Genomic DNA, 72,089 nt, shown 5'->3' with positions numbered 1-72,089 from the left:
CCTGAAGTTAAGTAATAAATATATGTGATAACTTTTGAACTGTCTTTTATCCCTTAGTTTGTGAAATAACATATTTACCACATGTGAGTTTGAGACTACACCCCAACCTCAGCCAGATGGTTTAATACATTGAATATCACACCTGACACTTACAAGATGCTAAACAAACTATTAAATGAAACAAGCAAGCCAAAACAAAAATCAACCAAGAAGAATTGAGAAGCCCATTTTATAATCATTAAATTGGGAAAAATTAGAATGCCAGATAATATAAGTTGCTGGTGAGGTTGTGGAGAAATAGGAACCCTGCTTCACTGTGAGTGGAGGTATAATTACTGCAGTTTTTATGGAGAACAACTTAATATTAGTGAAATTGCATCATGTTAATAGTCTATGTCTGTGCAGTTTCACTCCTGAGAATATATCCCACACTTACTCTTCTAGAGAGACAGGAAAGATAAATTCTCAGAAGTTTACTGCAGCATAGTTTGAACCAGCAAAGAGCCGGAAATAATATGAGTGCCCAATAGTAGAGAAATAGGTAGGAAAATGTGCTATATGCAAATAATGGAATACCATGCAGGGGATTAGAAGTAATGAACTAGAATTAAGTAAGTCTACATTAATATATCTCAAAATATAATGAGTAAAAACAGTAAGAAAAAGAAATGTAGCATAATGCCAGGTATCTTAATTAAACACATGAGTGAGTACCTGAATAGAATAAGAAAAGAAGAACCTTGCATGACTGATAATGTTATTGTGCCGCAAAGTGATTACAGCCAAGTTAGCATTTTGCCTCACTCCCTGAGGCTTAGTTTTTCCCTTTATCCCCTGAAATGAGTGGGAGTGGGAAATGATATAATTGTTATAGCCAATTAATATCAAATAATGATTGATCCTTCCCTTATTACCCAGTCTTCTCATTTCAGGTCTATGGTGTCACCAGTTCATATCAGAAATTATTGTCACCATTGTTTACAAATTTCTAAGATTACTTTTACCATCTTTGATGATTTGTCATAATAACAACTTCGAAATGTGCGGATGAGGGCAATGTTTTCAACCTCCTTGCAGTCACATAATTCGTTCGTTAATGAAGCAATACTGTCGAACCTTGTCCCTGATTTTCCTGTCCATTCATCTTCTGCTGCATTTTCAGTGACTTCAGCACTTAAGTTGTAATATACTAACCATACTTCCCATCCTTGACTATTTCCACCTTTTTGCTTAACTAGTAGTGAGGAGATGATTTAAACTGCATGACTATCACCAACACTCCTCTAAGATAACATCTACTAAACCTTTTAACTAGTTGCACCCTTGTGTAGTATGACTGCCTCCTTACTGAAATTTCACCCATTATACTAGCCTACTTTCTTTTTTTTTTTTTTAATAAATTTATTTATTCATTTTTGGCTGTGTTGGGTCTTCGTTTCCGTGCGAGGGCTTTCTCTAGTTGCGGCAAGCGGGGGCCACTCCTCATTGCGGTGCGCGGGCCTCTCACCGTCGCGGCCTCTCCTGTTGCAGAGCACAGGCTCCAGACGCGCAGGCTCAGCAGCCGTGGCTCACGGGCCCAGTTGCTCCGCGGCACACGGGATCTTCCCAGACCAGGGCTCGAACCCATGTCCCCTGCACTGGCAGGCAGACTCTCAACCACTGCGCCACCAGGGAAGCCCAGCCTACTTTTTGATCAGACACCTACCAACCTTTCCCAATACCAATGCCTGGCTAAACTTCAAGTGGGTTCTTACAGATGCTTAATAATAGTTTGCTCATTTGCTGATGAAATCTCCAGTTTCCCTGTCCACCAACCTTCTTCTATTTTTCTTAAGCTTACTTCTGCTCACTTTATTCTGAAACAGATATTTCTTATTGATATTGCCACTGTTGCTCTAATTCCACCATCCCCACTATATAATAGCTTAGAAAAGTTCCTGGAATACAGTAAATGCTCAGTAAATGTGTGCTGCTGTTCTTACTACCACCACTCCTACCATCCACTGCTATTCAGTCTCCTAGGACCACCATATGTCAAACGATTACTGTACATTAAGCCTGGTGCCAAGTATTTTACGTATGTTACCTCACTTAATTTAATACATTTTTACTGAGAACACTGAAACCGTTCAAGAAAAATCTTTAGGCTGTTCAAAATTGACCTCCTTAAAATTTGAGCCCTCCACTTATCCTTTTTATCTCAGAAAAAGAGGTGTGTTCCTCCTCTCCAAGGCCAACACTTCAATGTGTATTTCATTCTCAATCCTTGTCTATAACTCCCAAGACCATGTGTTCTTGTTTTCTGACTCTAGATTCTTTAGTCCTCTCTTTCCACTGGCTCCTTTCTCAGACTTCAAATATGCTCAGGTCTGCCTAACTCGTCTTGAAAATCCCCAAGTTTGAACTGATTGCTGTATAAGATTCTATTATATTTTTCTCCTTCAGTTTTCACTATCTTACACCTCTTCTTGCCTGAATTCTATGTTCCTAGAACCCACCTCTATTATTTCTGAACTAATCATAGTTGGTAATGATTTCCTAGTTACCAAACCCTCTTCTAAATTCTTAGTCTCATAGATTTTTCTAGTGCATTTGCCCCTTTGACCACCATATCCTTAAAACTCTTCTTTGGTTTGTATTACAGGACAGATTCTTGATTCTCGCATACCTTTCTGTGCACATTCCCTGGCTCTCCTTGCCTCTTTAAGGCCAGATGGTGAGCATCATATGAGGGTACCACCTGAGGGATGTTGGAAACAGAGCATGCACAGAAGGTCAGGGTTGAGGCAGCAGCAGAGTCATTATTCACATTGTTGCAGAGAAACCAAGAGGACACAAGAAGGTAGAGAAAGCCAGAAGGTTCATATTCCTGGCACCAATTGATAGCTGAGATAGCTGCAGTTGTAGGTGAAATATTATGAATGTCTGGTCATAGTTTGTCAAAGGGTTTACAAAAACTGATGGAGCTGGAGGAACGAAGGACAGAAGGTGTGGAGGGGGCAGTTGGTTGCAGGTGTTCAGGGTGGCAGGGAAGTAGGTTGGTTGGTGGGCAGAAGAACAGATGGAAAGCAAAAAAAAAAAAGGATAAAGAGAATGAGTTTTGGCACCATTTACTTACCTCCTCCTAGTGAAGTTAATCTTGGCTTGGCCTTGCTCAGAGGCCTGGGGGTAATTATAGCATGAAGCAGCAGACTGGGTGATCGTGAGAGCGAGGTGAAGACCTGGATTGGTCTGATTATTGGCAGTGGAAAGAGTAGAACCTGGCAGAGGTACAGATACAATAAGCAAGGCACTTGGACCATCATCATCCTTCCTCTTTAGTAAACACCAGCCATCCACACATTTTATAGCTTTTTATTGTAGAAAGTTTCATATATACATAAAAATAGAGAGAATAGTACAATAAGCCTTCATGTATTTATTATCCAGTTCAGCAATTATCAACATTTTGCCAATCCTGTTTAATCTATCTTTGTCCCACACCCTTTGGATATTTGTTTTTGCTGCAATGTTTTAAAGCAAATCCAGAACATCCTGTTATTTCACACACAAATAATTTAGTGCACTCATTTGTTTTGTACCTAAGCACCTGCACCCACTGGTGCATTTTCTGCTCTGGAACAATTATTCATGTAGCCCTTCAGTTATGATATTTGAGTACCAGGTGAGTCTTAAGAAGGAGTAGTAGCCTAAAAGCCCAGCGGGTTCTGCAAATGGATGTAATAAGGACTCTGGAACTAGTATCTTCTGTCTCCTTTAAATTTTGTGGCTTTAAGAGGCCCCACTAAGGACTAGACCTTATTCCTTAAATTAAAGCAGGTTATTCCTTTCTTAAGCAGTCTTTAAAGTTGAAATTTGTATTTTGGGTAAAAAGGATTTTGTTATTTGAAAGTCTCTGAGCTAGTCTGATAAGCAACATTAGAATCATCATTATAATCAACCTAAGTTATAGGGCAACTAACTCTGGGAGATAAATAAGTACTAGAGATAAATGAGCCAAACTATCAGAGGAGAGATATGAAGGAATATAAAGCATAATTAACAACACAGTACTGCATACAGTGCCTCTAATAAGCAGTACAAAAATAGGTGTGCTCAATAATCATAGTGAACCAACTATAAATCAGCAATCAGAATATGTAATTTAATAAAGGATTTTTTTTTCTAACGTGAATTTACTTACCTTAGAGATCGCTTCAAAAAAATCACATTTCATGCTATGTTTGAATCATCTTCATTAAGAAGAATAAATCATATAAGCCCAGATTCAGAGATCAGTCCCAGAGTAAGTGGGCAGTGAGTAAAGACCATTATAGTTCATGTCTACACAAGTGCCAGGGGCTTCCCTGGTGGCGCAGTGGTTAAGAATCCGCCTGCCAGTGCAGGGAACACGGATTCGAATCCTGGTCAGGGAAGATCCCACATGCCACGGAGCAAATAAGCCCGTGCGCCACAACTACTAAAGCCCGCGTGCCTAGAGCCCATGCTCTGCAACAAGAGAAGCCACCGCAATGAGAAGCCCACGCACCGAAACGAAGAGTAGCCCCCGCTCGCCACAACTAGAGAAAGCCCGCGCGCAGCAACGAAGACCCAACACAGCCAAAAATAAATTAAAAAAAAAAAAAAAGTGCCAGGATCTGAGGAACTGAACTGGTATGGAGGAGGTAACGTAGGGTAAGAGTGGGCAAATAGTTTCTAACAAGGAATTCTGTTAGCAATTATTAGAGATCTACTCATTGGGAATCTGGGGCAGGTGGAGGCCAGCCCCTGGGTGCGCTATATGAGGGAAGAAGCCTAAGCAGCAGGCCTGGGGTGGAAGATAAAGACACCCACTCCCTTGGAATGCCAAGAGCACAGCATGAGCAAGAGCAAGGCTGGCAACAGTCAGAATTGGTCTCAGAGTTTGGAGCAGAGAATACTTAAGGGTGTCCTTCAATAATAAAAATACAACAATAATAATGAACTCTCCAGCACTTACTGTGTGCCAGGCTCTATTATAAGCTCTCCTCATACTGACTGAATCATTTGGTCCTTAGAGACAACCCTAGGCTTATCAGTCTTTTGCAGATGAGGAAACTGAAGCCCAGAGCGGTGAAGTGACTTGCCCAGGTTCACACTGCTGGTTAGTAGCAGGGTCAGGATTCGCAGGCAGCGGGCTGGCTTCAGAGTCTGCCTTTTACCTTGGGCCACAGTTCTAGTGTTAGAAGGGAGAGGAGGTTTCCTAAAGGGTGGATAATCCATTCAACAACCCACATTCCCAGGGTCTGGAGGTTTTTACTACTAATCCCTGTTCGTTATACCTCTGTACTCTCCATCTCCTCTCCACCATTAATTAGTGTATTCACAATCACTGTATTAGTCCTGTGACAAAGGGTGGTGGCTTTTCTTAGTCTACTGGATTCTCTATTATGGAGGCAGAGCAATGTGGGGTGGGCCGAGAGCTCTGAGAAGGCTGGGTTTGAGGCTGACCCCACTCTGTGTGGCTATGTGCCCTTGGCTGTTACTTAAATTCTCCAAGCCCCAGTTTTTTCATCTGTTGCTTTAGACTAGTATTGTGTGTGAGGATTCCATGTACAGGCTTTGGAATCACACACTTTGAATCCTGACTTGGCCTCTTGTTAGCTGTGTGCTGTTGGGAAAATGATGGACTTTTCTGTTTCTCTGTTTCCCCATCTATAATATTGGGATAATAGCAATCATACCTGTGCCAGAGAGCTGTTCTGAGGATTTAATAGAATATTAGCCTGATACCTGAGGCTCAGTCAGTGTTCTCTATATGCCAATTTATAGGGTTATGGAGAGGGTGCAAAGTGCTCATTCTGTGCAGTGGTGAGTACAGTACATGGCACAGAGTGAGTCCTCACTAGACCGCATATGTTATTATCTCCTTGTTTATGCTAATGCTTTTACCACAGAACAACAGCAGTGCACGGTCCTCATTCTTTTCCTTGAGGACTGACCCTCTGCGTGTTCTCAGGGGATGTATCTCTTGAATGTAGACGGCCTCTAGGTAGGATTGAATCTAAAATTCAGTCTTGTTACTGATTCCAAAATACAGAGAGAAATTTTTGTCTTCGACTACTGGCCGCAGGGCAGCATCTTCCCAGCTCCTTTCTGTGGTCTCAACTGGAGCGCTCTCCTGCCCTTTGTAGCTCTGTGAAGGCTTCGCAGCAGGGGCCTTAGCCCTCCAGAAGAGCCGTCACAAGGCATGGCTCTGTGGCTTCAGGAGTGATGGCTGGCAAGTCTGCTACCTCTGCTTGCTTTTGGCTAGATTACTCCTTGTGAGCTTGCTTCATGGATCTTGCCACATACCCTACCTCATCCTTCAAGCTCCTGGCAGAAAAAGCACTTCTGTTTTAGTTGGAGTTTTATTTTTATCAAAGTTAAAAAATAATTATGTAAGACTGAAGAAAGTATTTCCCCTACTCTGCCCCTGTCTACCTCTGACTTCTGCTCCTCAGTATCTTAATCTATTATTGGTTGATTTTTTTTTTTTTTTTTTTTTTTTAGTTTTACATATTTCTCAACTTTCTATTGTGGAAGATGGGAATTTGGCTTTCTTACACTCCTCCCCAACACAAACACACACAAGACAAACACACATACTTCCTTTCCCCATAGAATAATTACATCATTATCTTGGTATAGAACAATATTCACTGTATCCATTATTGTAATTATGTTAAGAGTATTCATGGATGAGCCGTAGATTACACTATTATCACCAATTATTAAATTTCCTTTCTTGTAAAACTTTCATTTCCCCTAGAGTTAATAATTACCTCATTTTTGTTTGTTTGCTTAGCTTTCTATGTAGCTATTACTACTTCACCCCCGAGCACTGAGCCAGTAGTGTAAAGCTCAGTACATTTAAACATATCAGCAATATGTCAGTTTCACCATGGTCATGGAGATGTCCCCCCTGGAGTGCAAAACTACTGCTCCAGCGTGGCTAGTTGGTCTTTGCTCACTGTACATCTGTCTTCCTGGCATTGATCGCCCTTTATGCACATCCTGGAGATTACCTTCACTTTCTCTGGGGTCCTTGTTTCTTGGATGCCCGATTTTTCTCTCTCTCATTTATTCCCTTATTTGTTGGAAAATATCCCCCTAGAAACTTCCTTAATAAAAGGAATATGGGAAAATAAAGTTGTTGTTGTCTTTAACATCTGTTAATGTCTATCTGTCCACACAATGGATTCTTACTTTGGATGGGTATAACATTTTGTGCTGAAAATCATTATTCCTCAGAATTGTGAAGGATCATTCTATTGTTTCTGGCCTCCAGTGTTGCTTTTGAGAAGTCCAATCCCATTCTGAATCTCAACCCTTTTCATATAACCTAGTTCCCTTTTTCTCTCTGAAAACATTTTGTGTCCTCTCTTCGTCCAGAATAACCTGACATATCATGGCACTGTGCCTTTGGGTGGGTCATTTTAAAAATGAATCATGAGTACTTTAGTGGGTTCATTCAGTCTTGAAACTCAAGGCTTTCGTTTCTAGGAATACTCATTTATTATGTTTTAGATAATATTCTTCACTTTCTTTGATCTTTCTTTTTGGAACTTCTATTCAGGAACCTTCTGGACCACTCCTCTTTTCTTTTAAGTATGATTTTTCTCTAGTTTTTCCTCTATGTCTTTTTCCTTACTTATATAAGGGAGATTTTCTTGAATATCTTCCTAAACTTTCACTGAATTTTTCATTTATACTGTCAAAGTTCTGATTTTAAAGAGCATTTTATTCTCTGATGTTTCTTTTTTCTTGTGTGATATGATGTTCTATTTGTTTTCACTTGATAGATGGAATATCTTTTGTAATTTCTCTGGGGAGATGCATTATATATATTTTGTAATAATTTTCTTTCTCCTGAGATTTTTTTGTGTGCATATTTTCTCTAATATTAGAAGTTTTTAAAATGACTGGTGCTTCCTAGCTTTCTGTCATATTTATGAGTCAATAAAACTGTTTAGAAGCACAATATATACAGACAATTCTTGCTGATCGGTAGGCTTCAGCAATTGAGTGGTGCCTCCGCTACTTCGACGGGGGACCTCTCAATGTCACGATCATAAATTTCTTCTACTGACTTGTCAGTATACTCAGAAAGAAATTGACTAATCTCTAGATGGTAGGGTATAAGTCTGGCTGCCAACATCTCAGGTGAAAGGGGTTTGAGGGTGAAATGGGGAAGAAGCCTCACTCAGTGTCTCTAAACTACCCCTGTTCTCGGATGTGTATGGAGTCCCTGAGTACAGAGTTCCTCTAGTTCAACCTCTTCATCTTCACCTGGGGTAGAGTAGGGGCAGCTCACTGACTGTATGGATCTAACTGCTTTTGTGCAGACTTTTTAACCAGACCTTATTTCTTCAGCTTTCAAATCCTGACTCTTCCCCAATTCCAGAGACTTTCTAGTAATCTGCAGCATAAATCTAGTTTTTAAGAGCTACTATATTTCCAGCTTTAGTTTCTGTTTCCCTTGGTCTGCTAAGTTGGTTACCCATCCATTTGTTTTGCAAAGACTAAAATTGTGTTGCTCTCATCTCCACTCCTATTTTCTTGATCCCCTTGAAGATTTACACCTTTTATAATTCCTAAATTGTCATTTTAGTGAGGTATGAGAGGAAGAAGAGGTAAATCTCATGCATAAATGGAAGTTTCTTGAGAAGCACTTTCACCATCTTCTGCAGGGCATGTGTGGTTACCAAGTATGGAAGATAGTTTTGTTTTTGTTTTTGTTTTTTTCATTTATTTTCCTTCCTGACAGCAGCCAGATTTGGTTTTAGGATTTAACTCCTTCATAGTCAGATGAAACAATAACCACTGGTCCTGCTCTCTCCTAGTCAGGGGCTGGGCATGTGGCCCATGCTGAGCCAGACTGATTCTTTCCCTTAAGATTTCAATCTTCAGAAGATGTAAGACAAGTCTGAAGATATTTGCCATTCATCCATTCCATCCATGGCATCCTAACTAGATTTCTTCTTCTATTAGACAATTTCTGGTTTTCTTGCCTTCTAGATTTCAGAAATGACTGCTGACTTTAAAAAATGCACAATGTGAGAGTTTCTAGTTAAGTTTTATTTGGGGCAAAATGAGTAGTATAGCCTGGGAGACAGCATTTCAGATAGCTCTGAAAAACTGCTCCAAAGAGGTAGGGGGGAAGGTCAGTATATATATGTGATTTTGGTGAAGGGGGAGTACACGCAATCAAGCACATATTTTTTGCAAAGGTGTTTGCTAGTCACGAGGAGCAGTCATCACCATGAAAGATTTTAGCGCTTTTCTAGATATGAGGAGATGCAAGAATTGGGCTCATAAAATGGACTCCTGAAATTATCTAACTATCTGAAGACCTGTTCTGCCAGTTTTTCCCAGAGCACACAGTGCCTCATTTCTGCTCTCCACCCTGAACTCCTTTCAGGGGTGTTGAAAATCAGTAGCTGCAGCAGCACATGATTTAATCCTTGTAGAGGTAGATGGCAAGTGCCAATTTGTAGTTGACACGACTTTTATTACTATTGGTTTCAAATCTGATTCTATGGGCTTCCAGTCAATTTTATTAGCCTCTGATAATGTTTCAGTAATTTCACACCTGATTTTGTCATTACTCTAAGGCTGTGTAAAAGTTGCCATAACTTTGGTTTGGTGAGAAGCTGCTTCATTACCCAACCCTGCACATTTCCAACTCACGAAATTTTCTCTAAATTCTTGCAAACTAACCAGTTCTTTCCTCAGTTCAGCTCTTTTAGGTAGCACCTTAATAATGTAGCTAGTAGCAGTCAGCTCATCTTTCAACATTCTTCTACAAAACATCTTTGCTTAATGCTATTATTTTCTTAGTGACAGTTTCTGTCTTACAAGTTATCACAGTCACAATTTATGCCAAATGTCTTGCCTCTATGTAGTACACACCAGCATTTTTTCCAGCTTCCACCAGCAGTCTCCTTATAGCCTAAAATAATGCCACATATTCCAGGTTTTTGTTATGGCAGTACCCCACATCTGTGTTTCTTTTTTTCTTTTTTTTCTTTTTTAACATCTTTATTGGAGTATAATTGCTTTACAATGGCGTGTTAGTTTCTGCTTTATAAAAAAGTGAATCAGTTATACATATACATATGTTCCCATATCTCTTCCTTCTTGCATCTCCCTCCCTCCCACCCTCCCTATCCCACCCCTCTAACTGGTCACAAAGCACCGAGCTAATCTCTCTGTGCTATGCGGCTGCTTCCCACTAGCTATCTATTTTACGTTTGGTAGTGTATATATGTCCATGCCACTCTCTCACTTTGTCACAGTTTACCCTTCCCCCTCCCCATATCCTCAAGTCCATTCTCTAGTAGGTCTGTGTCTTTATTCCCGTCTTACCACTAGGTTTTCATGACCTTTTTCTTTTTTTTTTCTTAGATTCCATATATATGTGTTAGCATACTGTATTTGTTTTTCTCTTTCTGACTTACTTCACTCTGTATGACAGACTCTAACTCCATCCACCTCACTACAAATAACTCCATTTCGTTTCTTTTTATGGCTGAGTAATATTCCATTGTATATATGTGCCGCTTCTTCTTTATCCATTCATCTGATGATGGACACTTAGGTTGCTTCCATGTCCTGGCTATTGTAAATAGAGCTGCAATGAACATTTTGGTACATGACTCTTTTTGAATTATGGTTTTCTCAGGGTATATGCCCAGTAGTGGGATTGCTGGGTCGTATGGTAGTTCTATTTTTAGTTTTTTAAGGAACCTCCATACTGTTCTCCATAGTGGCCGTATCAATTTACATTCCCACCAACAGTGCAAGAGTGTTCCCTTTTCTCCACACCCTCTCCAGCATTTATTGTTTCTAGATTTTTTGATGATGGCCATTCTGACCGGTGTGAAATGATATCTCATTGTAGTTTTGATTTGCATTTCTCTAATGATTAATGATGTTGAGCATTCTTTCATGTGTTTGTTGACAATCTGTATATCTTCTTTGGAGAAATATGTATATAGGTCTTCTGCCCATTTTTGGATTGGGTTGTTTGTTTTTTTGTTATTGAGCTGCATGAGCTGCTTGTAAATTTTGGAGATTAATCCTTTGTCAGTTGCTTCATTTGCAAATATTTTCTCCCATTCTGAGGGTTGTCTTTCCGTCTTGTTTATGGTTTCCTTTGCTGTGCAAAAGCTTTTAAGTTTCATTAGGTCCCATTTGTTTATTTTTATTTTTATTTCCATTTCTCTAGGAGGTGGGTCAAAAAGGATCTTGCTGTGATTTATGTCATAGAGGGTTCTGCCTATGTTTTCCTCTAAGAGTTTTATAGTGTCTGGCCTTACATTTAAGTCTTTAATCCATTTTGAGTTTATTTTTGTGTATGGTGTCAGGGAGTGTTCTAATTTCCTTCTTTTCCATGTGGCTGTCCAGTTTTCCCAGCACCACTTATTGAAGAGGCTGTCTTTTCTCCACTGTATATGCTTGCCTCCTTTATCAAAGATAAGGTGACCATTTGTGCATGGGCTTATCTCTGGGCTTTCTATCCTGTTCCATTGATCTATATTTCTGTTTTTGTGCCAGTACCACACTGTCTTGATGACTGTAGCTTTGTAGTATAGTCTGAAGTCAGGGAGCCTGATTCCTCCAGCTCCATTTTTTGTTCTCAAGATTGCTCTGACTATTCGGGGTCTTTTGTGTTTCCATACAAATTGTGAAATTTTTTGTTCTAGTTCTGTGAAAAATGCCAGTGGTAGTTTGATAGGGATTGCATTGACTCTGTAGATTGCTTTGGGTAGTATAGTCATTTTCACAATGTTGATTCTTCCAATCCAAGAACATGGTATATCTCTCCATCTATTTGTATCATCTTTATTTTCTTTCATCAGTGTCTTATAATTTTCTGCACACAGGTCTTTTGTCTCCTTAGGTAGGTTTATTCCTAGATATTTTATTCTTTTTGTTGCAATGGTAAATGGGAGTGTTTTCTTAATTTCACTTTCAGATTTTTCATCATTAGTGGATAGGACTGCAAGAGATTTCTGTGCATTAATTTTGTATCCTGCTACTTTACCAAATTCATTGATTAGCTCTAGTAGTTTTCTGGTAGCATCTTTAGGATTCTCTATGTATAGTATCATGTCATCTGCAAACAGTGACAGCTTTACTTCTTCTTTTCCGATTTGGATTCCTTTTATTTCTTTTTCTGCTCTGATTGCTGTGGCTAACACTTCCAAAACTATGTTGAATAATAGTGGTGAGAGTGGGCAACCTTGTCTTGTTCCTGATCTTAGTAGAAATGGTTTCAGTTTTTCACCATTGAGGACAATGTTGGCTGTGGGTTTGTCATATATGGCCTTTATTATGTTGAGCTAAGTTCCCTCTATGCCTACTTTCTGCAGGGCTTTTATCATAAATGGGTGTTGAATTTTGTCAAAAGCTTTCTCTGCATCTATTGAGATGATCATATGGTTTTTCTCCTTCAATTTGTTAATATGGTGTATCACGTTGACTGATTTATGTATATTGAAGAATCCTTGCATTCCTGGAATAAACCCCACTTGATCATGGTGTATGATCCTTTTAATGTGCTGTTGGATTCAGTTTGCTAGTATTTTGTTGAGAATTTTTGCATCTATGTTCATCAGTGATATTGGCATGTAGTTTTCTTTTTTTGTGACATCTTTGTCTGGTTTTGGTATCAGGGTGGTGGTGGCCTCGTAGAATGAGTTTGGGAGTGTTCCTCCCTCTGCTATATTTTGGAAGAGTTTGAGAAGGATAGGTGTTAGCTATTCTCTAAATGTTTGATAGAATTCGCCTGTGAAAGCATCTGGTCCTGGGCTTTTGTTTGTTGGAAGATTTTTAATCACAGTTTCAATTTCAGTGCTTGTGATTGGTCTGTTCATATTTTCTATTTCTTCCTGGTTCAGTCTCGGCAGGTTGTGCATTTCTAAGAATGTGTCCATTTCTTCCAGGTTGTCCATTTTATTGGCATAGACTTGCTTGTAGTAATCTCTCATGATCCTTTGTATTTCTGCTGTGTCAGTTGTTACTTCTTTTTCATTTCTAATTCTATTGATTTGAGTCTTCTCCCTTTTTTTCTTGATGAGTCTGGCTAATGGTTTATCAATTTTGTTTATCTTCTCAGAGAAGCAGCTTTTAGTTTATTGATCTTTGCTATCATTTCCTTCATTTCTTTTTCATTTATTTCTGATCTGATCTTTATGATTTCTTTCCTTCTGCTAACTTTGGGGTTTTTTTGTTCTTCTTTCTCTAATTGCTTTAGGTGCAAGGTTAGGTTGTTTATTTCAGATGTTTCTTGTTTGCTACGGTAGGATTGTATTGCTATAAACTTCCCTCTTAGAACTGGTTTTGCTGCATCCCTTAGGTTTTGGGTCTTCGTGTCTCCATTGTCATTTGTTTCTAGGTATTTTTTGATTTCCTCTTTGATTTCTTCAGTGATCACTTGGTTATTAAGTAGTGTGTTGTTTAGCCTCCATGTGTTTGTATTTTTTACAGATCTTTTCCTGTAATTGTTATCTAGTCTCATAGCGTTGTGGTTGGAAAAGATACTTGATACAATTTCAATTTTCTCAAATTTACCAAGGCTTGATTTGTGGCCCACGATATGATCTATCCTGGAGAATGTTCCATGAGCACTTGAGAAAAATGTGTATTCTTTTGTTTTTGGATGGAATGTCCTATAAATATCAATTAAGTCCATCTTGTTTAATGTATCATTTAAAGCTTGTGTTTCCTTATTTATTTTCATTTTGGATGATCTGTCCATTGGTGAAAGTGGGGTGTTAAAGTCCCCTACTATGATTGTGTTACTGTCGATTTCTGCTTTTATGGCTGTTAGTATTTGCCTTATGTATTGAGGTGCTCCTATGTTGGGTGCATAAATATTTACAATTGTTATATCTTCTTCTTGGATCGATCCCTTGAGCATTATGTAGTGTCCTTCTTTGTCTCTTGTAATAGTCTTTATTTTAAAGTCAATTTTGTCTCGTATGGGAATTGCTACTCCAGCTTTCTTTTGATTTCCATTTGCATGGAATATCTTTTTCCATCCCCTCACTTTCAGTCTGTATGTGTCCCTAGGTCTGAAGTGGGTCTCTTGTAGACAGCATATATATGGGTCTTGTGTTTGTATCCATTCAGCCAGTCTGTGTCTTTTGGTTGGAGCATTTAATCCATTTACATTTAAGATAATTATCGATATGATTGTTCCTATTTCCATTTTCTTAATTGTCTTGGGTTTGTTATTGTAGGTCTTTTCCTTCTCTTGTGTTTCTTGCCTAGAGAAGTTCCTTTAGCATTTGTTGTAAAGCTGGTTTGGTGGTGCTGAACTCTCTCAGCTTTTGCTTGTCTGTAAAGGTTTTAATTTATCCATCAAATCTGAATGAGATCCTTGCTGGGTAGAGTAATCTTGGTTGTAGGTTTTTCTCCTTCATCACTTTAAATATATCCTGCCACTCCCTTCTGGCTTGCAGAGTTTCTGCTGAAAGATCAGCTGTTAACCTTATGGGGATTCCCTTGTGTGTTATTTGTTGTTTTTCCCTTGTTGCTTTTAATATTTGTTTTTTGTATTTAATTTTTGATAGTTTGATTAATATGTGTCTTGGCGTGTTTCTCCTTGGATTTATCCTGTATGGGACTCTCTGTGCTTCCTGGACTTGATTAACTATTTCCTTTCCCATACTAGGGAAGTTTTCAACTATAATCTCTTCTAATATTTTCTCAGTCCCTTTCTTTTTCTTTTCTTCTTCTGGGACCCCTATAATTTGAATGTTGGTGCATTTAATGTTGTCCCAGAGGTCTCTGACACTGTTCTCAGTTTTTTTCATTCTTTTTTCTTTATTCTGCTCTGCAGTAGCTATTTCCACTATTTTATCTTCCAGGTCACTCATCTGTTCTTCTGCCTCAGTTATTCTGCTATTGATCCCTTGTAGAGTATTTTTAATTTCATTTATTGTGTTGTTCATCGTTGCTAGTTTCCTCTTTAGTTCTTCTAGGTCCTTGTTAAATGTTTGTTGCATTTTGTCTATTCTATTTCCGAGATTTTGGATCATCTTTACTATCATTATTCTGAATTCTTTTTCAGGTAGACTGCCTATTTCCTCTTCATTTGTTAGGTCTGGTGTGTTTTTACCTTGCTCCTTCATCTGCTGTGTGTTTTTCTGTCTTCTCATTTTGCTTAAGTTACTGTGTTTGGAGTCTCCTTTTTGCAGGCTGCAGGTTTGTAGTTCCCGTTGTTTTTGGTATCTGTCCCCAGTGGCTAAGGTTGGTTCAGTGGGTTGTGTAGGCTTCCTGGTGGAGGGGACTAGTGCCTGTGTTCTGGTGGATGAGGCTGGATCTTGTCTTTCTTGTGGGCAGGTCCACGTCTGGTGGTGTGTTTTGGGTTGTCTGTGGCCTTATTATGATTTTAGGCAGTCTCTCTGCTAATGGATGAGGCTGTGTTCCTGTCTTGCTAGTTGTTTGGCATAGGGTGTCCAACACTGTAGCTTGCTGGTCATTGAGTGAAGCTGGCTCTTGGTGTTGAGATGGAGATCTCTGGGAGATTTTCACCGTTTGGTATTACGTGGAGCTGGGAGGTCTCTTGTTGGACCCGTGTCCTGAAGTTGGTTCTCCCACCTCAGAGGCACAGCCCTGATGCCTGGCTGGAGCAGCAAGAGTCTTTCATCCACATGGCTCAGAATAAAAGGGAGAAAAAATAGAAAGAAAGAAAGAGGATAAAATAAAATAAAATAAAATAAAGTAAGATAAAATAAAATAAAGTTATTAATAAAAGATAAAAAGTAATTATGAAGAAAAAAGAATTTTTTAAGTAAAAAACCCAAAAATAAACAAACAAAAAAAACAGACGGACAGAACCCTAGGACAAATGGTGAAAGCAAAGCTATACAGACAAAGTCACACACAGAAGCATACACATACACAGTCTCAAAAAGAGGAAAAGGGGAAAAAATAATATATCTTGCTCCCAAAGTCCACCTCCTCAATTTGGGATGATTCGTTGTGTATTCAGGTATTCCACAGATGCAGGGTACATCAAGTTGATTGTGGAGATTTAATCCGCTGCTTCTGAGGCTGCTGGGAGAAATTTCCCTTTCTCTTCTTTGTTCGCACAGCTCCCGGGGTTCAGCTTTGGATTTAGACCCACCTCTGCGTGTAGGTCACCTGAGGGTGTCTGATCTTCGCTCAGACAGGACGGGGTTAAAGGAGCAGCTGATTCGGGGGCTCTCGCTCACTCAGGCCTGAGGGAGGGAGGGGTACGGATGTGGGGCGAGCCTGCAGCGGCAGAGGCCGGTGTGACGTTGCACCAGCCTTAGGCGCGCCGTGCGTTCTCCCGGGGAAGTTGTCCCTGGATCAGGGGACCCCAGCAGTGGCGAGCTGCACAGGCTCCCGGGAGGGGCAGTGTGGCTAGTGACCTGTGCTTGCACATAGGCTTCTTGGTGGTGGCAGCAGCAGCCTTAGCGTCTCATGCCCGTCTCTGGGGTCCATGCTGATAGCCACGGCTCTCGCCCATCTCTGGAGCTCCTTTAAGCAGTGCTCTTAATCCCCTCTCCTAGCCCCTCTCCTAGCGCACCAGGAAACAAAGAGGGAAGAAAAAGCCTCTTGCCTCTTAGGCAGGTCCAGACTTTTTCCCAGACTCCCTCCAGGCTAGCTGTGGTGCACTAACCCCTTCAGGCTGTGTTCACGCCACCAACCCCAGTCCTCTCCCTGGGATCTGAACTCCAAAGCCCGAGCCTCAGCTCCCAGCCCCCGCCCGCCCCGGCGGGTGAGCAGACAAGCCTCTTGGGCTGGTGAGTGCTGCTCGGCACCGCTCCTCTGTGAGGGAATCTCTCCGCTTTACCCTCCGCACCCCTGTGGCTGCGCTCTCCTCCTTGGCTCCGAAGCCTCCCCCCTCCGCCACCCGCAGTCTCCGCCCGCGAAGGGCCTTCCTAGTGCGTGGAAACCTTTCCTCCTTTACAGCTCCCTCCCACTGGTGCAGGTCCCATGCCTGTTCTTTTGTCTCTGTGTTTTCTTTTTTCTTTTGCCCTACCCAGGTGCGTGGGGAGTTTCTTGCCTTTTGGGAGGTCTGAGGTCTTCTGCCAGTGTTCAGTATGTGTTCTATAGGAGCAGTTCCACGTGTAGATGTATTTCTGATGTATCTGTGGGGAGGAAGGTGATCTCCGCGTCTTACTTTTCCGCCATCTTCTCCTCTCTCCCCACATCTGTGTTTCAATTTGTGTTTCAGTCAGCTATTGTTATGTAACAAGCACAAATCTAATGTTATATGACAAGATTATGCAGTCTTCATCAAGTTCCCTTTACATCCTTGTGAAAAATAAGTTGATCATTTATGTGTGAGTCTATATCTGAATTCTATTACATTGATTTATGTGTCCTTCCACCAGCACTACACTGTCTTGATTAATGCAGTTTTATAGTAAGCCTTGATATGAGGTAGTCCTCCAAGTTTGTCTTTTTCAAAATTGTTTCAGCTCTTGCAGTTCTTTTGATTTTTTTCCATGTAAATTTTAGAACCAGCTTCTCAATTTGTACAAAAAATATCCCACTGTAACATTAGGGTTGCATAGAATCTATAAAACAGTTGATGGGGAATTGACATCATAGCAACATCAAGACTTTCAACTCATGAACAAGGTAAATCTCCTATTTGTTTAGGTCTTTGATTTCTTTCACCACGTTTTTGGCGTTTTCAGTACAGAGATCATAAACATATTTTGCTAAAATTTTTGTGTTACAATGCACCAAATTATTTTGTATTTTTTGGTTTTATTACAATGTTACTGTTTGCAATTTTCCAGTTTCCATGGGTAATATATAGAATATATACAGAAACATGATTGATTTTATACTATAAGTAAATATAACTTATATTGGCCTAATATCCATTGACCTTGCTAAACTTATCTTCTAGCTCTATTAGCTTCCTTGTAAATTCTTTGGGGTTTTCTCAATATATAGCCACGTCATCTGTGAAGAGAAACATTTTTATTTCTTCCATTCCAAACTGTATGTCTTCATGTCTTCAAGTCTCTTATTTATCTCTACTTATTGCAATGAGTAGAACTTCCAGTATGATGTCAAATAAGAGTGGTGAGAGTGCACCTCCTAGCCATGTTCCTGATCTTAGGGGTAAAACGTTCAATCTTTCACCATTAACTATGATGTTAGCAGGCCATTTTGTGGATGTTCTTCCTTAGTTTTAAGAATTTCCATTCTGTTATTAACTCCCTGAGAGGTTTTTTTTTGTGAATAGATGCTGAATTCTGTCAAATGCTTTTCTGCATCTCTTGGAATGAGCATATGATTCTTTCCTTCTTTTGCGTACTGATGTGATGAATTAATTCAATTAACTTTGGAATGTTCAGCTATCCTTGCATGCTGAGATAAACCTCACTTCATCATGATGTCTTTTTTTTCATATTGTTGGTTTACAATTGCTAGTATTTTATTGAAGAGTTTTGGATCTATTGTTGTGAGGGATATTTGGTCTGTAGTTTTCTAGTAATATCTGTTTTTAATATCAAGTAATGCCAGCCTCATAAAATGAGTTGGATAGCATTCCCTCCTTTTTTATTTTCTGGAAAAAAATTGTGTAGAATTGGTATTATTTTTTGAAATGTTTGAGAAATCTTGATGGTACAGCAATCTGGCCTGAAGAGCTCTTCTTGGAAGGTTTTTTAACCACATATTCTATTTTTAAAATACATATTAGATTATTGAATCTATATATTTCTTCTTCATATCCATTTCATCTTTATAGTTATAAATGTCTGTAGGATCTGCAATGATGTCCCCTCCTTTGTTCCTCTAATTGGTAATTTATATCTTTTCTCTTTTTTTATCTTTGTCGATATAGCTAGTCATTTAATAATTTTTAATTTTTTTCCAAAGGACCAGCTCTTTGGTTCATTGATTCTTTCTCTCTGTCTCTCTTTTAATGTTTTTCCATTTTTTATCTGTTGCTATTTATATTATTTCCTGGGAATTCTGGAACAATTTCCAGGAATCAACACTGTAGGTCACTGTGTTTAAAACTTAAAATAAATTGTGACTTATAAGAAATACTCTTTACATCATATCTTGATATGTGTACAGAAAGCCTACATACGTATAATTAAAACAAACTTTCTTGTATTACGTGTGATAAATTTCATTTTTCCCTAATTTAATTCCATTCGGTTCCAACCTGGCTATATTCTCTTTTGTTAAGAAAAATCTGTTCACAACCTGCTAACTATATTCACTGACCACTAATGGTTAGTGATCTACAATATGAGAAACTTTGCTGAAGATTATTCTGATAACAGGTCATATATACCACACTTTGTGAAAGTGGTTACTATTTCTTGATCCATGTCATTGATAAAAATAAAAAACAAGATAGGATACATTATCTAGTCTAACAGCATATCCCTAGAAATCTATTGACAGGTTGAAACAGAGCCATTAATGAATATATTGATACTTTGCATGTGGTGGTTTATATATCCATTGGACAAACACTGAATTTAGGTAATGTGAATACAGCAGTGAATAAAGCAGTCCTTCACCTATGATATTTCTATCTTAGTGGGTAAAGTAGTTAATAAACAGAATGTATAAATAAGTATGTCAAATGATAATAAATGCAATGACGAAGAGTAAAGCAGGATAAAGGAGAAAGACATGGGATGCCATGCTATTTTATTTGGCAGAGTTAGTGACTATTTCTCTTAAAAGAGAAATGAAGAAATGAGAAATAGCTGGGGAATGAGTATTCCAAACAGGGGAAAGAGCAAGTGCAAAGGCCCTGGGGAAGGATCAAGGAGCTAGAGAGGAGAACATCGGGGGAGGAGAGTGGTAGAGATGGGAGCAGAGAGGTCGTAGAGTCCAGGCCATGGACTGCTTTACAGGCCTTGGCAATGACTGGGTTTTACTCAGAGAAAGGGAAAACTACTGAAGTGCTTTTGCAGCTGAGTTACATGATCTTATAGACTTACATGCTAAAAGACTCAAACTGCTGTGGGGAGAGTAGAACACAGGGAAGTAAGATGGGGCAAAGGAAGGTATTGCAAAGGTCCAGGCAGAAGTGGGTGGTGACTTGCGTTAGGGAGATAACAACAAAGGTGGTGAGAAGTGATGAATTCTGCTTCTATCTAGTAGGTAAGGCTGACCATACCTGCTGATAAATTGTATGGGGGTTCAAAAGAAAGGAAAAAGCCAACCCCCAGTCCCTATCATTCCATTTTATGTATTTTTATAACATTAGTTACCATTTATAATTACACTATGTATTTTTTATTTCTTGTTTATTGTCTTCCTTAACCCATAGATTAAGTATTGCATGAGATTAGAAGCCTTGTCTCTCTGTTCACAGTCATATTCCAGCACCTAGAAGAGTGCCTGGCGCTAAAGATGCTCATTACATATTTGCTTCTATGAACGAGTGAAAGGAAGGGAATTTGACATCCATATTGAGTCCTAAATATATTTTGGCTTTTTCACCTCTAATTTCACTTCTAGGAATCTATTTTGAGGAGATCTTCACAAATACAAAGACTTATCCCCATAGACACTCATCAGAGCAACTGATGCTAATAGTGGAAAATCAAATACATCCTAATTGTTCAACAAGAAGAAAATCTGGGGCACTTCCCAAAGGTTTAAGGAAGACTTTGACCACTTTCAGAGCAGGACAGTGGATGGCAGGAAACAGCTCTCTCTGCCAGGGCTTTAGCACCAGAGCCCAGCAGACCCATGGGCAGAGGACCATGCCAGCTGGATGGCAGGGTGATGTTAGTTCACTTCAAATCATGCATTCTAATCACAACTCTTAAAATCTTGAGGGTTTAATTTAAAAAGTTTTACAGCGGACTTTGAGCCAGTTCCTGGGGCCTCATTATTGTCAGCTCTCTTCACCATGGGCCTGTGTGGAGGGACTTAGGGGGAAGGAGAGAAGTAACTAAGGGAGGAGAAGTGTACATATAGAAAAACACGAGGGAAAGTGAGTGCAGAGCTTCAATTAAAACCCAGCTGGGCAATTTACATCAGTGAGTCTAACTCTGAGAAGGAAAAGGTAGTCTTAGGAAATGCTGTGGGAATATGGGTTTGCTTGGCCCCTCGGAGGTAACACTTCCCATAGACGTTGCAGTATAGCTCATGGCAGGAACCCGGCATCTTCTTGTGGGAACTCATACTGCTGTGCTCAAACTTGACACACTGGCATGTACAATTTTACTAATTAATGAAACCTACACTTATTCTGAGTGCTGAGTGCTGGGGAAAATAAATGAGATATAACCCCATTTTATCCTCACCAAAGAAAGAATCCTTTTTAAAAAACCTTGCACACAACAGAGTCCTAGTATCCAATCTTCAGTATATTTATTCCCAAATCAAAGAATTTCTGAGCTGAAAGGTAATCTGAGCTATTTTGCTTCTTTATTTTACAAATAAGGAAAATGATGTCCATAGAGTACCTCAAGGTAGTAGAGAAAAGAAGAGAATGCTTTGTTTTCTGATCCTTATTTCAGCTCTCTCTCCATGATTCTGTACTGTTTTCTCATTTTTTAATGGATTTACTTATTCAATAAATATTTACTGAACATTTATGTGCAATGCACTGGTTAGCCATTGGGGAAAGATAAAAAGGATATGAATTTTTATATTTTCCAGGGATGTATACTCTGCATGTACATGTTCTTGTACTCATTCTTTCTCTCTCTTCCCTCTGCCTAACTCTAAAACCAACTTTAGGTGCCCAAGATTTTGATCATCGGGAGCCAAATGCAGGACCTAATGCAAAGGAGAAAATGTAATTACCATTTGGGTTTCCAAAGATTCTAAGATTTGGGTGGAATTCTTGGAGGAAGAGGCTGTCAGGTTGGCCTGGGGATCCTACAGTTGTGGGTATATCTAGTGTAGCACTCAGGCATCTTGGCTGGATAGCAACAGAAAAGGAAGCCTTGGCTAAATTTTGCAGGAAGGAAACTTACTAGAAGAAATTTGGGTAATTCTCATAATTAACGTTATGTATGGAGAACTGGGCCTGAATACCCTAGGCACCAAGATCTAGGTGTTTGGAAGTGCAGCAAAAATTATGCCACAAGAAGAGTTTGGTTGACATGTGGCTGCTGTGGTCACTGGTCACTGGATGCCACCAACAGAATTAATTCCATACTTTACACTCCCCATGTGTCATCTGTTTGGTATTCAATGTCCCAGTGGACATGACTGACTACTCTAGCTACAGGGTTGAGGGGAAATATATACGTATCTGGCATTTTTAGCACGTGTGTTGTGAAGAAGAACCTTGTCTTACACGGTGACTTGGACTATTTGAGAAGACCCCAAACAAAATGAGGGTCCAAATGCTGAGCAGCCAAAAAAGAAAAAAACCCAAAACTCTAAAAAGTCTGTTTAAAATTGAATATAATTGAGTTGAAACCAAATAGGCAATCTGTATAAATTTAGTCAAATTTCTACTTTTTCATCCATAGAAGGTTTCTAGGTATGAATTAATAAATCGTTTGTCAATATAGGTTTATCCTAGATATCCAAAGATATATTGGGAAGTAAGGTGCTATGATTAGGGGGAAAGCTACCAGATGTTTTACTATAATGAAAATAATCTCTGAGCTAATTAGATATCTGTAAAAGAAAAAATATCTTTTACACATTAGCCTCTTAAACGTCAAGCATATAACAAAATTCAAATCCAATTGAATTAATAGAAAATCACTTTGGCTGACTTATGGATCATGTTCTATCTAATCTCTTTCCTTTTACTTGAGAACTACTTTATAATTTCCTATAAAACTAAATTTAATTTACTTCCCCCCCTTTCAAGCACGTGTCAAAATTTCTCGCTCCATACTGGATTATGCACATTTTCATTGCAGAAATATTCTCTAGTATTTCATTATCTTCAAAAACAAACTTTTCTCTTAGTTCTTTATCCCTCTAGTTATCACCCTTTTTCTTTGCTTCCTTACCAAGAAAAATGTGTCAAAAGTGTTTCGAATATGGGTTGTCTCAAATCCCTCACCTCCCATTCTCCTCGACCTGTTTTCTGACTCAGCCACCACCCACCTTGACAAGATTGCCAGCAGCCTCCACAAGGACCGACCCCAAAATTGTGTCTCCACACTCGTTTTACGTGACTTTTTCACGAGCATTCAACAACATGAACTGTTGACATCTCCCCCCTTCTTTGCTATAAAAAAATATTTTCTTCTCCACAGTTCTGTGATACTGTAATAAATTTGGGCTTTCTTCTTATCTCACCAAGCTAGTCTTTCCCAATCTCATTTGCTTTCATTAAAATAGTGGCTTGCAGCATACTAGTGTTCTTCTTCTTAAGGAATTCAATGTGGCCTAAAGCTTTGAATACCGTCTATATTCTAATGAGTTCTAAATTTATATCTTCAGACTGGACCACTGCTCTGAAGTCTAGACTCATCTATCAAACTGCCTATCTAATAACTCCTCTTAATTTTGTACTCCAAACCTCTAAAGTCTAGACTCATATATCAAACTATTTCATGTTTTCTCTTAATCCCATACTCTCATTTCCCATTATCTCAGTTAAAGGTATGAAAAACACTGAGGGCTCATTTGCAGCAACATGGATGGACCTAGAGATTTCCATACTAAGTGAAGTAAGCCAGACAGAGAAAGACAAATATATGATATCACTTTTATGTGGAATCTTAAAAAAAAAGATACAAATGAACTTCTTTCCAAAACAGACGTAAAAAAACAAACTTATGGTTACCAAAGCAGAAAGGGGGGTGGGGGGAGGGTTAAATTAGGAGGTTGGGATTAATATATATATACACACTACTATATATAAAATAGATAACCAACAAGGACCTACTCTATTGCACAGGGAACTATACTCAATATTTTGTAATGACCTACAAGGGAAAAGGACCTGCAAAAGAACCTATCTATCTATCTATCTATCTATCTATCTATCTATCTATCTATCATCTACCTATCTACCTACATATCTATCATCTATCTATCTCTAAATTGCTGTGCAGTAAACTTGAAACTAACACGATATTGTAAATCAACTATATTTCAACAAAAAACTAAAACCAAAAAAACCCACTGAGGGCTCAAGCCAAGAGCCTAGGTGTCATCCTCGACCTCTCTTTACCTGTCCCCATCACGTCCACTTCATCAGCTGTCTATCAGATACAATCCCAAAATATAGAGGGTCATATTTTCTGAAAATAATGATTTTTTTCCCCTTCCTTTCCAGTCTGTTTTTCTTGTCCAAATGCATTAATAAAGACCTCCAAGGATATGCTGAAGGTAACACTAAGAGTGAACATTCTTTTCATATTCTTGAGTGTAATGTGAGTGCTTCTACTTTTTACTACTGAGTATAATGCTTGCCAAAGGTTTCTGGTACATACACTACTTGTTATAGGAAGTTTCTACTTCACTGTCTTACAAAATGTTTAATCATGACTGTGTCTTGAATTTTTCTAACTATTTTTTGTCATGATGGTAAAGTTTTTCTCTTATAATCTGTAAATTCAGCAAATGTATTAGATATACTATAAATGCATCATCCTTGCATTCTTGAGATTTATCTGTTCCCCCAAGCTACCTTCTCTGGATTTGGAGAACTCCTGTGGTCACTTCTGCTCTGTAAAGCACTTTGCACTGAGCAGGTTCTTGGTTTTCTTTTACCATGTGATACCATCTCCCTGGATCTTTTAGGGGGAGGCTGCCTTCTGGCTTTCCAATGCTGTGTTAGAATTTTAGAAAAGATCTGGTCTTTCTAGTAATCTAGGGCCAGGGGTTGAAAGAGGCTGGAGCCTGTGCTTAGTGTGCCATCTTGAGGACAGACAGGAAAGGACTGGATTACTTTGGTTGATGATATAAAAAGATTTGGGGATCATCCTGACTTAGAGGAATGCCCTTGATCCAGAATTTAATGACATATAGCAGGACTAGGGGGAGTGATAATGCAGAGAAAAGAAAAACCTCTCCAAAATTAATGTTGGCTGAAGTTCAAGTGAAGAGAGAAAAGAAACAGGTATGTGAAGAAGTGAAGACAAAGACCATAAAATGTCAAGACCTAAGGAATTTATTTAAAAAATGATTATATCCCTTGAAAGTTTCCATCATTCCCCACAAAAATTTTGCTGAAAACAAACATTCTCATAAGTACTGAATCTTGAATATATGAGTGGTTGGGAGGAGACCAATGGAAAGTTCCCACTCATCCAGTCTGACCACAAATATGACCAAAATTTTTGTAGCCGGGTATGAGGTGTAAAAAAATAGAGGAAAGGCTAAAGTCATATTACTGCTTCCTTCTAGAATAATGGAAGAATTTCTTTGAATTTCAGTAAATATCATAGGGCTCTATAAGATACTCAATGTGGACAGACGTTGGGAGTCCTTAATCAGTCTTGTCAGCCAACAAATACCTATCCATAAAAAACTTTCGATGCGTCAGGAGCTGTGCTATTTATTGGGGATAAAGTCTGAGAATACAGATGTCAGCCTTGCCTTCATGAAATGTGCAGTCTGGTGAGGGAAGAGAACATTAAGCACACATTAAATGTGAATGTGATGAGAAGTATTGAATGAAGCACGGTGGTGTGGCTGCCGGTAAGCAGCGTGCATGGTCAGCACACAGCTGGGCATGGCGTTTCCTCTAAAAAATGACTTTTAAATTGAGACCCAAAAGAGAAGACCAAGAACCATTGTTCAGCCTTTCCGACCAGACTCCTGTCTTTCCAAAGCTGGGGAAAAAACCAAATTCTTTGTCTAGCCTCTCTGTCCAAAGGTACCTTTAAAAACAAGAGTGTATGGTTTCAGAATCATGGAATTCTGGAGGCGAAGGCTTTGGTGACTGTTGGTTATCTTTACCGTCAGTGGAAAACTGGCTTGTGTTACCACTGTCTCAACTCATGTTATACTGCGGCTGCCCACTGTGAGTAGAGGAGAGAGATGTGAAAGCAGGAGGGTCTATTCCAGGTAAATCCTTCCTGAGAAAAGGCAGGCGTCACAATGCTCCAATAGCAAACTGGAGAGGACTTAAAAAGGGGAAAAATTTTATTTGGACATTTCCGATGACAGGTAACAGGAACTCAGCTCAAACTGGTAGAAGCAAAAGGAAGCAATTTATTGATTCAAGAAACAGAAGAGTCTGGGTGTTGCCATGGAGCTTGCAGCACTACTAGGTCTAGATTCTTGAACAATGTTCTTAAGGATATAGATCTTTGTCTTTGATTGTCACTGTTTTTCTTTGTGTGGGTTTCATTGTCCATCAGTCTCTCTTTATGCAAAGATGATATTGCAAGGCAGCTCCTGGCTTAAATGGCTCATGGAACCCGTGATCTCAGAAAAAAAATTGTTCTTCCTCCACCAATGACTTTATTACTTATCAAAAAAGGACACTGCCTGGTTCTACTTAAGTCATGCGAACATCCACAGTCCAGTCACTAGGTCCAGAGGATGGAGTACTCTGGTTGTCCATGGTCTTGTGCCAGCTCTTATGATGGGAATGCTGTGGTCCCTTGATTGACAACCCCATTCCCATCATGGAGAAGGTAGAGGCAGCTCTCAAGAGGAAGCTTCATAGAACAGATGAAAAAGTGAGCAAGTCCACTAAAGAAAGGCGCATTTATGTATTTTTCCTCTTTGAGCTTACATTTGGCTCCTGTAACTAGAGGAAGAGTAGCTATGATCATATGTTCTTACAGTTAATCCAATGATTGGTTTCAAATTCTTGCTCTGCCACTTGTTAGTTTGTCACTTTGAAATTTAAGCATCCTTGTGTGCCAGTGAAGATTATATATGCATACATGGCTTAGCAGTACTCCATTCAGCATGGATTTGCAACAGCATTAATCCTCCAGCACAGAAGATACTGACCAAAATGCAGCCACGTGCCTTACAAAGATTTCACTGATATGCATGGAACAAGCCAATATTTCTTTTTTTTTTTTTTTAACATCTTTATTGGTGTATAATTGCTTTACAATGGTGTGTTAGTTTCTGCTGTATGACAAAGTGAATCAGCTTTATGTATACATATATCCCCATATCCCCTCCCTCTTGCGTCTCCCTATCCCACCCCTCTAGGTGGACACAAAGCACCGAGCTGATCTCCCTGTGCTATTCGGCTGCTTCCCACCAGCTAGCTATTTTACATTTGGTAGTGTATATATGTCCATGCCACTCTCTCACTTCGTCCCAGCTTACCCTTCCCCCTCCCCATGTCCTCAAGTCCATTCTCTACATCTGCGCCTTTATTCCTGTCCTGGCCCTAGGTTCATCAGAACTATTTTTCTTTCTTTTTTTTTTGGATTCCATATATATGTGTTAGCATACGGTATTTGTTTTTCTCTTTCTGACTTACTTCACTCTGTATGACAGACTCTAGGTCCATCCACCTCACTACAAATAACTCAGTTTCGTTTCTTTTTATCAAGCCAATATTTCTTTCATTTGCTTGCCTTGGTCTATCTTTCTGACACTGACATCAAATTTTCTCAGATAACAGGCTTTGAATTGTCAGCAAATTGTTTGATCATTTCCCAAAGGAACCACATGGGGTGTTTGGTAGGCTGTGTGGCAGCTCCCATCTGTAGAGGTGAAATGGATGGTCCTCTATGCTACAGGAATAATTCTAAAGAATTTTGTGAAGTAGTAAATCAATACCCCCTCCCCTATGCATATGGAATATATCCTCATGAAGTTTAACCTATTATAACGTTAGAGCTTTAATTTCCAGGAACACATTTTCCTACTTGGAACAGGACCTGTAATAGTTCCTAACTCAGGGTCGCTGCAATCAGGAAATGACTTGGTCCAGTTAAAGCACTTACTGGCTGGCACACAGTGAGTTCTCTATCATGTAGTTGTTATTATTCATTTTCTTTTTATTATTATTATTTATTTATTTTTAAAATTTAGTTATTTATTTTTGGCTGCATTGGGTCTTCGTTGCTGTGCGCGGGCTTTCTCTAGTTGCAGTGCGCAGGCTTCTCACTGCGGTGGCCTCTCTCATTGCGGAGCACGGGCTCCAGGCGCGCGGGCTTCAGTAGTTGTGGCTCGAGTGCTCTAGAGCGCAGGCTCAGTAGTTGTGGTGCACGGGCTTAGTTGCTCCACGGCATGTGGGATCCTCCTGGACCAGGGCTCGAACCCATGTCCCCTGCATTGGCAGGCGGACTCTTAACCACTGCGCCACTGGGAAAGCCCCTATTATTCATTTTCAACAAGTATCTGTTGACCAACTACTGTGTTCAAACCATGCAGACAAAAGATATTTGTGAAACATATGAAATAATTTTAGGATAAAGAGAAATGTGCTCTAAAGGGATCCAAGGAAAGACATTCCTGGGGTTAAGTCTTTGGGTCTGAGCAGTTCCTGTCACCCAATAAAGCAAATGTAAAACACTAAACAAATCAAGAAAGAAATCTCTTAGGATTAAAAAATAAAACTAGAGAAAACATGGATTAGTTATGCAAATTACTAATTTTGAAAATCACTGTCTAATTTAATCTCTATGTTGCAAATGAATTAGGATATTCTGAACAAGATTGAGAAAAAAAATAAAGCTGAAATTTGGGTTGATTATGTGAGGATTAGATCTGTTATATCCAATGGTCTGTTTTTTTTTTTTTTCTTTAAAGGAATTCCTTTATTTTTATTATTTATTTATTTATTTTTGGCTGTATTGGGTCTTCGTTTCTGTGTGAGGGCTTTCTCTAGTTGCGGTGAGCGGGGGCCACTCTTCATTGCGGTGCGCGGGCCTCTCACTATCGTGGCCTCTCTTGTTGCGGAGCACAAGCTCCAGATGCACAGGCTCAGTAGTTGTGGCTCACGGGCCTAGTTGCTCCGCGGCATGTGGGATCTTCGCAGACCAGGGCTCGAACCCGTGTCCCCTGCATTGGCAGGCAGATTCTCAACCACTGCGCCACCAGGGAAGCCCCAATGATCTGTTTTAAAGTGAACATTTCTACAATTCTTCACTCCTTTCTGTAGTGTGCATATGATTTCATGGGATTTTCTTGCCACTCAGGCAGACAGGCCAGGCTGGCAGCCACTTCCTTCTGGACAGGCCAGCCCCAGGCCTCAAAGGAAGGAGCCAGATTCTTCTGCACCTTTTCAGAGAACTTCTTCACCACAGATTCATCTTGCCAGGGTTGTCTTTGGGGATGTCAGAGAGGGTCTGGTACTCAGGAAAGAGCTGGACAAATGGCTCCCACCCAAAGGCCTCCTGGAGCTGGGAAGAGAAGGGGCAGAATGAGGTGTCTGGTCTACAAAAGCCATGCCCCCCCGGCACATACACACATAAAATTACATGGTAATGCTTAGTTATAAGCTATCTTTTAACACTGATTTAATTCTCATCAGTGGCTCTCTCCTTCTCCATTCTCTCATATGCTCATTCCAGTGACTGGTGTCATACCTTATTCTCCCTCACTCCAGTCTCAGAGACGGAGTCTGTGCTTGCACTTTACTTGGTCTAGAATAAATGATAGTTACTTTTAGTGTTATTATTTTTCTCACTCCTAAGCTTAGTGGTAGATAAAGATTTTAATCTGACATAGGTGAGGATCATCTTGTGTAGCTGAAAAGTGGAATCCTTCCATTTGAAAACACAGACACCACCCAGATGTAATGATATTTTTATTCTTTGTTGAAGACTCGACTCTTAGTAAGTCTGCCACATTGTCTTATGGAGACAGGCAGATGTGTAAAAAGAATGCATTTTTTGTGGGTAGAGCTAGGATGAACTCAGACATAGGGAGAGATGTGTACTCAGAGTCCATTCCTGGAAGGCCCTCTGAAATGGATAGTTGGGATTATAGAACTTTAGAGCTAGAAAACACACAATCCTGGTCCATCATTTAGGAATCTATGACCCTAGAGAAGCACTGCCTTGAAGACAAGTTAAAGTAGAATGTTTCAGCCAACACTACTATCATTCTTTCATTATTGCTCAGCTGCGATCACAGACTGAGCCATTAGGAGATATCTAATACTAATTATAATCAACTTATTAAATTAAATTTTTATTTTAATTAATTAAATTGAATTAAGCAAATAACTGACAATCTGGGGTCATTTCAACACAACTGTAACATGGGGGAGCAAGTAAATAATATCTCAAAGGAACATATTCAGGGAAGGCTTCTTGGAGAAGGTGACAATGGTCTGATTTTGAAAGACGAACAGTTTTCTTGGTGTATAAAGAAGGCAAAACTATTTCAGTGAGAAAGAGCAATATTTGCAAATGTACAGAAACATGAACCATGGTAATGTGTTCTGAAAACTGTAAACAGTTTGGATTTGCTGGCGTATGAGTAAGAAGGCAAGAATCTGGATCTCGAGGCAGGAGGAGAAGGCAGAGCCAGTTACTAAAAGTGTGGCATTCTACCTGAAGGCACCAGGGAGTTATTGAAGTTTTATTAGCTGAAATGTGTGGTTTTTTTGTCAGCACCTTTGGAAGACAGGTCAGTTGGGATCATGGATAGAAGTAGGGAGACTAGTGAAGAGGCTATTGGAATAGTTTGGATGACAGATGCCCGGGACTTGAATCTTGACCATGTGGTGGGAATGGAAGGTGAGGGGTCAGGGAGGTGGCCACCTGGCCTGAATCCAACCCCAGAGCTATGGAAGTCCAGGTTAGAGAGCAGTGAAGGGGGTCTGCCCCCAAGGGCTTTGAATTGAACTTGTAGGTCAAGCTTCTGGGACACTATGACTCTTTCATGCATATGCTCAGACAGATTAGTTATTGCTAAGGAAAATGGAGCAGTCCAAATTTATTTTGCTGCCTGAAGTAATCTTGGAATCTTTGGAATCGTGAACATCCAGAGACGGTGTGCGGTAGTGCCAAAGGCACGGGGGTCTGGAGTCAGAACACCAAACCTGGGTTCTAGGTCTTCCCCTTTCTCTCAATTTTAAGGTCGATGACAGACTGCTTATGCCCTTTAACCTTCAGCTTCTGCACTTGCCAAATGAGGATTGTGATAATACGTCCTTAATGTGTTTCATGAGGCTGGCAAGGATTAGATGGGGGAAATGGAAGGGGAGGTTTTGAAAAGCTGAAAAACACTACACATGTTACTTATTTTATAATGGAACTAGGACTTGTCCACACTTGGGGTTTGAGTAGGAAGATACCATTTTGAGAAACTTGCTACCAGGTCACTTTCCCCAGCCTGTGTCCTCGTAATGCATTGTTATAGTGAGGTGATGTTCTTGTCTTCTGAACTATAAAGATAACTCAGGAGAAACCACTCAATTTTGTATTTGACAAAGCTGCGAGTCTACCTCAAGGTTTCATGGCCAGAACTGTGTTATCATGGTATACTTTTCACAATGATTCCACCCACTTTCATTTATTTCCACAAAGTTCTGAGGTGGAGGGGAGGAGTAGGACATGTATCATTATCCATTTTAGGCATGTAAAACCTGAGCCACAGAGAGACACCACCACGCAGCCATCTCCCATGTCCAGGGGAGGCGGTGCACCCATGGCTGGTGGCGGTGTTGAAGGAGTTGTAGTGTGGTCCCCGTTTCCCTCCATTTCTGCTCTGTACCTGAAGATACGTTTCCAGAGCCGTCCACATGTTCCGGTCACTCAGGGGGGTTCCCTTGTCCATGTGCACTTTGATCCTCTGCTCCCGACTTTGAGGACTCAGACGAGAGTGCGCCTGATTCCCGGGGATGTCCAGCACTGTCTCACTCACATAGACTGACCAGAGGTTGCACATGGCCTCACTGGTATGAGGATGGATAATCCATCCAGAATGCTGCAAGTTGTGGCCCATCTCGTGGAAGAGACCCCAGATGCCTTTGGATCTTATGATCTTCTCATCAAGGAACACAGGCACTGACTGCACGTGGCACATGATGGGGTATCCCGAATGCATCCAACCTGAAGGAAGCAATAGGGAAGAAGAACTGAGGTGATGAACCATGTTCTTTGTAGATTATATCTCTCCCACCATCCCAGGGAGCCCAGAACATTTTAAGTAGTCCCAGATTAATCAGAAAAGCATCCAATTTTACCCTCCTATCCAAGCTTATTTGTAATCTAGCCGGTCTCCTTCCCAGTTTCTTGGACTTTTTCAGTTTCATCCCTACTTGACCCCAGGGGTATACGTACATGGAATGTGACTATTAGTGTCATCATTCTTTTTTTTTTTTTCCATTTTTGCATGGGTGACTTTTCCCATGAATTGCTATGTGGGTGATGATGCCCTGTGTCTGCATTTGGGACTCTGAGGGAAAACAGTATAATTTCTCCCTTCTCTAATTTAGTCTTAATCCATTTTATGGAGTCATTTTGAGAGCCTGAGGATGGCAATCAGGCTTCCTCATTTTTCTCTAAATACCTACATTTACTCCAGGTTTTCTTTTTGTTTTTTTGTTTTTAACATATTTATTGGAGTATAATTGTTTTACAGTGGTGTGTTAGTTTCTGCTTTATAACAGTGAATCAGTTATACATATACATATGTCCCCATATCTCTTCCCTCTTGCATCTCCCTCCCTCCCACCCTCCCTATCACACCCCTCTAGGTGGTCACAAAGCACCGAGCTGATCTCCCTGTGCTATGCGGCTGCTTCCCACTAGCTATCTATTTTATGTTTGGTAGTGTATATATGTCCATGCCACTCTCTCACTTTGTCCCAGCTTACACTTCCCACTCCCCATATCCTCAAGTCCATTCTCTAGTAGGTCTGCATCTTTATTCCTGTCTTGCCCCTAGGTTCTTCTGACCATTTTCTTTTTCTTTTTTCTTTTTCTGGATTCCATATATATGTGTTAGCATACGGTATTTGTTTTTCTTTTTCTCACTTGCTTCACTCTGTATGACAGTCTCTAGGTCCATCCACCTCACTACAAATAACTCAGTTTCATTCCTTTTTATGGCTGAGTAATATTCCATTGTATATATGTGCCACATCTTTTTTATCCATTCATCCGATGATGGACACTTAGGTTGCTTCCATGTCCTGGCTATTGTAAATAGAGCTGCAATGAACATTTTGGTACATGACTCTTTTTGAATTATGGTTTTCTCAGGATATATGCCCAGTAGTGGGATTGCTGAGTCGTAAGGTAGTTCTATTTTTAGTTTTTTAAGGAACCTCCATAATGTTCTCCACAGTGGCTGTATCAATTTACATTCCCACCAACAGTGCAAGAGGGTTCCCTTTTCTCCACACACTCTCCAGCATTTATTATTTGTAGATTTGTTGATGATGGCCATTCTGACCGATGTGAGATGATATCTCATTGTAGTTTTGATTTGCATTTCTCTAATGATTAATGATGTTGAGCATTCTTTCATGTGTTTGTTGGCAATCTGTATATCTTCTTTGTAGAAATGTCTATTTAGGTCTTCTGCCCATTTTTAGATTGGGTTGTTTGTTTTTTTGATATTGAGCTGCATGAGTTGCTTGTATGTTTTGGAGATTAATACTTTGTCAGTTGCTTCATTTGCAAATATTTTCTCCCATTCTGAGGGTTGTCTTTCCGTCTTGTTTATGGTTTCCTTTGCTGTGCAAAAGCTTTTAAGTTTCATTAGGTCTCATTTGTTTATTTTTGTTTTTATTTCCATTTCTCTAGGAGGTGGGTCAAAAAGGATCTTGCTGTGATTTATGTCATAGAGGGTTCTGCCTATGTTTTCCTCTAAGAGTTTGATGGTGTCTGGCCTTACATTTAGGTTTTTAATCTATTTTGAGTTTAGTTTTCTGTATGGTGTTAGGGAGTGTTCTAATTTCATTCTTTTACATGTAGCTGTCCAGTTTTCCCAGCACCACTTATTGAAGAGGCTGTCCTTTCTCCACTGTATATTCTTGCCTCCTTTATCAAAGATAAGGTGACCATATGTGGGTGGGTTTACCTCTGGGCATTCTATCCTGTTCCATTGATCTATATTTCTGTTTTTGTGCCAGTACCATGCTGTCTTGATTACTGTAGCTTTGTAGTATAGTCTGAAGTCAGGGAGCCTGATTCCTCCAGCTCCGTTTTTCTTTCTCAAGATTGCGTTGGCTATTCGGGATCTTTTGTGTTTCCATACAAATTGTGAAATTTTTTGTTCTAGTTCTGTGAAAAATGCCAGTGGTAGTTTGATAGGGATTGCATTGACTGTGTACATTGCTTTGGGTAGTAGAGTCATTTTCACAATGTTGATTCTTCCAATCCAAGAACATGGTGTATCTCTCCATCTATTTGTATCATCTTTAATTTCTTTCATCAGTGTCTTATAATTTTCTGCATACAGGTCTTTTGTCTCCTTAGGTAGGTTTATTCCTAGATATTTTATTCTTTTTGTTGCAATGGTGAATGGGAGTGTTTTCTTAATTTCACTTTCAGATTTTTATCATTAGTGTATAGGAATGCAAGAGATTTCTGTGCATTAATTTTGTATCCTGCTACTTTACCAAATTCATTGATTAGCTCTAGTAGTTTCCTGGTAGCATCTTTAGGATTCTCTATGTATAGTATCATGTCATCTGCAAACAGTAACAGCTTTACTTCTTCTTTTCCGATTTGGATTCCTTTTATTTCTTTTTCTGCTCTGATTGCTGTGGCTAAAACTTCCAAAACTATGTTCAATAGTAGTGGTGAGAGTGGGCAACCTTGTCTTGTTCCTGATCTTAGTGGAAATGGTTTCAGTTTTTCACCATTGAGGACGATGTTGGCTGTGGGTTTGTCATGTATGGCCTTTATTATGTTGAGGAAAGTTCCCGCTATGCCTACTTTCTGGAGGGTTTTTATCATAAATGGGTGTTGAATTTTGTCGAAAGCTTTCTCTGCATCTATTGAGATGATCATATGGTTTTTATCCTTCCATTTGTTAATATGGTGTATCACATTGATTGATTTGCATATATTGAAGAATCCTTGTATTCCTGGGATAAACCCCACTTGATCATGGTGTATGATCCTTTTAATGTGCTGCTGGGTTCTGTTTGCTAGTATTTTGTTGAGGATTTTTGCATCTATGTTCATCAGTGATATTGGCCTGTAGTTTTCTTTCTTTGTGACATCTTTGTCTGGTTTTGGTATCAGGGTGATGGTGGCCTCGTAGAATGAGTTTGGGAGTGTTCCTCCCTCTGCTATATTTTGGAAGAGTTTGAGAAGGATAGGTGTTAGCTCTTCTCTAAATGTTTGATAGAATTCACTTGTGAAGCCATCTGGTCCTGGGCTTTTGTTTGTTGGGAGATTTTTAATCACAGTTTCAATTTCAGTGTTTGTGATTGGTGTGTTCATATTTTCTATTTCTTCCTGGTTCAGTCACGGAAGGTTGTGCATTTGTAAGAATTTGTCCATTTCTTCCAGGTTGTCCATTTTATTGGCATAGAGTTGCTTGTAGTAATCTCTCATGATCCTATGTATTTCTGCAGTGTCAGTTGTTACTTCTCCTTTTTCATTTCTAATTCTATTGATTTGAGTCTTCTCCCTTTTTTTCTTGATGAGTCTGGCTAATGGTTTATGAATTTTGTTTATCTTCTCAAAGAACCAGCTTTTAGTTTTATTGATCTTTGCTATCGTTTCCTTCATTTCTTTTTCATTTATTTCTGATCTGATCTTTATGATTTCTTTCCTTCTGCTATCTTTGAGGTTTTTTTGTTCTTCTTTTCTCTGATTGTTTTAGGTGTAAGATTAGGTTGTTTATTTGAGATGTTTCTTGTTTCTTAAGGTAGGATTGTATTGCTATAAACTTCCCTCTTAGAACTGCTATTGCTGCATCCCATAGGTTTTGGATCGTCGTGTTTTCATTGTCATTTGTTTCTAGGTATTTTTTGATTTCCTCTTTGATTTCTTCAGTGGTGTCATGGTTATTACGTAGTGTATTGTTTAGCCTGCATGTGCTTGTATTTTTTTACAGATTTTTTCCTGTAATTGATATCTAGTCTCATAGCGTTGTGGTCAGAAAAGATACTTGATATAATTTCAGTTTTCTTAAATTTACCAAGGCTTTATTTGTGACCCAAGATATGATTTTAAAGTCTATTTTGTCAGATATGAGAATTGCTACTCCAGCTTTCTTTTTCATGGAATATCTTTTTCCATCCCCTCACTTTCAGTCTGTATGTGTCCCTAGGTCTGAAGTGGGTCTCTTGTAGACAGCATATATATGGGTCTTGTGTTTGTATCCATTCAGCCAGTCTGTGTCTTTTGGTTGGAGCATTTAATCCATTTACATTTAAGATAATTATCGATATGATTGTTCCTATTTCCATTTTCTTAATTGTCTTGGGTTTGTTATTGTAGGTCTTTTCCTTCTCTTGTGTTTCCTGCCTAGAGAAGTTCCTTTAGCATTTGTTGTAAAGCTGATTTGGTGGTGCTGAATTCTCATAGCTTTTGCTTGTCTGTAAAGGTTTTAATTTCTCCATCAAATCTGAATGAGATCTTTGCTGGGTAGAGCAATCTTGGTTGTAGGTTTTTCTCCTTCATCACTTTAAATATGTCCTGCCACTCCCTTCTGGCTTGCAGAGTTTCTGCTGAAAGATCAGCTGTTAACCTTATGGGGATTCATTTGTGTGTTATTTGTTGCTTTTCCCTTGCTGCTTTTAATATTTGTTCTTTGTATTTAATTTTTGATAGTTTGATTAATATGTGTCTTGGCATGTTTCTCCCTGGATTTATCCTGTATGGGACTCTCTGTGCTTCCTGGACTTGATTAACTGTTTCCTTTCCCATATTAGGGAAATTTTCAACTATAATCTCTTCAAATATTTTCTCAATCCCCTTCTTTTTCTCTTCTTCTGGGACCCCTATAATTCGAATGTTGGTGCATTTAATGTTGTCCCAGATGTCTCTGAGACTGTCCTCAGTTCTTTTCATTCTTTTTTCTTTATTCTGCTCTGCAGTAGCTATTTCCACTATTTTATCTTCCAGGTCACTTATCCGTTCTTCTGCCTCAGTTATTCTGCTATTGATCCCTTCTAGAGAATTTTTAATTTCATTTTTTGTGTTGTTCATTGTTTGTTTGCTCTTTAGTTCTTCTAGGTCCTTGTTAAGCATTTCTTGTATTTTCTCTACTCTATCCAAGATTTTGGATCCTCTTTACTATCATTATTCTGAATTCTTTTTCAGGTAGACTGCCTGTTTCCTCTTCATTTGTTTGGTCTGGTGGGTTTTTACCTTGCTCCTTCATCTGCTGTGTGTTTTTCTGCCTTCTTATTTTGCTTAACTTACTGTGTTTGGGGTCTCCTTTTCGCAGGCTGCAGGTTTGTTGTTCCTATTGTTTTTGGTGTCTGTCCCCAGTGGCTAAGGTTGGTTCAGTGGGTTGTGTAGGCTTCCTGGTGGAGGGGACTAGTTCCTGTGTTCTGGTGGATGAGGCTGGATCTTGTCTTTCTGGTGGGCAGGTCCACGTCTGGTGGTGTGTTTTGGGGTATCTGTGGCCTTATTATGATTTTAGGCAGTCTCTCTGCTAATGGATGAGGCTGTGTTCCTGTCTTGCTAGTTGTTTGGCATGGGGTGTCCAACACTGTAGCTTGCTGGTCGTTGAGTGAAGCTGGGGTTGTCGTTGAGATGGAGATCTCTGGGAGATTTTCCACATTTGATATTACATGGAGCTGGGAGGTCTGTTGTGGACCAGTGTCCTGAAGTTGGCTCTCTCCTCTCAGAGGCACAGTCCTGACGCCTGGTTGGAGCACCAAGAGCCTTTCCTCCACACGGCTCATAATAAAAGGGAGAAAAAATGAAAGAGAGAGAGAGAGAGAGAAAAGGAAGGAAGGAAGGAAGGAGATAAAATAAAATAAAACAAAGTAAAATAAAATAAAATAAAATAATTAAAATAAAAAATAATTATTAAGAAAAAAACTTTAAAAAGTAAAAAAACCCAAAAAACGGATGGACAGAACCCTAGGACAAATGGTAAAAGCAAAGCTATACAGACAAAATCACACACAGAAGCATACACATACACACTCACAAAAAGAGAAAAAGGGGAAAAAATATATATCTTTGCTCCCAAAGTCCACCTCCTCAATTTCAGATAATTCGTTGTCTATTCAGGTATTCCACAGATGCAGGTACATCAGGTTGATTGTGGAGATTTAATCCGCTGTTCCTGAGGCTGCTGGGAGAGATTTCCCTTTCTTTTCTTTGTTCGCACAGCTCCCTGGGTTCAGCTTTGGATTTGGACCCGCCTCTGCGTGTAGGTCGCCTTAGGGCGTCTGTTCTTCACTGAGACAGACGGGGTTAAAGGAGCAGCTGATTCGGGAGCTCTGGCTCACTCAGGCCGGGGGTAGGGAGGGGTACAGATGTGGGGTGAGCCTGCAGCCGCAGAGGCCAGCATGACGTTGCAGCAGCCTGAGGCGCGCCATGCGTTCTCCCGGGGAAGGTGTCCCTGGATCAAGGGACCCTGGCAGTGGCGGGCTGCACAGGCTCCTGGGAGGGGAGGTGTGGAGAGTGACCTGTGCTCGCACACGGGCTTCTTGGTGGCGGCAGCAGCAGCCTTAGCGTCTCATGCCCGTCTCTGGGGTCCGCGCTGATTGCCGCGGCTCACGCCCGCCTCTGGAGCTCCTTTAAGCAGTGCTCTGAATCCCCTCTCCTTGCGCACCAGGAAACAAAGAAGGAAGAAAAAGTCTCTTGCCTCTTCAGCAGCTCCAGACCTTTTCCTGGACTCCCTCCCGGCTAGCCGTGGCGCACTAGCCCCCTTCAGGCTGTGTTCACGCCGCCAACCCCAGTCCTCTCCCTGGGATCCGACCTCCGAAGCCTGAGCCTCAGCTCCCAGCCCCCGCCCGCCCCGGCGGGTGAGCAGACAAGCCTCTCGGGCTGGTGAGTGCTGGTCGGCACCGAGCCTCTGTGCGGGAATCTCTCCGCTTTGCCCGCCGCACCCCTGTGGCTGCGCTCTCCTCCGTGGCTCTGAAGCTCCGCTCCCCGCCACCCGCAGTCTCCGCCCGCAAAGGGGCTCCTGGTGTGTGGAACCTTTCCTCCTTCACAGCTCCCTCCCACTGGTGCAGGTCCCATCCCTATTCTTTTGTCTCTGTGTTTTCTTTTTTCTTTTGCCCTACCCAAGTACGGGGGGAGTTTCTTGCCTTTTGGGAGGTCTGAGGTCTTCTGCCAGCGTTCAGTAGGTGTTCTATAGGAGCTGTTCCATATGTAGATATATTTCTGATGTATTTGTGGGGAGGAAGGTGATCTCCACGTCTTACTCTTCCGCCATCTTGAAGCTCCTCCTGTATTTTGAAAAAGTTACTTAGAATCAAATCCCAACAGAGTTTATTGTTGTAGTTGTTTGCTTATGTGTTTTGGTAGAATGCAATGAGCTGATTCTAAAATTTAAATGGAAGCAACAAAGAGCCAAGAACAGTTGAATGTTCCTGAAGGAAAAAAAAGGTAGAACAAATATCAAGATTTATTATAAAAATATTGCAAAAGCATAGCATTGTCATAGAGATAGAAAAATTAATCAACAGAAAGGAAGAGAGAGTATCCAGGAAGACCCACCCATATACAGACACTTGACCCTGTAGATGAGAGGAGAGGGGGGGAGCTTTTTAATGAACAGTGCTATGATAACTGGGAATCCATGTTTTTAAAAACTGAAATTGTGTTTCTACTTCACACTACACACAAAACTCATTCAAAGATCTAAAATTGAAAGAAAATTTATAAAATGTTAGAAGGATACTGTAGAAAAAATATCTACATGAAATTTGGGTAAACAAAAAAATTAATCAAGATACAAATAGCACTAACCATAAGGAAAAGATTACTAACTTTGACTACATAAAGTTAAGCAACAATGTTTATCGAAAGATACCCTAAGAAGAAAGGCAACCCAGAGTGGGAGAAGTTATCAGCTACACAAAGAACTGACCACAGTTATATACATGAAATATCATGACACAGAAAATCCAACAGGAAAATGCATGAGAGAATTAAATGGGCACTTCAAAAACAAAAACAAAACCAAATAACCAAAATCTAAATGTCTAATTAATATATGGAAACTGTTCGACCTCATTAGTAACCTCTGTGCTGGATCTCTGAACGTGTGAGATTATGCATGAGCCGTTTAAAAGCAGTCTCTGTTTCCTACAGCCCTCTGGCTCTCCTGTACACAGGCCCCACAGGCCTAAAAGCCAGATGTTTTGGGGCTCATCTTCCCAGTGCAGGACCCCTGGGCTGGGAAGCTCAATCTGGCGCTTGAACCCCTCGCTCTTTTGGGAGAGCCTCTGCAATTGTGATTATCCTTTCATTCAAGGGTCTTCTACGTGGGGTGTGGGTGTTGACTATACTGCATCTCCACCCCTCCTACCCATCTTGTGGTTCTTCTTTATAGCTTTAGTTGTGGAAAATCTTTTCTGCTAGACTTCAGGTCATTCTCATCAATAGTTGCTTTGTAAATAGTGTAATTTTGGTGTGCTCATGGGAGGAGGTGAGCTCAGGGTCTTCCTACTCTGCCATCTTGGCCACACCTCCTACAATTATTATTTGACTTGTACATATGTTTTATGCAATTTTTTGTGAGCATGATGCATTTCAAAATAATAAGAATATTGTTGGGTAGCTTACTGTGACTCTAAAAACTCCAAATTTAGTTATTAGAGCACATTATAACTTGTGTAGAAATCATGACAATGTTCATAAAAATACTTTTCCCCCATTTTTAAAGTCTGTATTATAACAACAGGATTATGGCAAGTAAAGATGAAAGTCCTACCTGCTTTTCAGTTGTATCTTATTGCTTCTTCATTCAAATTGTCCCTAGCACAGATTCAAAGAATTTCCATGTTTCCTTTACATTTGATCTTTAAATGTCTTAAGACTATAGCCCAACTTCCAACCCCTACTCCAAGATCTCAGTATCTCTGGAGGGGTTCCCAAGAGGTTTGAATATTTTTGATAGGAAATTATAATATCCTAGTCAAAGTAATTTAAATCACTGTTGCCTTAAACTGAGAACTGTGTACGTCAAGGAGTCTTGCTTCAAGTAAAGACAAAGAAAAATAGAGTAGAATCTCCCTCAGTACTATCTGTTCTTCTTTGTCCTTTTCCACTTGAGTGTAGGATTTGGGTAACAATTAAAGGGATACATTGACTCAGATCCTTCTAAGGGCAACCAGCTATTCACATTCATACATCAATTTCTTGCCACTAGAGGAATAGCTAGAGCTCCCTAGAACATCAATTTTGATTAAGATATCCACTGCATAATTCTGCTTAGAATCTTTTCATATATATATATATATATATATATATATATATATATATATATATATATATACACACACACACACACACATTTTTATGTATATTTGAGACTAAAATTGTACTTAATCTGTATATTTGACCAGCTGTTTTCAGATTTACTTGTTCTATATTAGTTTGGATCCAGTATACCAATTGTCCCACACACTAGGGCTTGATCCCAGGTCCCACATCATTGGAGGTGGTGCAGGAATTTTCTTTGTACCTAAACATTTGATTCTGCAGCCTTTCAAGATCTTTGGGCAGGACATAGATGTTGCTTTTAGTGCTGTCTTAAGCAGGGCCACAAGGTTCTTGACAAAAAGTTTGAGAACAGAGAATCAAAACTAAAGACCCATGAGGTCAGAACTCTGCTCTTAAGAGTATACTTTAAGAGATCCTGGTCATGGATCCTATTTTGGTGAGGTGATGAATGACCAAGATATGGATGAAACTCCTCATGCATTTATTTCCAAATGTACTTGGACATTTTTTTGGCAGAGGTCTTATTAGCCTTAATTGTCCTATGGCTGGAGATATTTTCATTACTCAATTTTTTTAAAAAAATGTATTTATTTATTTATTTTTGGCTGCATTGGCTCTTTGTTGCTGTGCACGGGTTTTCTCTAGTTGTGGTGAGCAGGGGCTACTCTTCGTTGCGGTGCGCGGGCTTCTCATTGCGGTGGCTTCTCTTGTTGTGGAGCACGGGCTCTAGGCACGCGGGCTTCAGTAGCTGTGGCACACGGGCTCAGTAATTGTGGCTCGTGGGCTCTAGAGCACAGGCTCAGTAGTTGTGGCACACGGGCTTAGTTGCTCCGCGGTATGTGGGATCTTCCTGGACCAGGGCTCGAACCCGTGTCCCCTGCATTGGCAGGTGGATTCTTTTTTTTTTTTTTTAAACTTTTTTTAAAAAATTTATTTATTTATTTATTTATTTATGGCTGTGCTGGGTCTTCGTTTCTGTGCGAGGGCCTTCTCTAGTTGGGGCAACCGGGGGCAACTCTTCATCGCGGTGTGCGGGCCTCTCATTATCGCGGCCTCTCCTGTTGCAGAGCACAGGCTCCAGACGCGCAGGCTCAGTAATTGTGGCTCATGGGCCTAGTTGCTCCGCGGCATGTGGGATCTTCCCAGACCAGGGCTCGAACCCATGTCCCCTGCATTGGCAGGCAGACTCTCAACCACTGCGCCACCAGGGAAGCCCGGCAGGTGGATTCTTAACCACTGTGCCACCAGGGAAGCCCCATTACTCAATTTTTAAAAAGTAGTTTGTAGCACTTGACGTCCTTCTGTGAGTAGCTTTTTTTCCCCAAAAATTGGCCCTTAGAGGCACCAAGCGGCCAAGTTTCCTTTTCTGTGTGGTATGAGACAAATGGAAAGGCAGCCTGTACTGTAACCTGAAAAGCTTGTAAACATCTTACTACTTCTTTTCCCCAGTGGGAGGTCACTAATTTACGCATGTCCCAAAGCATTAGGCTGGAGAAGCCTACCCAAATCTTGAATGGGCTACCGCTAGTTATAAGGCTACTAATCTTTGTACCTCTTTCTTAGAAGAGCTAGTGTAAATGAGAGAAAGATAATGTTTATTTTGGGAGAATATTTCTCTGTGGTCTAGATGGCCCCAAAGGTATATTTTGGGAAGCCTCTTGGGCTTGTTCTAATAATCATATATTTTATGAAGGTCATAAATTTAGTAAAAAGTGTTAACTAAAACTTCATATGTATAATTGATAACGGCAATAACTCTTTTCTATGCCAAGAATCTAAATCCATTTTAACAACACAATGAGCTAAAGAGTAGGTGAATTTGTTTCCATTCCAGTTGAAGCAAATAGATTTGGGTGGGTTTTTTTATGGATATTAAAAGTGATGAGCATATTGACCAATCTGTTTCTTCATGGGAAGAGTCACATGAATATGTCTTTTAAACTAAAACTAAGACAGAAATGGAGTTTGCCTCCATGGGAATAATTACACTGTTAGAACTGATGATCAGGAGCTGTAAGGTTTTCTAGGTGGCCATAAGGGGGAGACAAAGAGCAACATAGGCGACCAGGGAATGCACAATGCCAGAGATTTAGTCAAGATAGAAGTTCACTTTAATTCCCTTTAGAAGTGCTTGTTATTTTATTTCAACAATATTTGCCACAAGTATGAGGTGTTGTGGTTCCATTTAGTGTGACCAACCACTAATGCTTTAATTTTTTGAAATTAATTGTCCATTCTTCTAATAAGTCGGTGGCTATCTTGTGCTCAGGGGATAAGATAGAGGTATAGTCCTTTTCAATCTCCTTTAAAACTTTAAAGTAGCCATTACTACTTCCCTGAAGTGTCCTATGGTGATTTCTTGCCTCTGAAAATTATCCAATTTGCTAGAAATTTGGGTATTTCAGATATTGGATCTAGTAACCTATAAGAATGCATGGGCTCCTTTGTCTAATAACAGTCTTAGACATGAGTATGGAAGTTTGGGTATCCTTAAGAATGAGCAAAGGACACTTGGATACAAGCCCTGAGGTTAACACAAGCTTCCTTTAGGACTCCACGAAGTTGTTATTTGAAGCATAGGATCTTTAAAACCTTTCAGACTTGGTAGGGCAGGGTCTTGGTATTGAGGGATGTGTGCCTTGGGTGCATGACCCTTATGGTTAAATAATTCCTGTTTGAGTAACTAGAAATAATCTGTTTGGTTTTTAGTAGTTTTTATGTGGTCATTTTGTGTTACAGTAGCCATACACATAGTTCCACGCAAGTAGAGCTGCAGGTTGTGGCAGACCCAGTAATATAATATACAGTAGTATATAGTATGCTGGCTAAAGTGTGGGTCCTGAGTCCAACTTCCAGGGATGGAAATGTGGTTTCACCACTTGCTACCCCTGTATCTCTGCTTCTTTCTCTGGAAAATGGAGACAGTCATAGTACTTATTCCATAGGACTGTTGTGAGGATAAACAAATAAAAAGCACTTATAACAGTTCCTGGCAAATGGCATTTATTGATGATTCACCAGACCTGCATAGACATCCTTCGGAGCAAGTTTGCTCTGGAATACAGAATACTCTGAGAGTGTCGCAGTTACAAGCAATTAATTCTGAACTTAGAAACAAGCGGCAGAGCCACAGTCTCTCTGTAAGAGGGAGAAGGGCTCCAACGTCTAGTACAGAGAATGTGGGGAAAAGTCAGGTTTTGTTTTTGTCTCTATGGCAACCTCTTAAACCCAGCATTATCCATTCATTTACTCATCCCTAGCATCATGGGTAAGAACACCAGTTCTGGAGTTGAACTGCCTGGGTTCAAATCCTTTCTCTACCTATAGGGAAGCTAATCATGTGCTGAGACAACCAGAAAATCAGCTACCAATATTTTCTTAGAGGTTAAATTTTATTTTTAATAAAAGTTCAATAGTGAACATGGCATAAGTCAGAACTTTGTTGAACTTCCATTTTCTCGGTGAATTTGTGTCTAAATTGAAAATCATTCTTGGAGAAAAGCTCTACAATTTTTTCATTGCTGTGGGCTTCAGTCAAGGCCCGACTCTTCCTCTTATTAGCTTTGTGACTTCAGAAACTATTTAATATCCTTAAGTGTTCATTTTCTCGTCTATGAAATGGGATAATAATAGCACCAACCTCGGATTCTGTAAGATAACTCATAGGAAATACCTCACACAATGTCTGGGACATAAAGACTGCCCATTATGTGTTAGGTGTCTTTACTGTTCTTTCAATTAACAAATATTTACTGAGTACTTTTCATGTGAAAAGCACCTGATGAAGGACACTAGTGAAATAAAAGGAAATTATCCTAGAATTGGGAGAAGGATGTGCTGATGGGATTCAGAAAAAGACATTCCCTAGGTTAGTTCTCCGCCTGAGGAGTCTCTCTATTCTCAGCAAAGCTAATGGAATGATATTGAAAATAACAAAAATATGGTTTAAAAGCAAGCTAGAGGAAAATGGGTAGATGTACACCCCATTAATCCTAAGGATGCAACTCTAATTGGAATGCCACCCAGCCAAAGAGCTGGGATGGGTTGGAATGAGATTATGAGAAAGCCTGGGGATGCTGGTTTGTGGGGTGATAAGTGAGTGAGGGTTAATTCGGTCTGCTGCACTCAGGAATCCTGTGCCATTGGAGCCTGTCCTGTCCATGGCCCTCTCAGCACAGTAGCTGTCGATAACTGACAGTGCCTTGATTCCAAGGTGACCAGAGGAGTTAGCCACCTGTTTTGTGCTAAGAACCAATGGGCTTATGGAGTTGGTAGGGCTGCTGGAATGAGTTTTTCCTTTGGTTGAAGCAAATGTACTCGAAGATGAAACTAACCAAGAAGACCAAACCCCAATAGCTTTGTGACCTCCAGTTTGAGTTCATACCACATTCTTGGGGTTAGGTTAATACCCAAGAATCTTTCCAGAGACAGAAGAAAGGACACATAGGATGGGCTAGGATCTTGAGGACTATCATTGATACCATGTCTGGGAACAACACTGGTGTTCACTAAATACTCTCACACAAGGACTGAATGCTAATCTCAAGGAGGTTGACTCTGAAGGGAGATTCAGTTTTCAGGTTGTCCACACGAAAGTGGGCAGACAGGCTACTATGGGGCCTGGTGAAAGCTGAAGAGCTCCCTTATATGCATATGCAGGTTGTGTTCAAAGACGTTCACCATCATCAAACAATAGATTTTTATCCCATGTCATGGATAAGAATCCAGATGCAGACAGAGTTTAGTGATTTTCCATAGAACCAAAGCTGGTTCAGGGCTCTCTCCATTATACCAGTCTGTCTCGCTTGCTGTTAGAAAGCTTCTCAAAGCAGAAGTTAAGAGCTTTGTTCAGGGCTGGCTTGGGTAAGGGAGTGATATCAGATTATAATGGAATCCATGGTCTTTAGAACTACCGGTCATAAATAGAAGCGAAGAGCCTGCAGAAACTCAAGATGCCAAGATGAAACATCCTCTTCTGGAGGACGAGGATGGTGAAGCAAGTCTCTTGATGAGAGCAAGAGTACAAGCAGAGAAACAATCAAAGAAGCATAGCAGCACTTTCCTGAGAAAGTTGGTCTCATTTTGTCTTAGGACCTTAAAGGCCTTCCTGAGGACAGGTCGGAAGTAGGATTCAGGCTCAAGGTACACTAGGCAAGAAAGAGGGTGGCAGAGTTGGTGAGTGATCACCCCCCTTCCACACACACACACCCCTTGGTGCACATCTTTTAGTCCTCAGTCTGGATGTACATCTGCATGGGGTTTTCCTGCCACTTAGGCAGACAGGCCAGGCTCGCGGCCACTTCCTTCTGGACAGGCCAGCCCCAGGCCTCAAAGAAAGGAGCCAGATTCTTCTGTACTCTTTCAGAGAACTTCTTCACCCACAGATTCATCTTGCCAGTGTTGTCTTTGTGGATGTCAGAGAGGGTCTGGTACTCAGCAAAGAGCTGGGTGAATGGCTCCCATCCAAAGGCCTCCTGGAGCTGGAAGAGAAGGAAGGGGCAGGATGAGGTACAAGTTTGTGAAAGTACCTGCAACATGCGTGTTCATGAGTGCATCTCATTTCTGGTGATTTCTTCCCCTTAATCATGCACTAGCTTCACTTCTTTGCTTGCCCTTATCTCCCCATCTCAACCCTGCACATAAACACAATCTTGTTGGCTCATTCCACTTCTTGGCCACAAACCTTGTACCCCCTGAATGTAGTAGGGGACTACACGAGGAACCTAATGGCTGAAAAGAGGTAAATACTCAATAAATGACAGTTACCATTATTATCTCTATTTTAAAAAATTATATCCCCAGTTCCTAAGTGTTTTCCCAGGCATCAGACAGGTTTGAGCCCGACTGAGATGGGGATTGGGAGCCAAAATCTGGGAACTTCCGACACCTTCCAGACATAATAAAACCTTTGTTTTTTTTCTCTTTTTCAGCCATCTCAGAGCTGTTGACTATTTTCAAGGCTACTGTTTTTCTCTGTGGAACACTGCCTTTGGGGCAAAACAAGGAAGAAGCAGGTATGTCACAAGGGGCTCAGAATGAGAGTGACTCATACTTTATAGGGAACAGCCCACCTGAAAGCCATGGGCAGGAGACTCTTACTTGCCAAGATTATAGAGATTTAGAATTAGCAGGGATCTTGAGGTTTCCGAGACCACCCCCTTTTATGGAGGAGAATCCTCTGACTCTGAGGTGTAAAAGCCTGAGGGCAGATCGCACTTTGATCAGCCTCCCTCTGATCTCACTGTTGTGCTCTCACTGCTTATCTGCTCTCACTGCTTGGCCTTTGACAATCGTCCTGCTTATCTCTCTTAATTAATAATCAACAAATTAAACATTTATCACACATATAGCATTAAAAAATATCTACAATGTGCCAGGTATTTCACTAGGCAAAATGATTAAGGCTCTTGTTTTTCTGGAGGTCACTGGTCAATGGGAGAGACAGATGTGTAAGTAAACAAATTACCAAAAAAGTTGGCTTGTCAAGGAGATGATGTCGGGAGAGAGGACAAGAGAGCTGAATTTTGACAGGTGACTTGACAGGTAACAGACAAGGTGTTCAAGCACGTTTCAGCTGCAGAAGGAAACGTGAGGAGGTATAGAAGCGAAAACAGCAAGATGTGTTCATAGTGGGAAGCAGCTCGGTAAACTGCAGGATAATTATGGAGATGGGAAATTGGGAGATGGAGCTGGAGGTGTTGGCCAAAGCCTGATGATAAAGGGCCTTCTGCACCCAGCTAAGCAGCTTCCATTTTATTCTGTGTGCGAAGGAGAACACTTGACGAGCTTAAACATGGAATATTCAGATTATTTTGGAAGTGGTGTGGAAGATGGATTGTAGGTGGTTGAAGCAAGATGCTGGAAAAACTGAGGAGACTTTTAAAACACAAGAGGATACTGAGGATCTATGCTAAGGCAACAGCAGGAGGAATGATGGGGAGCAGACCTCCCACAGGTGAAGAAAACAGAAGGTATCTCTCTGTCCTGGGACCAAGTCTCAGACTCCAAGGTGAGGGGTCTCCCCAAAGCTTTTGCAAAATGATATTCACGGTGAGTGGGTCAGTAGGTAGGGTGGAATTAGGGCTTTGCCTTACACTTCAGTGGCAACTACCATGTAAGGTCTCTTTCCCTGTAGACCCTCAGACTGGCTCTAGAAGAATCCTGAGCTGATGCTACACAGTTATCTCATTGACTGGGGCTGTCTCACACTCACTCTTCAGAAAATGAGTGAGAAAAGAAAAAAAAAAAATCAGAGGGTTCAGAAGTGCAAAAGCCTGGGCTTGTCATTAGCTCCTGATTTGAGGTTCTGGGTCCATCATTTAAATGTGTGACATTGGACAGGATGCTTAAATTCTCTAACTCAGTGTGTGCCTGTAAAAAGTGGGCAATACCCACTATCTAAAGAGTCGTGGTAGACAGTATAGGAGATCTGATATGGGGAGTGGCTTTGACAACTTGAAAATATAAAAATTCAAAGCAGGACGGGGGAGGGGAAAGGGATTTATGCTTATTTCATAGGAAATCAACTCACTTTGGGACTTCGATGTTCTTCTATTGGGTTGGTTATTTACTTATTCATTCTAAAGACATTTTGGGTTCAAATGGGTGATGGAAATATGAGAATCTCATTGACAGATTTACCTCCTAAGAGGCCTTCTTGTAATGCAGTTGCCCCTAACACATCACTGTAATTATGAAGGGATGCAACACTCACTTGACCCATAAAACTAAGGTGAGGGAAAACAAAGCAATGCAAAACAATCACCATTTCCGAGGCACCTACTAGGGGACAAAGGACAAACGAGTGAGTGGGAGAGCTGTGACTCAGCCTTAGGAGTGTCTTACTCAGAGCTTCTGCTCTTGACCGATATACCCAGAGACTACATTCTCTACTTATTTTCTTTTCACGGTATTTTTCATTTCCTCTTACATACCATCACAAAACCACAGTACGTGAGTGGGACAGGCATCATTATCTCCATGTTAGAGATGTATGACCTGAGAAGCACCGCCATGCAGCCAGGGGAGGTGGTGGGCCCAGGCTGATGGGGGTGGTGAAGGAGTTGGAGAGCTCCTGGGATCCAGGGTGCTACACGACTGAGGGTCTAGTGGCCCCCATCTCCCTGAATTTCTGTTCAGTACCTTTAGATACGTTTCCAGAGCTGTCCACACATTCCAGTCATTCAGGGGCGCTCCCTTTCCCAGGTGTGTTTTGATCCTTTTCTCTCGTTCTGGAGGGCTCAGAGCTGGGTGGGCCTGAGCCCTGGGGATGTGCAGGACCGTCTCGTGCACATAGACTGACCAGAGGTTACAGGTGGCCTCGGTGGTGTGTGGGGGGAACTCCCACCCGTGCCGCTGCTGGTTGTGGCCCAGCTCGTGGATGGCTCCCCACAGACCTCTGCTTCTTATGCCCATCTCACTGATGAGCTCCTGCACTGACTGCAGGTGGCACATGATAGGGTATCCTGAGTGCATCCAGCCTGGGAACGCAAAAGGAAGAGTGAGGCATGGTGGGCGTGGTCCACCCAACCCATCTCCCTTCATTCCTCTCCATGGTGTAACTTTTTCTCACCATCCTGGCTGCCACCATAATTCCAGAATCTCCATGCTGATTGGAAAGCAGATGCTTTCTTTGACTTGGTCTGAAGAGTCCCTGCCCTTCTTCCCGGCCTCCACACTGGAGTTATGCCTCTCCCTCTCTCTGGCCCCCCAAATATTAACACTTTATATAGTCATTCTCACTATAATTCAGTGCTTCCTTTTGTGTGAGTTTTCTTTGCATGTGAGTCTGCAACATTAGGTCCTGTGTCTGAATTTGAGATCCCTGAGGCTAGGGCAGTGCCATTCCTTCTCCTATGTAAACTACTGTTGGCCAGATTTATACTTTTTAACAGTGAAAATCTTGTGTTTTTTTGAAGATTAGAAAACAGGTCCAGAGGAATTTTCCACATGTTGGAACCAGATTTCCTTTTTTTTTTTTTGGCCTTCTTTCCTCTAAACCACTGAATACTTAACATAAACCTCTTTACTCTCTCTTTTCATTGCCAACTCTGACTTACGTTTGAAGGAGATATTTCTGTTTTAAACTCTCCTTGAAACAACGCTCACTGCCATCTTGAACTCCTAGTACCAATTTTTCTGAGACTGTTCTCCCTCCTGTGAAATCTTATGCTTTAGATGAACATGATTTACCTTTTCGCATGTAAACATCTTTTCATCTCCATCAAAGTTCATGTCTTGAACGTCTTTTTTTCCCTTACTTGTAAAATTATGCCTTACACATATTGGACGTTTAAAAAAGGCAAAATAGATGTCAGCAGAAGGAAGGAAATAACAAAGATCAGACAGGAAATAAATAGAGATTAAAAAAACAATAGAAAAGGTCAATAAAACCAAGAGCTGGTTTTTTGAAAGGATAAACAAAATCGACAAACCCTGGCCAGGCTCACAAGAAGAGAAGAGAGGGGACTCAAATAAACAAAATAATAAATAAAAGAGGAGAAATAACAACTGATACCACAGAGATACAAAAAGTCACAAGAGAATACTATGAACGGTTATATGCCAACAAATTGGACAACCTAGAAGAAATGGGTGAGTTTCTAGAAACACACAGCCTGCCCAAATTGAGTCAAGAAAAAACAGATAATTTGAACAGACCAATTGCTAGAAGTGAAATAGAACCTGTAATTTTAAAAACTCCCTACAAACAAAAGTCCAGGACTGGACGGCTTCACAGGGAAATTCTACCAAACATACAAAGCAGAACTTACACCAGTCCTTCTCAAACTCTTCCAAAAGATGGAAGAGGATAGAACACTCCCAAAACCATGCTATGAAGCCGCCATCACCCTGATACCAAAACCAGACAAAGACACTACAAAAAATAAAAAATAAAAATAAAACACTACAGGCCAAAAAAAGGCAAAATAATAAATAAGTGGTGTCCACAGACTAGGAGCATCCCTCTGGAGCACCCACCGGCTGAGATCTGCACATCAGCAACAATCCTCTCTGGACGGAGGAAAGGAAAGGGCTGGGCTGCCAGCCTGGCTATAGCCCGCATCATCTCATCCCAGAGGTGGAGTAAAGATTCGGGGTCCTCCAGGGCCTGGAGGTCTGCCGTTGGCACCGTCAAGATGATGTTGTCTGTTGCCAGCTCTCCCCAGGGAGCTGTGCTCTCCTGGATACGCCTCTTCCACTCCTCCAGGGATGTCTTACCTGGGAATAAAGGTCATGGAACCTGTCACCCACTTCCTCAACTTCCCTTGAGCTGAAAAACACAACTGGAACTCCAGGAGGAAGACACTAAAATGATGAACTACTATCATGAGGGTCTGTGTGCTGTGAAGTGAAGGACAGGCCCCCAGACCCTTCCCTCTGTTCTGCCCCGAAGTCTCCATGGACACAGGGTGTCCCTCATCTCCTGCCTCCACTGGCACCTCCAACAGTCCCTCCTCCTTCTGTGTACCAATCCTCTTCCCTCCCCTCCTTCAACCAGCCCATCAACACCACAGCACCCCCGGCTCCCACTCCCCTCCACGTTCAGTCCACTCACCCAGCCTGTAATATGGGGCAGGCACAGCTCTCTTGATGGTGATGGACACGGGGCCCAGTTTACTGCCCTTGGGCACGATCACATAGAGAAGGCCACCCCAGAGGCAGGAGACTGACCGTTTGGTCCTATCCATGCAGCACTGGTGAGTCACCACAGGAGCTCGAGACAGCTTGCTAGCACTCGTCAAGTCATCGGTGTGGCAGCCAATCTGTACCTGGAGAGGCGATTCCACCATGTGTGCTGTGGGTGTGTGGTACTGTATGGATGGAGGGTATTAAAAAACTCCAGCTTCCCCTTTCTATGAGCAGTGCATGCAAACCTGTGAGCTTTTAGCACTCCAAAGATCATATGGAGTGAAAGGTACACAGAATCATTTTTCTAGGGATTTAAGCAGCTCCACAATGGACCACCACCAGGCAGACCAGGCATAACCCCGAGGCGGATACTGACTAGGGTCCTGTGGTGCCTCTGTACCAGGCAGAACCTGGGCTCTCGCTCCAGGGTTCAAGCCCCGGAGATGATTCCGATGCTGGGAATGAGGCAGAGGGAATCTTCATCTGCCCTTTGTGCACAGACAGGAGGCCCATCCACAGGCAGTGGGATATGGGGTGACGGGGGAGAACTGGTTCTCTCTTCCCACTTTGTCCTGGCCTCCCCTCCTGGTCAGATAGATTGAGTGCATTTTGTCTGGAGTCCTGTGACTGCTTTTCTTAGGTTCAATGTAAGGGAGCTCAAGAAAGGAGACTAACCCAAAAGAGACCCTTACTATGGTAGGAAGTGACCCTCAAAATTGAGGCAGGAAGAATTTTAATTCTGCATGACAGCCTATTTTTGTGAGTGATGGGGTTAAGTACACCCTTCAGTGATCAAGGTGAAGAGGTAAAACCCAGAAAGGCCGTGCTGGAGAAATGAGTGAGGTTCCGAATATGTAACAGGTGCTCCTTCCCCTCATACCCCTGTCAGGAGGTGGAGACCTGAGGGCTTGTGTTTGAGGACTGGATCTGATGTTAGGAGTTCTGGCATCTTCAGTCATTCCCTTAGGCTCCCTGAAACGTAGCTGTTTCATCTGTGAAATCTGTAACGTGGGCAGAACAATGCCTTCCTGCACTCCTGGAGGAAGTGCGGGCTGGATGAGAATGAAGCTCTGTGGCTCTGAGAAGTGGCAGTGGTGTTCTGGCCTTACCTTCAGGCCAGCAAAGACTGCAGCTTCAGACAAGGAGACTTCTGCATTTTGTCCATTTGGGAGGTAGAGCCCTGTACTCACCCAGGAATCACCGCTGCCTGACAAAAGCCATAGGAAAGGCTGAGTTATTCCCCCACCTGACCCCACCCCACCTGGAACCTCACAGCCCCTCCCAGAGGTACAGCCCTGCCCTGCACACCTCATCTCATCCATGCTTCTTGCATGCATCCCACGTAATCCCTGAGCAGAACCCCAACCCCCATCTCCTGGGAAGTACCTGTTAGAGAATGGAGATGGCCCACCTGAGCTTCAGCACCTGCAATGTCCTGCAAAGCTCGCTAGCCCCACCTTCCCCCAGGTCCCTCATTCTGTACCTGGGTTGCTTCCATCAATCTCCACTGTGATGGCGTGTTCTGAGGGGTACGAACCGGAGCTGCAAGACCAGGTTCCAAGCCCCTGTGCCAGCTGAGAGCAGTCTGTGCCGGAGCGTGCCAGCTCCGTGGCCAGGCAGAGCAGTGCAGCCTCATAGGAGTCACTGGCAACTGGGTTTTCCCTGCTCACAGCTGGGAGGCCTGAGAGATGCAGCATCTTCCTCAGGAGCCGGTGCAAGGAAGCGTACACAGGGACGCCCTCTGCGGGAATCTGCAGGAAGCCTGCTCCGTCTGCTCCCAGTTTTGCCAGCCAGCTCTTTTCCAAGCTCCCACCCCCGTGGTTCACGATAAGCTGGAATTCAGACAGCGCCTTGCGGAAGTGGTAGCTCTGCTTCTCAGGGGTAGGGACAGGGAAACAGCCTGGGTCCAGAGTCCGAGCTAGGATACTGAGGCCAAAGCAGTTGAGTATGATGTTACCAGGGAAACTAGCCAAAGTGGAGCGGCCGGGGTTCTGGGAGGCCCACCACCAGGCCTGGCCCCCAATCAGCAAGCCCCCGCCCTCAGCCACAAACTCGTGCAGCTGCTTAGCCTCTGTGTCACTGTAAGCCGCACAGCAGTAGACGCTCAAGTCAGCAGTCAGACGGGGCTCCAGACTGCATTCCAGGCCACGCTCTGACAGCAGGGCACACAGATTTTTTAGACGTGTGTTCACCCCAACTTTGCTCGTCTGGCCTCTGGCCAGCCAGCGCACAGCATTGAGCAAAAAGAGCCCCATCTTGGGCGTACAGAGCATGCCCTCATGGGCAGCCAGAACCACGCGGCCCCGGCCATAGCGGGCAGCGGCCAGGAAGCAGCCGAGAGAGGCATCTAAGCCCAGGGGGAAGGCCAGGGCCCCGTGCACGAGCAGCTGCGAGGGGATTCCCCCCGTCTTGATGTCCAGCTCTGAGACCCCTTCCAGGAGCTCCTGCTGATGCTGCCTGAGATCCTCCCCAAACCTGGAAAAGAGACAAAGGAAGAGGAACAAAGGGGCTATAGTCAGTCAGTGAACCACTGAAATGAGCTCACTGAATAGAGAAATCTGTGTGGGTACAAAGATACACAGTTCATGCCAGTCTTCTTATTCGCGCTAAGATTTGAGACTTGAATCACTCGTGTGACTCGCTTTATTGCAGTGGTCTGGAACTGAACTCGCAGTATCTCCGAAGTCTGCCTGTTACTGAACATATAAATGAATTGTTAGAAAAATGGATCTATTATTCTTAGAGAAAGTAGTCCTACTTAGACATTTTTCAGAGTAACACTTCTGTAGAAGAAGGCACTAAAAATCAAATCCCCCTCTCCACGTGCTAGCACTGATCTAGGAACATGTTACAAGTAAACTATTTAATGCTACACTTGAAGATTTATAAAACTCACTCTTTTTAAAAATTGTCACTTAGGTGATTCTAATGTGCAGTGCAGAAGGACAGCCACTGCAGGCCAGCTTCTCCAACTCTGAAGGCACTCCAGCTGTGTGGCTGACAGGGTCTTGGTGCTCCAGCCGGGTGTCAGGCCTGAGCCTCTGAGGTGGGAGAGCTGAGTTCAGGACATGGGTCCACCAGAGACCTTCTGGTCCCACGTAATATCAATCAATGAGAGCTCTCCCAGCGAGCTCCATCTCAGTGCTAAGACCCAGCTCCACTCAATGACCAGCAAGCTCCAGTGCTGGACACCCCATGCCAAACAACTAGCAACAAAGGAACACAACCCCACCCATTAGCAGAGAGGCTGCCTAAAATCATACTAAGTTCACAGACACCCCAAAACACACCACCAGACGTGGTTCTGCCACCCAGAAAGTCAAGATCCGGCTGCATCCACCAGAACACAGGCACCAGTCCCCTCCACCAGGAAGCCTACACAAGCCACTGAACCAACCTCACCCACAGGGGGCAGACACCAAAAACAACGGGAATTACGAACATGCAGCCTGCGAAAAGGAGACCCCAAACACAGTAAGTTAAGCAAAATGAGAAGACACAGAAATATGCAGCAGATGAAGGAGCAAGGTAAAAACCCACGAGACCAAACAAATGAAGAGGAAATAGGCAGTCTACCTGAAAAAGAATTCAGAGTAATGATAGTAAAGATGATCCAAAATCTTGGAAATAGAATGGAGAAAATACAAGAAACGTTTAACAAGGACCTAGAAGAACTAAAGAGCAAACAGACAATGATGAACAACACAATAAATGACATTAAAAATTCTCCAGAAGGAATCAATAGCAGAATAACTGAGGCAGAAGAACGGATAAGTGACCTGGAAGATAAAATAGTGGAAATAACTACTGCAGAGCAGAATAAAGAAAAAAGAATGAAAAAAATTGAGGACGGTCTCAGAGACCTCAGGGACAACAATAAATGTACCAACATTCGAATTATAGGGGTCCCAGAAAAGAAGAGAAAAAGAAAGGGACTGAGAAAATATTTGAAAAGATTATAGTTGAAAACTTCCCCAACATGGGAAAGGAAATAGTCAATCAAGTCCAGGAAGCGCAGAGAGTCCCATACAGGATAAATCCAGGGAGAAACATGCCAAGACACATATTAATCAAACTATCAAAGATTAAATACAAAGAAAAAATATTAAAAGCAGCAAGGGAAAACCAACAAATAACACACAAGGGAATCCCCATAAGGTTAACAGTTGATCTTTCAGCAGAAACTCTGCAAGCCAGAAGGGAGTGGCAGGACATATTTAAAGTGATGAAAGGGAAAAACCTACAACCAAGATTACTCTACCCAGCAAGGATCTCATTCAGATTTGATGGAGAAATTAAAACCTTTACAGAAAAGCAAAAGCTAAGAGAATTCAGCACCACCAAATCAGCTTTACAACAAATGCTAAAGGAACTTCTCTAGGCAGGAAACACAAGAGAAGGAAAAGACCTACAATAACAAACCCAAAACAATTAAGAAAATGGTAATAGAAACATACATATCGATAATTACCTTAAATGTAAATGGATTAAATGCTCCCACCAAAAGACCTAGACTGGCTGAATGGATACAAAAACAAGACCCATATATATGCTGTCTACAAGAGACCCACTTCAGACCTAGGGACACATACAGACTGAAAGTGAGGGGATGGAAAAAGATATTCCATGCAAATGGAAATCAAAAGAAAGCTGGAGTAGCAATTCTCATATCAGACAAAATAGACTTTAAAATAAAGACTATTACAAGAGACAAAGAAGGACACTACATAATGCTCAAGGGATCAATCCAAGAAGAAGATACAACAATTGTAAATATTTATGCACCCAACATAGGAGCACCTTAATACATAAGGCAAACGCTAACAGCCATAAAAGGGGAAATCGACAGTAACACAATCATAGTAGGGGACTTTAACAACCCACTTTCACCAATGGACAGATCAACCAAAATCACAATAAATAGGGAAACAGAAGCTTTAAATGATACATTAAACAAGATGGACTTAATTGATATTTATAGGACATTCCATCCAAAAACAACAGAATACACATTCTTCTCAAGTGCTCATGGAACATTCTCCAGGATAGATCATATTCTGGGTCACAAATCAAACCTTGGTAAATTTAAGAAAATTGAAATCATATCAAGCATCTTTTCTGACCACAACGCTATGAGACTAGATATCAATTACAGGAAAAAAACTGTAAAAAATACAAACACATGGAGGCTAAACAATACACTACTAAATAACCAAGAGATCACTGAAGAAATCAAAGAGGAAATTTAAAAAATACCTAGAAACAAATGACAATAAAACACGATGGCCCAAAACCTATGGGATGCAGCAAAAGCAGTTCTAAGAGGGAAGTTTATAGCAATACAATCCTACCTTAAGAAACAAGAAACATCTCAAATAAACAACTTAAAGCAATTAGAGAAAGAAGAAGAACAACAACAAAAAAAACCCCAAAGTTATCAGAAGGAAAGAAATCATAAATATCAGATCAGAAATAAATGAAAAAGAAATGAAGGAAACGATAGCAAAGATCAATAAAACTAAAAGCTGGTTCTTTTAGAAGATAAACAAAATTGATAAACCATTAGCCAGACTCATCAAGAAAAAAAGGGAGAAGACTCAAATCAACAGAATTAGAAATGAAAAAGGAGAAATAACAACTGACACTGCAGAAATACAAAGGATCATGAGAGATTACTACAAGCAACTCTATGCCAATAAAATGGACAACCTGGAAGAAATGGACAGTTTCTTAGAAAAGCACAACCTTCCGAGACTGAACCAGGAAGAAATAGAAAATATGAACAGACCAATCACAAGCACTGAAATTGAAACTGTGATTAAAAATCTTCCAACAAACAAAAGCCCAGGACCAGATGGCTTCACAGGCAAATTCTATCAAACATTTAGAGAAGAGCTAACACCTATCCTTCTCAAACTCTTCCAAAATATAGCAGAGGGAGGAACACTCCCAAACTCATTCTACGAGGCCACCATCACCCTGATACCAAAACCAGACAAAGATGTTACAAAAAAAAAGAAAACTACAGGCCAATATCACTGATGAACATAGATGCAAAAATCCTCAACAAAATACTGGCAAACAGAACCCAGCAGCACATTAAAAGGATCATACACACCATGATCAAGTGGGGTTTATCCCAGGAATACAAGGATTCTTCAATATATGCAAATCAATCAATGTGATACACCATATTAACAAATGGAAGGATAAAAACCATATGATTATCTCAATAGATGCAGAAAAAGCTTTTGACAAAATTCAACACCCATTTATGATAAAAACCCTCCAGAAAGTAGGCATAGCGGGAACTTACCTCAACATAATAAAGGCCATATATGACAAACCCACAGCCAACATCATTCTCAATGGTGAAAAACTGAAACCATTTCCACTAAGATCAGGAACAAGACAAGGGTGCCCACTCTTACCACTATTATTCAACATAGTTTTGGAAGTTTTAGCCACAGTAATCAGAGAGGAAAAAGAAAAAAAAGGAATCCAAATCAGAAAAGAAGAAGTAAAACTGTCACTGTTTGCAGATGACATGATACTGTATATAAGAATCCTAAAGATGCTACCAGAAAACTACTGGAACTAATCAATGAATTTGGTAAAGTAGCAGGATACAAAATTAATGCACAGAAATCTCTTGCATTCCTATACACTAATGATGAAAAGTCTGAAAGAGAAATTAAGGAAGCACTCCCATTTACCATTGCAACAAAAAGAATAAAATATCTAGGAATAAACCTACCTAAGGAGACAGAAGACCTGTATGCAGAAAACTATAAGACACTGATGAAAGAAATTAAAGATGATACAAACAGATGGAGAGATATACCATGTTCTTGGATTGGAAGAATCAACAGTGTGAAAATGAGTCTACTACTGAAAGCAATCTACAGATTCAATGCAATCCCTATCAAACTACCACTGGCATTTTTCACAGAACTAGAACAAAAAGTTTCACAATTTGTATGGAAACACAAAAGATCCCGGATAGCCAAAGCAATCTTGAGAAAGAAAAACAGAGCTGGGGGAATCAGGCTCCCTGACTTCAGACTATACTACAAAGCTACAGTAATCAATACAGTATGGTACTGGCACAAAAACGGAAATATAGATCAATGGAACACGATAGAAAGTGCACAGATTAAACCCACACACATATTGTCACCTTATCTTTGATAAAGGAGGCAAGAATATACAATTGAGAAAAGACAGCTTCTTCAATAAGCGGTGCTGGGAAAACTGGACAGCTACATGTAAAAGAATGAAATTAGAACACTTCCTAACACCATACACAAAAATACAGTCAAAATGGATTAAAGACCTAAATGTAAGGCCAGACACTATAAAACTCTTAGAGGAAAACATAGGCAGACACTCTATGACATAAATCACAGCAAGATCCTTTTTGACCCAGCTCCTAGAGAAATAGAAATAAAAACAAAAATAAACAGATGGGACCTAATGAAACTTAAAAGCTTTTGTATAGCAAAGGAAACTATAAGCAAGATGAAAAGACAGGGGCTTCCCTGGTGGTGCAGTGGTTGAGAATCTGCCTGCCAAGGCAGGGGATACAGGTTCGAGCCTTGGTCTGGGAAGATCCCACATGCCGCGGAGCAGCTGGGCCCGTGAGCCACAACTACTGAGCCTGTGCATCTGGAGCCTGTGCTCCGCAACAAGAGAGGCCGCGATAGTGAGAGGCCCGCGCACCACGATGAAGAGTGGCCCCCACTCGCCGCAACTGGAGAAAGCCCTCACACAGAAACGAAGACCCAACACAGCCAAAAATAAAAATAATAAATAAATAATAAATTAAAAAATTAAAAAAAAAATTCAGTGAAGGAATATCCATTAAAAAAAAAAAAAGATGAAAAGACAACCCTCAGAATGGGAGAAAATATTTGCAAATGAAGCAACTGACAAAGGATTTATCTCCAAAATATACAAGCAGCTCATGCAGCTCAATATCAAAAAAACAAACAACCCAACCCCAAAATGGGCAGACGACATTAACAGACATTTCTTCAAAGAAGATACACAGGTTGCCAACAAACACATGAAAGGATGCTCAACATCACTAATCATTAGAAAAATGAAAATTAAAACTACAATGAGGTATCACCTCACACCAGTCAGAATGGCCATCATCAAAAAATCTACAAACAATAAATGCTGGAAAGGGTGTGGAGAAAAGGGAACCCTGTTGCACTGTTGGTGGGAATGTAAATTGATACAGCCACTATGGAGAACAGTACGGAGATTCCTTAAAAAACTAAAAATAGAACTACCATATGACCCAGCAATTCCACTACTGGGCATATACCCTGAGAAAACCATAATTCAAAAAGAGTCATGTGCCACAATATTCATTGCAGCCCTATTTACAGTAGCCAGGACATGGAAGCAACCTAAGTGTCCATCAACAGATGAATGGATAAAGAAGATGTGGCACATATATACAATGGAATATTACTCAACCATAAAAAGAAATGAAATTGAGTTATTTGTAGTCAGGCGGATGGACCTAGAGTCTGTCATACAGAGTGAAGTAAGTCAGAAAAAGAAAAACAAACACCATATGCTAACACATATATATGGAATCTTAAAAAAAAAATGGTTCTGAAGAACCTAGGGGCAGGACAGGAATAAAGTCGCAGATGTAGAGAATGCACTTGAGGACACGGGGAGCAGGAAGGGAAAGCTGAGACAAGTGAGAGAGTGGCAATGACATACATACACTACCAAATGTAAAATAGCTAGCTAGTGGGAAGCAGCTGCATTTCACAGGAGATCAGCTCGGTGCTTTGTGACCACCTAGAGGTGTGGGATAGGGAGCGTGGGAGGGAGACACAAGAGGGAGGGGATATGGGGATGTATGTATACGTATAGCTGATTCACTTTGTTAAATAGCAGCAACTAACACAACAATGTAAAGCAATTTTACTCCAATAAAGTTGTTAAAAAAAATTGTCACTTAAATCTGATGAGCATATTTACTACTACTTATTGAGAAATGGTCAAAATGTAATGAATTCAGGAAAGATTTTGTATTTCAAGAATTTTTAAAACCCATTTGTAGATACTTTGTGAAGCAACAGGAGATTGGTTAAATAAGTTAAGGTTAACTGTAGATAGCATATCATATGTCAATTAAAATAATTATTGGAAAATGCTTAATAGAAAAAATTTTAAGTCAGATTCTAATATACTATACTCTAAATAAGCCAAATTTTGCAAAACAAACTGCCAAGAACAAACAAACAAAAAACAAAATCCACAAGACCAGACAGAGAAACATTATCCAAAGTATGTTTATCAAAATGTCTTCAGTGATCATCTTGGCTAGTGGGATTTAGATGATTTTAATTACCTTTATAAAACTTTGTCTCATAATAAAAATCAAATGTTAAAAAAAAGGTTTACTCATTCAAGTAGCAAAACATTACTGAAAAAAATTCCTCTTGTACAGTTTCTCCTTAATTTCTCTTTAGCATGAAAATGGAGACACATCATGTTTTAGTTTTGTCATTCCATTTTCAACTAACACGGCCAAATGTCAAAAGGGTTCAGGCATTACTTTAGCTTGTACCTTTTTTCCACCTGTAGAGGCTTAAAGACTTATTTTGTGGGGCAATGACGTTGAGCCACAACACTTAGCTTATAGACTTAGCTTCCACGCTAAGTGTTCTGCCAGAATCTTCTGACGGGCACCTTGTGAAGTCCAGCTACTGATAAAACACCTTCACTGTGGAGAGCTGTGATAATGAGACTGGGAACGTGAAGGTTTACACTCATGTGCTTATAAAAATATCTAACTGCCACTGTCCAGCTGAGCAGGTCATTGGTGGACTCTGGCTCTGACTGGTCAGGATGATCCTGCTTCCTCCCTTGGCAGAGTAGCTGGAAGAGCCTGTGAAATTCACATCCCCTCTCCAAGCCACCACTTGCTTACCATCACTTGTGTCTGGGAGTACTCAATAAAGACGATGTTCCTAAGTTGGCTAACATAGTACCTGATACATAGTAAGTCTTCAGCACATGTTAGTGGGTATATAAAATACACAAATACACACAGAATATTTATCTGATAATGAAAGACTTTATATCTGATAGACAGGGACCTTAATACCTGAAAGTATTAAGGGCATAAAGGGTTATGGGTTGAGTTGTGTCCCCTCCAAATTCATTTGTTGAAGTCCTAACCCCCAGGACCTCAGAATGTGACCTTATTTGGAAATAGGATCCTTGCAGATATAATTAGCTAAGTTAGGATATGGTGGGCCTAATCCAACATGACTGGTGTCCTTATAACAAAAGGAAATTTGGACACAGACACACACACACATAGGGAGAACGCCATGTAAAAATGAAGGCAGAGATCAGGGTGATGCTTCTACAAGCCAAGGAAGGCTAAAGATTGCCAGTAAACCACCAGAAGCAGGAGAGAGGCCTGGAGCTTATTCTCCCCACAACCTCAGAAGGAACCAACCCTGCCAACCCCTTGATCTCAGATTTTTAGCCTTCAGTGGTGCGATGACAAAATTCTGCTGTTTAAGCCAGCCAATCTGTGGTACTTGGTTATGGCAGCCCTAGGACATAAACACAGTCACAATTCTGAAAACTGATCCACACAGAACACTCTGGGCGTAGGTGATCTGTAAAATTGGTCTGGATGTATCCTAACATTCTTGGACTTACTTTTTTTTTTTTTAATTAATTAATTAAATTTTGGCTGCGTTGGGTCTTCGTTGCTGCGTGCGGGCTTTTCTCTAGTTGCAGCAAGTGGGGGCTACTCTTTGTTGTGGTGCGCGGGCTTCTCATTGCAGTGGCTTCTCTTGTTGCGGAGCATGGGCTCTAGACGTGCGGGCTTCAGTAGTTGTGGCTCGCGGGCTCTAGAGCGCAGGCTTAGTAGTTGTGGTGCACAGCTTAGTTGCTCCGTGGCATGTGGGATCTTCCTGGACCAGGGCTTGAACCTGTGTCCCCTGCATTGGCAGGTGGATTCTCAACCACTGCGCCACCAGGGAAGCCCCTTGGACTTAGATGAGACAGAAAAGTTAGGCTATTTGCTCCATGTTTCTTAGCTAATGACTGGAAAGGACAGGAAACAAATCCAGGGTGGTTTGTCTCTAAAGCCAATGATGTTGTCCACACACCAGTAATCTCTCAATTACTGAGTTTTGAATGAAGCCCACAGTTGGGTATGCGGCAATCAACAGGTATATTTTGTGCAAAAGAGGCTTTAAATAGACATGAAGGTGTGACTAATACTGCATTTATGGAAAAGGAAAAGCATGTGCTCCTTCAGAGCTGGAAGTGCAAGAGAGGGCACTGAGGAAAGGGAGAGGTGGCAGTGCTCAGGTACCAAATCACACCTGAGCAAACAGGTGACTTTCTGAATGGAGATTTACAACCTGTCATAGTAACGACAGCAATGATCAGAGAGTTCAGTGTGAGGCGAGATGCTGTCATTGTCACCATGCATTGGCCTTGTCTCTTCTCTCCCACGTGCTGGCTACTAGACCTATTTCACCTGGGGTGTTTGCTTCTTAATTTGTTTTCTTCACTCTGAAATTCCCCCTTTTCATCTCATTCTGTCTCTTGTTTTATATAACATACATTTTTAGAAAGTTCTGTTAGAGCGTGAAGCATTCTCAAGGAGTGAATATGTCTTCATTCATGTATTTATTCACTAATTATATAGTCTACAAATATTCTGTTCTGTTCATTGGGTCATATTTTTCTTCCAGGCATGATTGATTCTGTTGTCTTTCCACACTAAATTTCTGTCTAATATTTCCCTTTTAAATTTAATATAGCCTTTTTATATAGTTATTACATAGTTTTTTTTTCACTATGGGCATGAGCAGATCTTTTGCATGTTCTGATATCGTGTGGGTGAGTTCCTCTTGATATTCTTTCTAAGTTACCCCAGACCAGTTTGTTTGTAGACACGTACCACATCCACCACCTTCTCAAATTATATTGGGGTCTGTATAATGCTTCCTTCCACTTTCTTATTGCTTAACGTCTGTATCTCTAACTGAAGGGCAAAGATCAGCTGGGGCTTATTGCTGTCCTTACTGGGGGCTTGTCCCTCCACTCTTCAGGGACCTAAAGCAAGGCCTACTCCACCCAACCAGGCATGGAATGCACTGGAGGTGTTCAACCCACCTTTGTCTTTGGAAGATGGCAAACTCCAGCATCCCTTTCTGCCTCCACCAAATTCTGAAGGAGCTTTGCTGCTTTTACATTTGAGGGTTTTTTCCCTTAAGTGTCTACTCACCCAATTTGTTCATTCTTCTACAACATGAGAAGGCATCAGTGATACTTCTTGGATTTGTTTCAGCCTTTTCCTTGTGGTTGTGCATCGTGGGTAGGTACGGTCTCAGGAGATGCTGCACACCGTGCCACACATCAGTCACCTGGCACTCCCACCGACTGTGCTTTAGCAGCATGTGGGATCAGCGTCAAAACCTCCACATGCAGCTGTCTGCTTACTGTTCTCCATACACTTGGTCAGATTGGGTGGAGAGGGCAATTCTGGGATCTAGGCTCAGTTCACACTACCTTTACCTGGAAACTCTCTACATTTATGGATCTTGAATATGAAAACAGAACAGTGCTACTTACAAGCTGAGAGTCCTCAGACAAAGACCTTGCACTCTATGGGAATGTGGTGATGATCAAGAGAGATAACACATAATCTTTAAGAGAGGCATAAACCTAAGCTACTAGTTTGTATTTACTTTTATATGAGCAGCTCCTAATACACTCTAGACCTTGTAGGTTATGCCATGTGTAAGAGTAATGAGCTGCTGATCTGAGATTAATTTTTCCCCAGACTCTCTTGTGTCTTGGTGTAAAAGCAGTAAATGCCTTTGGGTCTGGCTTTGCATGTTAAAGTACAGGCAGGACCTCCTCAGGTGTGTAAACCTAGGTGTGCAGGCAGCTTTTGCCCTTGGGGATAGGACCCTTGAGAGGATCTTTTGTTGGTTTTATGAGACTTCTCTCCTGGGCAGACAGGGCAATTCCCTTAAGGAGCTCCAGAGCCTCCTGCAGCAGCAAACCTGTTTGGTCAGCCCAGGAGCCATTGACCAAGATTTGTTGGCAGGAAAGTTCGCTGAAAACCTCAAAGTAGACATGCGTGAAGGCGGCAGGAATCTGAGCTGAGGGCCTGGGCACCATACAGGCCTTTTAAGACTTTAGAGTTGATGGGGTCAGTCAACTCCAGCTCAGTTTTGGGTTGAGGCTGGAAGCCTCTGAGACACAGCACATTCTATAACATGAAGCTGTCTGTAGGCTCAACCCTGGTACCCAGGCCACCCTTTCCCTTCTCGTGGTTTAGGATGTGTATTCGTTCATATATTTATTCATTAATTTACACAGTCTAAAAATACCTGTTACTCTCTACCATGTTTCACACATCAGGCACTGAGAATAACGCAGCGCACATGACAGGCAAGATCAGTGCATCCGTGGAACTTTAGACTTTAGTTGGCTAGACAGGTACCAGCAAGTACACATGTTGGGTATTTACAGATTGTGATCACTGATGTTTAGGCAAGAGATGGAGAAAAGTGAAACTGGAAGTTTAGTCTTAGTTTCAAGAGAGTCATTGAGGAAGACTCCCCTGAGGAGGGTGTTTGAGCTGAAACTGAATAAGGAAAATAAATTGGCTTTTCAGGAGCTGAAGGAAGATCCAGAATAGGAAGAGAAATTTGAAAACCAAGTCTTACATTCAGCTTTGCCGGAGCTACCAGTGTAATTTTTTCGATTAACTGAATTTCCAAATATCTGATATTTTATAAGACAAACTGTAAGGAAAAAATGTTGCCTGCCATCCCAGTTCTACAAGGATCAAGCCATTGGCCAGTGCAGTCACGCACTGACTTACATAAAATTCGAACATGAATCTGATCAAGCCTCTCAACCAGGAGGTGGGAAACTTTTTCTTAGCAGCCCAATAATATTTTAGGCTTGTGGGCCACATGTTTTCCACTGACACAACTCAACTCTGCCACTGTAACTCAAAAACAGCCACAGACAATATGTATACAAATGGACACTGTTGTGTTCCAATAAAACTTTATTTACGTAAACAGGGGGCTGGCCCACAGGCCATAGTTTGCCAATCCCTGCTGTAGAATCCAGAGCTAACTTCCAATTTACAAGAAATATAGAGAACAGAGGAATACATTCAATGACACCACAGGGATTCAATCAGCAAAACTCAGATTGTTTTGAAGGAAACACATTCTGTACTGTGGGGAAACTGTTCAGGACAAAGTACCTAGTTTCTTCAACAAAAAAGCAGCAAGAGATAAAAAGAATTGGAAAAGAAACTCAACATTATATGAGACATAAAATTCATATCAAGCAATCAAAATATTTGGGTTTTAATAAAAGACCAATTCCAACAAACAGTATAAAAATAAGACAATTATGGAAACGAATAATGACATTAAGAAAGTATTCTTTTGGGTATGATAATGGTGGTGCCTTGTGGTTCTGTTTTCAAAATGATTTACATCTTTAGGGATACATATTAAAAAACAGATGGAATGATATGATGTCTGTGACTTGCTTCAAAATAATCTGGGTTGAAGCGAGGGTGTGGCTATAGATAAAACTAGATTGACTATGAGTTGGCTGTTACTGAGCTTGGGTAATGGCTGCATAGGGGGCTCTTTGTACTGTTCTCTCTACTTTTGCATATCTCTGAACTTTTCCATAATTAAAAGTTAAAACAAACATAAAATATACTTCACATTCAGTGGCAGAGATGAAAAATGTAGGCGTGGATGAAGAAAAACAGGTTTAGTTTGATGGACAGGAGTCCTTTGGAACAATTAAGAGCAGTTAGGTTGATGTGATTTAACCTTGTTTGTCCCTTAGAATTAAAGAGAAGTTGGAGTGAATCAGATCCACCCTGCCTCTCTGAGTAACTCATCACCTCCCAGCCCTCTCGGAGGGAAGGAAGACCAAGCGAGCCAGGACTTGGGGCTGAGGACACTGCTAAATGCTTACTAAATATGTGTACGCCCTTCCTTGTAGCAGAGTCTTGATTTCTTCAGAGATGCCAGGGCCCATTTAAAAATATTTGACCCTTCAGACCCTCTGGCAGCTAGAGTTGGCCAGGTGAGCTAATTTTGGCCACTGAAATATAATAGAAGCCTAATGGTCAGGGCTTCCAGAAAATATATTATTTTCTGCATTAGAAGGGACGTATTCAGCAGGTGTATTCATTCTAGCTTATTCTTGCGGAGGTGTAATTATAGTGCCTGAAGCAGTAGTACCAATCTTGTAACCATAAAGATAAAAGTGAAACATCATGATGGGAGGGGTGGGAGCCACGGGGGTGGGGAGAGAGCAAGAGAGAGATGGAGGGAGAGGGAGGAAGGGAGAGAGAGAGGGAGAGAACGGATATGCATGAACGAACCTGGGTCATCATGAAGCAGGGACTCAATGCCCCAGGCATGATTATCTTGCCCAGACTTTGTTACATGAGAAAAATAAACTCCTACGTGGTCAATCCACTATAACAAGGCTTCTGTCACATGTGGCCAAGCACAGTGAGTCACTGATAACAAGTTATCTAAAACCCCAAATATCCAAAACTAAACTCCTGACCTCCTCTAATCTGTCTTCTCATAGACTTTCACAGCTCCTTACATGGCAACACTCATCTTTAAGGCATTCGACCACCAAAACGCTTGACTCCTCTTTTCCCCCCTCACTCCACATTCAGTCCATCAGCCAAGCCTGAAGGCAGGAAGGAGGAAGGAGCTGAGGTATGTGTCTCTCTCAGGCTGTGTCTCTGGCCATCACTGTGTCTTCTCTTAGGCTCCAGGTCCCATCAGACAGCCCCCCCATCTGGGGTTCCAGCTCGTGCTGGACAGGCCTAACATGGCCCCAGCCTCCACCAGGTGGCTGCAGCCCCTGGGCTGCTGGACCACCGCTGCCCTCTGCCAGCCCTGCTGCTGCTCATCTCCTGTTACCTCGCTGTCTCCTGTGCAGTTTTCAGCTCTTGTGTCGCCTGCTTAGTCAGTGCCCCATATTAAATCCCTTCTGTTTGAAACACCAGTTAATCCTGACCAGGCCTGATTGATAAGCCTTCCCTGATGACCCTAGATAAAATATTCTCCACTCCCCTCGCTGTCACTCTATCACTTATCCTGCTTTACTTTCCTTGTAGCTCTTATCAATACCTGCTAGAGTATGTATCTATTTGTTTCCTTAGTTGCCTAATTTTCCACTGGAATATAAGTGTCAAGACAGCAAGGGTTTTCTGCATGGGGCCTGGCACATGGTATGTACCTCACACAAACAGATGCTTTTCCGTTCCTTTAAGAGATATTGACACACACTCTCCAAGTCTCAGGCACTAGACAGATTGATGAATAAGACAAGTTTTTCTAATAGATCGACTGTCGCTTTGGCCACAGGTGGGAGTGGCAGTGAGAACCCAGCCGCTCTTGGGCTTCAGTGCATTTTAATTGTCCTATTTTCTATTTGTAGTGGTTCTGAAAAGCAGTGGAAAATCACGTGTATTAAAGTGGAAGCTCACCGAAGAGGGGGATCAAATCTATTGTGAACATGCATCAGACTCCCCATAGGGAAACACCACTCACCTGACCTGGAGAGGGATCTTGGGCACCTTCTTAGAGACCTTGAACCGGCTTCTGTCCCCACAGGTATCAGTGAAGTACACCCCAGCCACACTGGTCACCTGGTTCCCTGGGAACTTGGACAGCACCTTGTCATGACCATGCTGACTGGCCCAATACCAGGCTTGGCCCCCCATGAGCAGGCCCCCTCCACGTTTCACAAACTGGATCAGCTCTGCAGTCATGGTGTCATTGTAGGCATTGATGCAATAAACCCCCAGGGGTTCTCTCGGTTCTGGCTGAATCTGTGCCTCAACCCCAGAGCCCTGCAGGATGTTTGCTAGTGATGCCAGGGATGGGTGCACTCCAACGGGAGCCCCAGGAGAGGGACAGAGCCAGCCCACTGCATTGAGAAGAAATGGGGCCAAGCCGGCGTCCAGCAGGTAGCCCTCATGGGACGCAACCACCAGGCGGCCTCGGCCATAGGAGGATGCAGCAATGAGGACCTGGCCCTGGTCATTCACCATCACTGGGAAGGCAGCCTCTCCAGTGAGAAGGAGTTCACTGGGGATGGGGCCTTTAGGGACATCCCAGCTTGTCACTCCATCCATGAGGGCCTCAAAGGCAGCAGCAGGAGTTGTCGCCATGGTTCAGGCAGCTGCAGGAGAAGAAAGCAAAGACTGAGCTTGGTCAGAACAAATGAAGGAATGAGTGAAAACAAAAACAACTAAATGCATTCAGATGAAAACCACTTGTCAGGTTCCCCACTGTGTGCCATGGCCTGGGGGTGCAGCAAGGAACACAACAGACAAGGTCCCTGCTTTCACGAATCTAATATTTGAGAAGGGGAAGGACAATAATTAGACAGGTAGATAAACAGATAAAATGCAGCAATTAATAAGTGTTAGATGAAAATAAAACATAGTGATGTGATATCGAGCAACCGGAAAATTACTTTAGATTGGGTGACAGGAAAGGCCTACAGGAAAAAGTGACCTTGAAGCTGAAACCTGACATTTAAGTTGAGGCCTGAAATGCAGCAGGAGAGCACGTGAGCAGTGAGAAGCCCCAGGGTGGCTGGAGGAACAGACAGGGAGGAGCAGGACCTGAATGGAGTGAGGGCGGGGCTGGATCCCCCCCCCCCCCCACCAGGTAGGTCAAGGTGAGAGTTGACCTGAGTTGACTTAGTATTTTACTTCTCTGGAAGAAAAGGTCAGCTGACCTTTCAGAAACTAGATTTGTTCTGGTAGCTTTGACCAAATGAATTGGAAACGCCTCCCAATTTATCATATCCGCCCTAACTAGGGAGCTCCCCACCTCTACTTGGGGAGCATCCTGAGGTTTACCAGGTCTTTTAATTAAAATTTGGTGTGTGCCTAGAACTGAGTTAATTATTCCCTTCAGAGCAGCTCCTCTTGGATAAATTACTTACACTTCAGTCTCTCCATTTACATAAAGAGAATAGTACAGCCCTTGGAGGATTGTTTTTGAAGATGAAGAGAATGCAAATAAAAATGCCTTGTCCAGTGTCAGGTATACAATGAGCACTGAGAAAACACTAGTGTCTGTCCCTCTGCTGTCTTTTCTAGCTTCCTAAGTGACAAGAGCCACGTAGTAGGTGCTCTGGGTGCCCCGGACCGCCTCTGACTCCAGCAACTGCCCTGGAAGACTTTCCTGGGCACTGGGAAACCTTTCTCACCTGGCAGGTGCCCTGAAGTGGCGGTGAGCTGATACAGGGTAAGCTTCACCCGGGGGAGGGCGTCACGGATAAATGCCACAGGGCTGTCCTAGGTGCATTCTGGAGCCCCTCACAAGGTCACCCAAGGAATTGGGTTCCAGCTGCCCACAGTGGTAAACAGCTCGGCGACAGGCCCTTCCTTGCTGGCTTCCCCTCCTTCCTGGTCTCTTCCTCCCCATGTCCTCACTGTGCAGTACTGGGCTCACTTCCCAAATAAACTACCTGCACTCAGGTCCTTCTATCAGGCTTTGCTTTGGGGAACAATCTAAACTGACAGAGACCAAACCCTTCCCTCCTGCTTCCACACACCGTCAGCCACCTCATTTTGTTCATCTTCTCTCACGTCTCTCTCAAATATCAGTCCCTTCAGTTTACATTCATATCTAGATGAAACCAACCTGGTTTCTGTCCCCAGGATACATTCCCACCTACAATCTCCCTCAAGCCATCCTACTCCCATGTCTTCCTAATCAGAACCCTCAGGTTCATCCACTCCCCCAGGTAAAAACTGAGTGGCTCACCCTGAATTTTAAGCCTCCAGGGTACAGGCTTTCCACAGTTTTTTAGACTTTCTCCCTTCACTTTCTCCACCAAATCTCTGGTACGCTTGGCTCCCTGAGCATGCCCTGTATTCCTTGTAAAATTCCAGCTCCTTTTTTTTTTTTGGTTTTAAACTGCTGTTCCCATCTACCACCTCTTTCTTTATATTGCCCCCAGGAAAGTGAATTCACAAAAAAGCACCAGTTCCCAACTGGAGTATGGAGCACGTGGGTGAGTGATCTCAGCTTGCGGGTTTGGGGTGGGAAAAGGCAGCGAGAGATCAGGAAGGCTGAGGTCAAGCCAACCACCTCTGACAAGACAAGGGAGGTCTTTCACGAATCTGGGCCTCCCTAGTTTTACAGGAAAAGCACCAAAAAACCCAGGAGATGAGTAATAAATATGTTCTCAGAACTTGGACCACAACTCTCCATAACTACGTGCACGCGCGCGCGCACCCAGAATCACACCCACACACAATCACACATCTTTTGTCAAATTCTTGACTCACAAATTCAAAGAGGCGAGAGAAAAGTGTTTTGAGACAAACAGCAAATAGGGAAAGAAGGGCGAAACGAAACAAGAACGTGAACCTAAGAAGACAGAGACACCCCGATTGCTGGGAACCTTCTCGGGTCTGCAACTGGCACCTTGGGGCGCACCCGTGTCCCCCCCAGGTGCTCGGCCCCCGGCCCACCCTACGGACGCGCTCGGATCGGCGAACTCACGCTGGGGCGGCCGGGGTGCGCGGTGCAGACCGGAGCGAGGAGGCCGGAGCCGAGGCTCGGCGGGCGGGGCGGGGCGGGGCGGGGCGGGGCAGGGCGAGGGGGCGGTGCCCGGGAGGCTCCTCCCCGCCCGCCGCACCTGGGGCGGGGCCGGGCTCCTGCGGGGTGCGCAGCCCGCCCCCCCGGGAGGCGGGGCCGCTTGGCCGGCGGGTGTCCTGGCCGAAACCGGCTCCCTAGGATTCTCCGAGGGTCGTTTCGGAGCGAGAGGGAGCTCCGCAAAGTTGCTGTCACAGTTGGTGAGGAAAGCACACGCCAAGTCTCCAATAAGTCAGACTCGGGGCGAAGAATCCCCCAACACAACGTAACCCCCGGCCGAGGCTCTGCTTTGGCCCCGCGTGGAACCGGGCACCCTCCCCTCTGGTCCTGGGGTGCGGCCCCGGAGAACCGAGGCTGCCGTGTCGCCGCCTCAGGGCGGCTCCTGAGTTGAGGGGCTGCCCCCTGGTGGTCAGCGCCCGGCCTTGCACCCCGTGCCGGGCGGGATTCTCGGCGGTCCGCGGAGCTCCACCAAGAGAACTGAGTCTGGGAGTGTAGGCAGAAATGCCGCCCAGTGATGTGCTTGCTGGGGAGGAAACGTGCCCGTTACGGCACCAGACACGTCCATTCCAGC

At 41.9% G+C, this 72,089-nt stretch overlaps 1 protein-coding gene and 1 pseudogene across 1 annotated transcript; both read right to left on the bottom strand.

The window, feature by feature from the left end:
- Positions 1-28,980: 28,980 nt before the first annotated feature.
- Positions 28,981-31,893, bottom strand: LOC132372218 (TRPM8 channel-associated factor 2-like; annotated as a pseudogene).
- A 12,264-nt stretch (positions 31,894-44,157) lies between these two features.
- Positions 44,158-71,486, bottom strand: TCAF2 (TRPM8 channel associated factor 2). The gene is made up of 8 exons (XM_059933163.1): positions 71,426-71,486; positions 68,447-69,080; positions 53,287-54,278; positions 52,913-53,010; positions 51,730-51,943; positions 51,153-51,392; positions 49,314-49,651; positions 44,158-46,651 (listed from the first exon to the last, which is right to left on the bottom strand). Exons 2-8 carry the CDS (start codon positions 69,067-69,069, stop codon positions 46,397-46,399), a joined length of 2,760 nt encoding a protein of 919 aa, XP_059789146.1. The 5' UTR covers positions 69,070-69,080; positions 71,426-71,486; the 3' UTR covers positions 44,158-46,396.
- Positions 71,487-72,089: the final 603 nt, after the last annotated feature.

The sequence above is a fragment of the Balaenoptera ricei genome, chromosome 9, assembly GCF_028023285.1.
Source record: "Balaenoptera ricei isolate mBalRic1 chromosome 9, mBalRic1.hap2, whole genome shotgun sequence".
Lineage (NCBI taxonomy): Eukaryota > Metazoa > Chordata > Mammalia > Artiodactyla > Balaenopteridae > Balaenoptera > Balaenoptera ricei.
This window is presented reverse-complemented; position numbering and strand designations above follow the sequence as displayed.

What these genes read in the sequence shown, in the direction of transcription:
- TCAF2 (XM_059933163.1), bottom strand. Translation starts at nt 69,069, where the DNA reads ATGGCGACAACTCCTGCTGCTGCCTTTGAGGCCCTCATGGATGGAGTG. An exon ending in GATTGATGGAAGCAACCCAG is followed by an intron (nt 53,011 to 53,286) that starts GTACAGAATGAG and finishes GGCTTTTGTCAG; the next exon opens with GCAGCGGTGATTCCTGGGTG. An exon ending in CAGTCTTTGCTGGCCTGAAG is followed by an intron (nt 51,944 to 52,912) that starts GTAAGGCCAGAA and finishes TCGCCTCTCCAG; the next exon opens with GTACAGATTGGCTGCCACAC.